The 72089-nt window shown below is 46.5% G+C and overlaps 2 protein-coding genes across 5 annotated transcripts in view; one reads left to right on the top strand and one right to left on the bottom strand.

Moving 5' to 3' along the window:
* The window catches only part of LOC311031175 (uncharacterized protein), a 12730-nt gene extending 1943 nt beyond the window's left edge, over window positions 1-10787 (bottom strand). Inside the window, exons 1-5 of one of the 2 annotated variants that reach the window (XM_084037322.1) lie at window positions 10553-10787; window positions 6052-6103; window positions 4833-4913; window positions 2390-2502; window positions 1960-2065 (exon numbers count right to left, since the gene is read on the bottom strand). In XM_084037322.1, coding sequence (XP_083893448.1) covers window positions 1960-2065; window positions 2390-2502; window positions 4833-4913; window positions 6052-6096 — 345 coding nt within the window. In that variant the 5' untranslated portion in view covers window positions 6097-6103; window positions 10553-10787. The remainder of the gene's footprint in view (window positions 1-1959; window positions 2066-2389; window positions 2503-4832; window positions 4914-6051; window positions 6104-10552) is intronic. The other variant, XM_084037323.1, reaches the window with a different exon arrangement.
* An 18159-nt stretch (window positions 10788-28946) lies between these two features.
* On the top strand, window positions 28947-58580 carry plppr2a (phospholipid phosphatase related 2a). Of its 3 annotated transcripts, none has more exons than XM_084036389.1 (7): window positions 28947-29060; window positions 43292-43480; window positions 54201-54321; window positions 54849-55099; window positions 55197-55373; window positions 55996-56123; window positions 56827-58580. In XM_084036389.1, the coding sequence occupies exons 1-7, from the start codon at window positions 28992-28994 to the stop codon at window positions 56933-56935; spliced, it is 1044 nt and encodes a 347-aa protein (XP_083892515.1). In that variant the 5' UTR covers window positions 28947-28991; the 3' UTR covers window positions 56936-58580. The 3 variants fall into 3 exon arrangements, with proteins under 3 accessions (XP_083892515.1, XP_083892517.1, XP_083892516.1); XM_084036391.1 differs by having other exon boundaries at window positions 55996-56139; XM_084036390.1 differs by having other exon boundaries at window positions 55996-56139; window positions 56549-56956.
* Window positions 58581-72089: the final 13509 nt, after the last annotated feature.

The raw sequence follows: 72089 nt of genomic DNA, 5'->3' as shown, positions 1-72089 counted from the left end.
GAAAGGAGACAATTTAAGTGCTCTCCACGGTCAGACACTTAACGGAGAGCCAGAGTCTGCAGCTTTAAACACACGCCTCCCCCCCTCCTCTCCCGAGAATCTTTCACAGTCATCATCGGAGAAGTGTGTGAACCGAGCTCAGTCCCGTCATGTTGAGGAGCCACTTCAGCCGCGCTGTTGGCTCAATGTGGGCTTGTACAGTGAAGCGGTAGTTTAAAGAGTTTCAAGCATGCAAGATACGATGAATGCAGGCTAGGGGTCGGCAGCGTTATATCAACATTCATTTTCATAAATGAATCTGATTTTATTCCATCCATATAGGCGATGTGTATACATGGCAACATTTGACATTTTTCCCCCTTCATGAGGATGATATCTGAGGGCGCTATACAAGGAGGATGCCACATCTAAGATGCAATCATTAAAGTGATGGTTGGGAGTAAAATGCACCCTAGGTCATTTCCACCATGACATCCAGCCAAACACCACCTCGGAAGCCGAATGGCTTAGTACTGGCACTAATGGTACATTTTGTATATCTTGTAAATTACCCCACTGATAATGCATGGAATGTTACCAAACTTCTGCAGTAGTACACATAGGGTCTGTACTCACAAAACGAGGAATTTGAACGTTTGTAAGTACATCAGGAGTTTATTTAAAAGAACAAAAGAACTGCTAACGCTAACGCTGCGCCGACGCCATTTCCGTGTTTACCAGGCTGTTTCCGTGATGCGAGTTTCACGCGAGAGTATGAAAAACACTTGTTGACCTGATAATACAAGCATTTATAAAAATTCTGCAGAACTTTTTCATACTCTCTCGTGAAACTCGTGTGACGGCATCAGCTGGGTAAACACGGAAGTAGCGTCTACGCTGCGGTAGCGTTAGTTTGCGTTAGCAGCTTAGGATAGAAGCTATCAGGCAAGTGTTCTTTTAAATAAACTCCTGATGTACTTACAAACTTTCAAATGCCTGGTTTTGTGAGTACAGACCCTATGTGTACTACTGCAGAAGTTTGGTAACATTCCATGCATTTTTAGTGGGGTAATTTACAAGATATACAAGATGTACCATCGTGCCATTACTAAGCCATTCGGCTGATAGCCCAATGTTGACCATCGCTAAAAATGCTTTGTGTTGCAATGTGTTTGGCTGGATGTCATGGTGGAAATAACCTAGGGTGCATTTTACTCCGAACCATCGCTTTAACCTGAGCAACCTTCCAATGTTCATTAGGTCTAAAATTAACAAGAAGAAGGCAACGAGAACTAGCCAATCAGAGGCAGAGTAGGTAAGGTTTTTGGTTTAAACTACCGTAAATAAAAGGCCACACGACTGTCAAAGGCTGTGAAAAACCCTCTCTTGCACACTTATTGTGATAGTTATAATGTTGCCTTAGAATAATATCCATGCAAACTAAAAACAAGGAGGCCGTTAGTTTCATCGTTCACCAAATTCCGGGCTAAAAACTCTGTGTTGATTTACTCACGCAGCGATAAATCATTATGCGGCAGCGCCGGTTCTCCATTTCTTATTCATGATACATAATTCGAAGCACTCACATCCCAGCTGTAGAGGCTCGTAGATTCTTTTCTGTTTGCTGTAACGTTTATTTATTTAACACTCGGCTGCTCGGGATGTGGCACGAGGCCAAACTGAACAGCATCTGAATCTTTTGACATAGGAGATCATTTTGCCCCTCATTTCATATTCACCTCAGTCGAGTTTTTCAAAATGTGAAGCCTCTGAGGGGGATGCGGTGCGGTTCATTTCCTCACTGCCTTCACAGCAGCTCAAATCCTAAACTACGTTGAGGCTATTTACAAGATATCTCTGACTTTTCCAACTGTATTTTGCAACCTGGATATTGTAAGATGAAATATTCCGTTGTCCCAGAAGTATGCGATGCATATTCACGGGTGTTTGAGTCTCTCTAGAAACATCTGCCGACCTCACCACAAAGTTGACAGATTCTGTGTTGTGTTCTTGGGAGGCTCGTTCCTCTTCTCTGGCATCAGCTGGCTCCTCGTCCTCGGGCGTCTCCTGACTTTCACTTGGCTCCCTGACACACATCGGCATGGGTGGAATAATTGTTAGCATAAGAAAAATGCACATTAGACCAAGAAAAAACACTGTGTGTGTGTTTATGTGCATGGCTATAATCCATCACATCAGCTGTCACATGGCTGCCTCCTGTTTGATCTCGCCATGGTCAATATAGAAGTGTATCTGTGACGAATATACCGCTCCATGGCCAATAACATCTTTAGAAACGCGACCCTTGCGTTTCTGTTATCTGTGTGCCAGCAGAGTGCAGACTAAATAGATTTAAATGTGCTTTAACATTGTCAAAGTGTGGAGAATGATCTGTTAAAACGTGGCTCACGCTGTCGTGCGCTCGACTGCTTCGTTCTGTGGCGGCGGACGGTGCTCGCCGCTTTCATGGGAAGGAAGGACGGCAGGTGATTCGCTGAGCCACTGCTCCCTCAAGTACTTCCTCTGCATGAGAACCAGGATGACAAAAGGGAAGCATCATGAACAGTTCAAACAAAAGTCAAGAAGGAAATTACAATTCACAACGACCGACCGGGAGAAAGTCAGAGTATCACACTGACGGCAGCCCTGCTCAGCTGTGACTCCACTGTCTGCGTCCTGTTCCACCATATTCCACCACAGAAAACAAGCCGCTGCCCTCGGAGCCGCTCCGCCTGCGTCAACGCCGACCAGAAGCGATCATTCGGGGGGGATCGAGACACCTGGCAGCGCTCTTCTGCCGTTTTGGCTCGAGGCCTGTGGGTGCTGCCGCTTTGGATCTGGCCGAGGATGAGTAAGGCGGGCAGACTGCTGTTGTCTGAGAGTGACAGTGAAAAGGTGTCACGGCCTCCAGGCGTCCTGCCCTCGTAGTTACCACACAATCTGTCACTGTGTCCGACTAAGCTGGAGTGACAATCTGGAACTTGACAAAGCCCCGAACTCCTGATTGATCCGACGCATGTATTCATGTGCTCTCATGAATGCCGTCGTCTACTCTGTGCTCATATTCTTCCTCACATTTAGTCGCCACGAACACGAAGGAGGCGTTGTTGTTCCTCTAGGCTAAATCCCTCCGCCGCCAGCGATGCACTTGCCCCGAGGCAACGGGAGGTTGGATGAAAGCAGAAGTGTGGCACTCTGTTAGTATGCACTCTGTTTGTTAGTATGCACTCTGTTAGTATGCACGCTGCAGCACGAGGGTTGTTGTGTGTTTACTTTCAGGGGAGCATGTCCTGCAGCGAATGGGATGCACATGTGCAACCAATCAACCGACCCACGTCAAAATAGTTTCTGTGAGGAAATCCGAGGTCATAATGGAGTCCGGGTGACCCCACCCAGAACATTAGAGCTGGGCGTCGGCGAGCAAGCAGCTCAGTTTGGCAGAAGTCAGAAGACATGACATAACACGAGGGTGGGTCGCAGTGACATAACACAAGGGTGGGTCGCAGTGACATAACACAAGGGTGGGGGTCGCACCATGAAGCAGCTGGAAATGAGGGAATAAAAGATGGCTAGATTCCAGCACTCAGGCTGTATCCGAAACCGCATACTATACTGCTAGTACGTACTGATTTGGCCAAAATGTAGTATGCAGTATGCAAACAAAAGCAAAATCTGCAGTATGCGAAAAGTTCCCGGATGTCGTACTGATTCGGAGAATATTTCCAGTATGCATTCAACCAGTCTACTCTGCCTACTGTTTCCCACAATGCAATGCGCTGGAGCCTGGATAAATCGAGTAATGACGGAGCAGTACGGCGTTTATATTTGTTATATTTGTTTACATAAGAACAGTGCATAGGCTACTTGATTATTGTGACGAAAGCTATATAGGTACAATAGAAATCCAGGCTGTTGTACAAAAAAGTACTCTGTTAATTCAAACGTTTTTTTTATTAATATTTGGTGATTTCTGTACATGCAGAGCTCCCGAGATTATACTGTATACTGTCCACTACAAACAGCGGTTAAGATAACTGGCTTGCTGTCTCCCCCGGGACGACGACGCATGTTGGCCGGCGGAACACCTCTGGAGACGGGCTGCTGCCTCTGAGACGACCCGCTCCTTCCGGAGCTTCACTTCTCCGAAAACATCGAGGCAAATTACTAAACAGCCGTCATTTGGGTAAACTAACCGCACATTGGGGATCTAAACGGTTACTTTCTCGCATGAAAAAATATTAAAATGTAATAAAGTGACATAATAACAGCGCTACAGCGGGAAATAAAACAGCGTTTCGCCTGTTTTACAACTACCGCTGCTGGTCGCCACGAAATGCATTCTGGGAAACTTGCATACTGCATACTGCGGTGTGAACGGCGTTGGTCTGCTGAAGTAGCATACTGAATCCCACATTCAGTACGCAGTATACAGTATATACTAACGCAGTATGTAGTAGGCAGTACGGTAGTATGCGGTTTCAAATACAGCCTCAGTGTCCGCGGCGTTTACAAGAAAGAGCCGCCATTACAGGAATGTTTTGGACGAGAGGATTGATTCCAGTCTTCCATGTCTGCTGGGAATGTGAAGCTGGTAGCAGGTGCTGGCAGGTGGATTTTGTTACCAGAGGCGGGCTAGCCGTTTCCCCCCCGTTTCCAGTCTTTATGCTAAGCTAACTGACTGCCGGCTGTAGCTTCACGTGTTTCCTTCATGTGAGAGTCTAACTTTTAACAAGAGATTGAATCAGTGGTATCTTAAACTGTCTAACTTTTTCCTCTGAATAGTTCGGGGGTGGGACCACCTGGGAAGGATTTGCTTCGATTGGAAAAACTTAAAACAGCATCGCTTAAATCACCTTTTCTTGAGCCGTCTTCAACCGCTCCTCCTCCGTCTCCCTCGTCAGCCTCGTCTCTTCTTCCTGCCGCCGACGCCTTTCCTGGTGACGGGAGAAAAGAGTGAAATCCTTGAAGAGGGAGCGTGAGGGAGGGAAGGAGAAGAGACTCTCCTGTCACCGCTGCTGAGGCGTGTCATCAAGGAGATGGGCGCTAAGTAGCAAACTACGAGGTGGTTATGACTTTCAAAGTCTATTGAGAGAGAGGCACCACTGTGGAAGAACAGCTGATAAGGCAAGATGGTAAAATTCACTGTTTAAAAGCACTTCAGGCTCAATCCCAACTCCCTTCACTTTCCCGCCGCAGTTATCACAGTAAATGTAAAAATGCGACAGATTGCCTCCTCTGCCTTCAGATTTCTCTAACACTCACAAAAAAGAAAATGTAATCAATATTCTAGGAATGTTATCACGACTTACCCCTCACTCATAAGGAGCCTTCCCGCTCTTATCTCTCAACAGCAAAGGAAAGGTGAATTATTCCAACAACAAAATGAAAAGCAGCTTAATGTGAACTAAAAGGACTGTAACTAACAAAAGAGAGGACTTGATCCAATAGCCCTGTACTTATGGTGGTGGGTTACACCCGGTTTTTTATAATATGATTCTTTAGTAACACCCCTTTGCAGTCATGGTCCCTGAAGACAAGGACTTCTTCTGTATGAGAGAGAGAGAGAGAGGGAGAGAGGGGTGGGGGGATATTTTTAGGAGACGTGGCCGACGGATTAAAGCGAGGAGATACAGCTGGCGGAGTGCAGGGATGCCTAAAGAAATAGTTGAGTGACGCAGCACATTGCATGCATGCTGACTCGGTATGTGTACCACTAATGTAAGCTGTAAACACGCCGAGCCCCCATCCCCCACCCCCCACCCACCACCCCTCCCGGTGAAGTGGGTCACTTGTGTTTAAGCCCATGTTACATTAGGGAGAGGTCTAAAAGGCTCCACTCGGGCCCTCCGTCCATTCGTTTCACAGATCACTGATCACCACAAAGTTAGCTCTCTGCTCGCTCACTTCGGGCGGTGCCGATCAAGTGGGACCGCTCCACCGAAGTGACACGAGACGAAGACGGCGCGGCGGGATCATTTTGACATGATGCGAGGGTCCGAGTTGGCTCAAGGCGCACTGAAGTGGACGGTAAAAGGGCAAAAGTAAAGAGACTAAAAGAAAAGACATTCTCACCGTGATGGCTTGCAGCCTTTGTTGGTAGTTCTCTGCCTCAGCCATGACGGGCCTGCAGAAGAAATACAGCAATCATGTAAATGAAACGGGGACACATGGACTGGTTCTATGATGGATGCAGGTAACAGGGTATATTACTGTTTAGTTTACATTAAGGTCTCAGTTTTCACACTAAAAGCCCGAGACACATAAACTGCATCACCATGACGTTATTTTAAGCGTTGATGGAGCAGCTACGGTGTTAGCATAGCCTAGCTCCGATCCGAACTCCAGAAAACAAGCATTTTATAAGTTGTTAGCTTGTGGTCTTCAGTCACATGTGAGTATGTGGGATTGACTCGTCATAGCGGGGCTCTGTGGCACGGAGGGATAAACCAGAGTGGACTTTGGCTCCACAGACGATACTTTGATTGATAAGAAATGATTCCCAGCATTCCTTTGGATCAGCCGCGTTATCTCTGGCATGCCAGCCACGCTGAGATGAGAGGACACCTCTGTTTGCTGCAGCCGATTCAGTGATAAGCCGAGGTCACCGAAAGGAAAAGGTGTCCCTGCCAGCATTCAGTATCTCAGAGCCGGACTCCTCTCCACAACAGCGAGGAGGCAGGTTGATAGAATTATTGATTGATGGAGGAGCACTCATTGGAACAAAGAGGAGGCCGAGTGGTAAAGAGACTCCACTGTACTACAGATATTGATCAGTTTCACACCCTGACTCCCAGATGAAGTATCTAAACCGTTGCCAGGACCAGGCTCAGTTTAGCTGGGCACAGTGGGAGGGAGACATCTATAGATAGATATAGCTCACATTCCTCACACATTTAACTTGACCTCTGAACTTTTCTCCAAGCGCTCCGGGCAGTAAAGTGTACTTTAGCTCCACCTGTCGCAATCAGGTTTCATAAACTGTGGCCCTGGAGAAACCAACATAAAGGTCGTGGGAGAAGAAAAAAAAATTCATTAAATGCTGCTCATACTGTGACCTGGAACAAACCAATTTTTTTTTAACAAAGTTGTTATCTATTCAATTAAATTTTCTCCACAGACATTAGGATGTGCGTTGAAGCTTAATATAAAAGCAAGGCTTCCTTGGTTCGTAATCCCGTGACAGACTTCAGACTTCCTGCGCTCGCGTTACATCAAAGCCGCTCGCCGCGGAGCGCCGCCGCCTCTTTGAAGTCACAAGGCTTAAAAAGCCTTTGAGATGTATAATAATTCACCATTAATTACTGTTTGTTAGTTCACCACAGATAAGGGAATACCGAGTGCAGCCTGAGTCAACTAGAGAGCCTCGACTTCACATCTGAAAATGAGGTGACGGAGTCCTCCGTGCTTTTTTTCTGACCCAGCGTGATCATATGGATCAGATGTGCCTTACAGGGAATAAGTATCACTTTAAGAGTATTACACAGAGGATAAATGACAACATTACAGTGTAACGCTGGGCTTCCCAACCTTTTGAAATTTAAAAATAATATACGTCTTCTTGTCTCTGCAAATAATTATTCTCTATGAAGATATGGTTGACAACTATTTATGGTCATAAAAAGTCATATTTTGAATTCTCTTTGTTAATGGTGCTGTGGTAATGGATGCAGGTGGAGCTCAGAGAAGATCTGAATGAATTTCAGAATAAGAGCGCATGTCAGTAGGGTCCTGGGCCTTGTTGACGAGGCCAGTTGCAGATGGTAAGAGGTTTTGGTCCTGATCAGAGGGAAGTGATTCAAAAAGTTTGCATCCGGGAGGGGTCGGCCACAAACGGGTCAATGGGGGCGCGTGGGGCTCCGCGATGTTCTGAGGTGCAGCTGTTGTACAGGGGGGAGAGCGGAGGGGAGATGAGGGGGAACAGGGGAGGGCAACTACTTATACTCATATGGTGGCTAATGCTAGTTAACGTTGTCAAGCTTTAGATAGATATCACAGAGTAACTGCCATCACTAACCGTTCAGTACACTTTAATTTGAAAATGCAAAAAAGAAAAGGACTAGTTCCAGCCTCTCAGTGCCTGCAGATATCCTGTTTTCTCCACTGTACATGTTTACTAATCTCCCTGTTGTATGTGTGACTGGTTTATCATGCATATTGTACATTTCAAAGCTAATTGCATTCAGTGGCACATTTTTCCTCCCGTGTAGATCTATTCGTCTCATTCATCCATATTTATATGAATCTATATACACTTTGCTGTTTGCTGCGTTTTGTTGTCTCGGCTACGACAATAAAATCCAAATCCCATAAATCCTTGCAGCCAGGCTGGAAAATCTGGAGGAAAGCCTCCCCAGAAGGGTGCGGGCGGTTATAGCAGCATGCTAATGCTCAACAATGATACACTTCACAAACATGGGAGGCAACACAAAAGGCAGTCGTTGTGAAGTGGAACGCAGCAGGATGAGTTGGAGCGCTGTCGTGTTCCTTCGTAGTCTCGCTGACAGAACTTTGTCACAGAACGCCGAGTGATCTCATACGCGGAACGGCGGGGATCAAAGGAGACGCAAAGATCAAGACAAATTAGATCCGTGACACGCAAACAACCTCGGCGGACTCCACCGGTGGGAAGTGCACTGCGTTTCTGTTTTTGTGACATATGAAGGAGGAATAACGAGGAGCTGCGACTGTTCGGGAGACGAGGAGCCCCGCTGGGAGTACGAGAAAGAAGCTCATTGAGAAGCACAAGGTCACAGGAAAGCCCGGGGGAACTGCCATCTCCTCATGACAGGATCCTGAACGCCTCACGTGCACACACACAGCGGCGAACACACCGCCTCGGAGCGAGGGCGGATGGATACGGTTGTGTGCGCGTGGTGGGTGCGTCGCCCGGAGGCTAATGAGATCAGAGACGGGCGACTTGGGCTGGTTGATGTTTCGTTTGGCAGCGCGGCGAGTGTTTTCACAGACGCCATCATTCTCATGGTGGCCCCGTGGAAACGGCCTTACATGATGGATGCTGATCATTTGAGACCGTACGTATCATTTCCTCTGGAAACACTGAGACAGACCCGGACAGCGAGACGACCCCAGAGCTAGACGACAAGAAGGGCCAGAGTCGTGGTGAAGAGGATGGGAGCACGAAGATGAAGGCAATGGATGTGCATTGAATTCCATGGAGGTTTGTGACCCAGGAGAAACCCCCACGGTCCAAAGAACAGAGCTGCAGCCGTTCAGGAGGCCGCCACTTTGTTTCTATGACGCAAAATCACTCGAGCGACAAAGAGGAGTTATATTATTGCGTTTAAAAATAATATCAAGACCAGATTAAACCACCTAAACCTGGAGGCCAACACTGTTAAACTGAAGTCTGGCTCACCTGTGGATACACCGCAAACATTTCAATGAAACAAAAGTTCAGGCTCCTCCCACTGCACGTTCACACCAAGCAAGTAAAGCCCAAGTTATGCTTCCGCGTCGACACAACGCAAGGGGGCTTGCGGACCCCTTACGTCCTTGCGGACCCCCCTTACGTCCAACGCAAGGGCCTGACGTGCACCTCCCAAAAATCCTAGACGCGCGTCGAGGCGACGCAACACCAACGCAGCGGCATTGGCTGTGATTGGTCCGCTAACTACATCCGCTGGAGACCGCTATCCGGTTTCCACTCATAAACACCGCCATTTAAACTTTTAAAAGGCTACTTTTATTGTTTGCACCTCGTTTTATTGTTTGCACCTTCTCGCTTTTGCACAAAGAAATAAAACACCAAGTTCTGAAAAATTGTGGACGTTTAAAGCCGGAAAGTAAACAAATAGGCTATAACGAAGCTAACGACGATATACGTCAAGAGTCTCGGTCGGTCGGTCAGTCTTTACAAAAAACATAGCGCCCTCTACCGGTGTGGCATTGAATTGCATTTCGACACGTAAACCCAACGCAGAACCATCACGGTCTCCAAGCAACTGCGTGGCCGTTGCGTTGCCGTTGCGTGATCACTACGCGGAAGCATAATCGGGGCTTAACTCATGTTTCAGTGTTTATCGCTGCCAACCTGACATTTACATTCCATTAGAGGCCTTTCTGTTATTTACTTTTTGTTATTTATTTGTTTTTATTGACAATATGCCAGAATTTGAGTGCCTTTACTGTTAAAGTAAGAATTACATCGTGTTCATCATGTATTTTTTTTTTGTACAAGTGTAACCGAGTGAAAACATCCAGTGCTGAGAAATGCAGCAGTTCTTCAAATACCTGTCGACCGCCGTGTCAAAACGCCCAACTTTACAGCCGATATCCTGTTTACGGCCTCGTAGCCTTGAAAGTTGAGCCGCGGTTAAAAAAGAAACTGAGATGTTTCAAATATCTGTCCGAGGTGTCGGCCTGGATATTTCATACGAGCTGCTGCTTTCACACATTCTACAGTCGGGAACAATGCTACGCTTCTGCTTCAATGGAGCTGAAGGACATGCACCTAATTCATATTTCATAAATAAGCAGAGCTGAGAATGCCCATGACTTATTTATCAACACAGTCTCATTAAAGAATGAAATTCAAAAACATAATTCCCCTCACCGTTAAAAAAACACCTTCACCTTCCTCACAGTGCCGGCTGTCTCTACCTTTTTATCGCTTTTGATCTTCTCATCCAAACCTTTCTATTCAAGCTGGAAGCTGCTTGCAACAAGTGAAATGTTTACCGAGGCGGCTGATGCACACAGTTAGAAGTGCACACGGAGTATTGTGTGCAAGCCGAAGGAAAGGCAGACAACATGGATTACAAAGTCTGTGCTGCTCGCAGGAGGGGCGGCATCTCATCTTCCCCAACCTTTCTCCTCCTCGGGGGTTCAAAATGGCCTTTTACAGCTGTCACTTCCCGTTAACTGCTCAGGTCGGGCGAGAAGTGATGAGAGTGGGTGTGAAGTGTTTAAGCATCGGTGGTACACGAGAGCCCAGCTGCTGTCTGCTTCTGCTTTTAAAGGTACAGTCACGGCGTGGGATGGGACGATCATCTGTTAACGAGATGATCGTCCGTATCGTGACGGGCGAAATCTGTCTAGTTCGATATCATGGTGTAGATGTGAAAAACTCTCTTTTTAAACCCCAACCACAAAGACGTGTTGCCCGGTTACGTGTGATTGTGACGTGAAGTAACTGTTCTGCAGTTTCTGTGAGATCCCAGTGTTGATCAGTAACGGGAGAGTTGTTCTCAGCTGACACCAGAGAGCCTCGGATGGGGGGGGGGGGGGGGGGGGTACATGACACACACTGAACGCTTAACTGCATTCCAGTGAGGCCAGGCATCGCTCTCTCATCACCCGCCGTGCTCGTGTCTGTTCATCTATACATTGACATCCCGTTACATCACCTCCTTTCCACACAGGTGACTCCGTCTCGTTGCGTGGGAATATTGTGCTTTGATTTCATGCTCGGTCCTCCTCCAGCATCAGATGGGTTTATTTGTGCAGACGTGTCATCTCGCGGCGCAGATTGTGAGCCGTCGTGTGTCAGCGTGACTTTGCTTCAACATTGGCTCAAATCAGCATCAAAGCTCCGGCAGACGCTGCTGCTGCTGCAGATGGCTGCTGTGTGCTCGGCTGCCTTGTTTGTCTGAGCGGCTCTGTCGAGTGCTTGTTAATTAGGAAGAAGGGACGCCGGTGCTTCCCCAGCGGGGCCAACGCTGCCCCCTGCAGCCTCACGCTGTTTAACCCCCCCCCCCTCCTCAAACAGCAGATCAGTGGAACGCAACGCCGCTCGCTGAGTGCGTTGCTGCTCCCTGTGCACGCTCAAACTTTCTCCAAGCACTCCTGCATGTCTGAGTCTCTGCTGGAAAGGAATATGATGTGTTCTCTAAACCCTGCTGTAGTCGGCACAGAGTCGGGGAGCAGCTGTCATCATACAAATGATGTGAAGAACAATGTAATGTTTGGACAACGTGCGGCCAGCTGTTTTTCCCAAACTGACCTGGCTACAGTCTCTGCAAGTGTGTGTGTGTGTGATGTAGGAGCTCACACACTTATCGTTGCATGGCGGCGTCATAACTGAATGCTGGGGGTCATCACCTCTGGCAGGCCGTTATTTAGATGTTGCCATGGTGCAGCCGCAGCGAATCCAGCTCGATGCAATAACTCAACCAATACAAAGATAACGAGTGGAACGGATGAATCCAACACTGCGCAGCGATCTTCACAGAGCTCATGAAATCAGCGTGCGTTATTGGAGGAATAATTGAGCGTTGCACTCGGGGAGGCGGAGATGCCCTACATTTCCAGCGGAGCGCTGTCAATGATTAAGAGACCTACATATCAAGCAAAGCGATGCACAACTAAAGTCCAATCTGCTTCTCTAGATAATTGTCATACACCGTTTAACACACATTGTACATTGTCGATACTTTCTCTGGCTCGTCTTCATCTCCTAAAATAACTTGACTTTGCTTCGATCAGAAGAAGCTGACCTCTGGAGGACCGCTCTCACAAGCCTCTTTTTCTGGATTCAGCTGAATGCATGACTGCAGCTGCAGCCTCGGCTGTCACATTTATTAATCACACAGCAGCTGGTTTCATTTTCTTTCAATCGATCTCCAAATTGCCAATCAATACAAAATGTTACAGAAGATGAATGCCGACGGGGATCATTATTTCTATAGCGCCGGTGTGATGGCACGTTTTCTTTGAGCTCCATTAAAACCACACCGCCTTCCAATGAAGCTAAAAATAACCAGCATGATCAATGTTAGTCAATAAAGCATCACTAATAGTGATTGCCGTATGGATGATGGCATAAAAAAACTAATAATATACAGCAGGGAAAGTAATGGACATTTCTTTATCAGCACATTAAAGAGCCCAAAACCATTTTGCAGCTGCAGCCCAGAGACACCGACTGTCTCCATCATCACTCACTTCTATGATATAATATAATAGAATGGACTCGAAGTATCCAACTATTCATCTTGAAAAAGAGTGTACAACCGCTGGTCACTAACCGGTCATTATAGACCATCATGCATTGCCCTGAAGGGAAAGTGACAGAGGGAGGAGAGAAGAGACAAATCTATGAAAATAATATATTTAATGTGATTTGTATTAATTTCACTATAGAGGGGCTAAGCCACGCCCCTTCCACTGTTCCCCATGGGACCTTATTTTGGGAGAAATATATACACATATGGTGTTTGTCAATTTAAAATAGAATTTTACAGAGAGAGAGAGATAAGGGCCCTAAATCACTAAATCCACCCCTGCAGAGGCCACGTAAAGCTTGGAGAATGAGTTTTCTGTATACAACATTATCTCCTGTTTGTCGTCGTGTTGGCGAGGTGTCTTTATCCGTACAAAAGCAGAGCTTTCAAAGTCATCTCGGCTTTAACCGTCTTCCGTTCGCTTGCCGCTGAATAAAGCTGATGTTTGGGGCGAAGACGCTGTAAGCCTGCACTACCTCTCTGTGGGATATTTCCCTCCCGTTGAAAGAAATCAAAGCGGCGCTGCAGCCTACACACCGTGATCACACGCACCCAATCACCCACGTTCTTCAAGGGAAACGTACGGTTTGACCGAACGGGGCGCGCTGATCCACCCACAAAGTCGCGGGAGGGACGCTGGCTCTTCATCAGCTCGGAGCGCCGACATGCAGCATGCACCGAGGCCGATAGACACGACACACATGAGGGCCAATTATGCAGCATTGTCCCTCCGTCCTCCCACGCCAGCTGCAGAGTGAGCTCTGTCTTCTTCCATCTGGCAGCGCTGCTCACTTCTTGTTTATTCAACTCGGGACATGGAGTGCTGGGGGGGGGGGGCACACAAACCCAAATCTGATCTGTGAAGGAATGTGTCTGTATGTGTTGTACCACTGCACTGCAGGCTGCCCGTCAGCTAAATCTGTAGACGACAGCATCGCTCCAGGTGGAGAGAGAGGAGGAAGAGGCTTCATTTAAGCTCAACAACGCTCTTCTGTTTCATTTTTACTCCACAGCCATGTTTGAAGCTCTTGTCTGCCCTTCACTTATCCCCCCGAGGCAGGGATCAGATGTTCACCGAGTCAAATAAAACGGCTTCACGTCGCATGAAAAAGGATTGCCTTTTTACTGAAGGTCAATATATGAAGCTAATTCCAGTTTAAAGGGGATTAAAGGAGCATATAACAAGCATGTGTTAGCACATTAAATTGCACATTGCTGATGACCGTTTTCGAACACATGCCAGACATTTAAGTGTGGTATGATGATTGAATGCAGAGGCTTGAAGATTTCATGCAGATCATCCGTAAAAGTAAATATTTAGTCCACCTATTTGATGTCTAGTTACTCATTTATCCAAGTTGCATCATGGGGTTGCACTGGAGCCTGGAAGAAGTCCATACTTCACCCTGTGATTCAGTCGTATCAACATGTGGAATTTCGGTTGGATTTGTTCCCATTCAACGTTCATCTCTACATCTGAAAGTGGTAACCAAGGCAGCCAAATCATCATGGAACAGACTTCCCTTGTGTCAACGTGTTTAGGTGCGTTTCAGCACTTCTACGGTGAAAAAAATGATACAATTCAAGTGCTCAATACACATTTCCCTTTTCCAAATTTGTGGTTTTCTAGTATTATTATGCCTGCCACAGTGAAGTAGTAGTTCAGTAAAGAACACTCTTGAAATACGATGTGCACTCAAAATGCGGATTATCTTCCTCTTTTGGAGTTTTAGAAATGTGATCCTTTATCAAGTGTCAGCAATAAAATGGGAAGGAGGGAAAACTATTTTAGGCAATAGCAAAGATATTTCTGGCCTCTGCTGATGCACTTTCTTTAAATAGACGTCTGAGTCTGTGTTCCTCAGATCACTTCATATTTCTGCTTCATTTAGATTTCCACTTTGCTTAATTCTTCGCTGCTTCCCTTCCTGTTGTAAGATGTAAGACAAACTACCATTGAGCCTTTTATTAGAGCCTTAACCTGGGATCCATTTTAGAAATTCAGCGCACTCTCTGGCCCCGAGCTCATTAAAACATACAAATAGCTGGTAACTGACCTGACCCATATTTTGAGGGATACAGACTTGGTTTAAGCACTGATCTAGAGAGACGCTTGGTGTTGCAGAGGGGCAATCCAGCTAAAGGTTTAATTAGGTTGATTAAATGTAGGAAAGAAGAACACATTTTTTACAAAAACACTGGCAGTGTATTATAAGGGTTTATTTTTATCTTTAAATTGTGTGTTGGTAGATAATTTGTAGTGCTTTAACTGCAACTATCGATTGTTCTCATTATCAATCTGATTTGGTATGTAAATTTCAGAAAATAGTTCATCTCAGTTTCTTAAAGTCTGAAACCCAAAGATCTTCAGTTTAATACCATATATTGCAAGGGAATCCATATTCTCACAATATTTGAGAGGCTTAAACCAGCATCTTCTGCCATTTTGCAATTAAAATTCAACGATTCTTCGATTCGTTTTCTAATCGATTAGTTGACTAATTATTGCAGCTCCCCAAATGTTCTTTTGTCTATGAGGAAAAGGAATCATTCCTTAGCAGATGAACGTGGAGTTCCTCAGGGGTCAACACTGGGCCTACTGCTGTTACGCTTGAACGCGTTACCTCTAGGCCTAGAAATATGGAAATACAGCTCATGTTATCACATGGAGACCTAAACGTTAAGAACTAACTGGTTGAATTCATTAAAGACATTAATAATTGGATGTCCTATAACGTCTTGCAGCTCAGCACGGACAAAATCTGTATTCTTCATCATTGGCCATTAGTGCTAAAAGAGAAATTCATTCTCACTAATCTGCCCCTGGAAAGTACCACACAGGTCAGACATCCTTGATCCTGACCTTAATTTCCAGAACCACGTCACTGACGTAACAAGACTGGCCACAGTCCAGTACTACATCATTTTTTTATCACTGAGCTAGTGGGCTCTGATTGCACATTCAACATCTGAATGAGTGGACAATATTTCCATAAATGATGATTTATGAGCCCCACACTGACCATATCTGCACCGCAGGCTTTCCCCTCATAACTGGGTCACCTGACGAGAGAGTAATGGGCGTCTGGGACGGAGGGCCTCATACATTATGCAGAGTATGAGAGCGGTGAAAGACAAAGAAAGCGGGAGATGTGTGATTGTGACAAGCAGCTGGGAAGAGAGCGATAGATAGTGTCTAAGACTGTGAACCTTATTCCTTGTTGGTCCGTAACCAGTCTAAAAATGACAGCTGTGGTATCTGCATATAAAGTGAAACAACAAAACCAGGGCAGAGGTTTTGTGTCCCGACGGTGAAACCATCATGTTGCAAATGTGATTCACGGGTCAGAAAGTGACAGCTCATTGTGTGCTGCAGGCCTCCGCAATACTTAGGTCTTTTCTTCAGCATGTCAGCCTGCGTCTTCTTGTAGCATTTTAGGCCACATGATGGACATTCACAGCCTGGGAGGTTTGGCAGGGACAGAAAAAGAAAAAGGTGGGGGAAGGGCATTTCGGGATAGTACCCAATGCAAAACCGAGGGATCCGTCAGTGTCGGTGTTTTCTGAGAAACCTGTCAGCTTCCTCAACCCTGGAAATAACCCATCAGAGCAGAGCAGGGTGGGAAAGAGAGGTGCTAATTGATCCGTCATCGTGGACAGAAACTCACCTGAACCCACCAGATCAAATTACATCTGTTTTTAAAGCTATATATATATATATATGTATATATATATATATTCAAAGTAAATAAACTGAACTGCACACACCAACAAAGTATACAAGAACACATTACCCAAATGCATTGAACTCACTTTAGTATTGCCGACCTAATTGACTCTAACAAACAATAGAATACCATTCAAAGCGTGTAGTAACACATCCCACCCATTAACATGCCAGCATGATTCTATTGATGCCAATATCTGTCTTACGGTCCACCACTTTGGGCCTAATGAAAAATATCTTTTAATTTACTAGACATGTATAATAATCAGAGGATGAATCCTACTGACTCTTAGCATATCCAACATCCAGCAGCAAAATGAACTGCAGTCAACGACCCATGGCCTATAAAGGTCCTGCAGCCAACGATGTGCTTGACTCAGTTTGCTGAGCCCTGAAGCTCCGCCCCCACTGCTGCACAGAGCGCCATTTTTTCAAGCATTGTTATAATTGAAAGTGTGGCGTTTGGTAATTTGGGCCTCAGCAACGAGAGTGTGAAGTAGATCGAGTGATCGCTTCTCAAGATATGCGAAGGACAGACAGAGGTTCTTAGCTTTAGTTAGATGGAGAGCTCTACTCGGGGAAACTGACGTAGGCCCCTGGGAAATAATACATTTGCTGATATAGAGGCTTGTTGTGGCCCAACACTTACAGCGTCTGATGATCAATTTAATCTCTAACGCTTTGTGCTGCCTTTAATTTGTCACCCATCTGTAGCACATTTATGGCAGATCTGAGTGTTGAAATAACAATAGAAAAATTATTTTATTCTCAACTGAACTCGGATATTCAAAAGCCAATCAGTGATGAATTCCTCAAAGTGGGATGTCAGATGATATGCAAGGATGTGGATGTTATTCTGTTGTCCTGCTTACCACCGTGTACTCACCCAACTGGACATTTTGACCCCATCATGCAGTTGAGTGTGCTTGGCCAGCTATAACTAATCGTGCTTATACATTAAAGAGCTGTGGGCACACCAAGTCTGACAGTTCAGATCCTGCTTTATTTCCAGTAAGACGCCGGTTGGGAGGATTTCACGCTGACCTACAACCCTCCGCCCCCTCCCTCGTGTCACCAACACTTTGAACTGCCTGTGTAAAGTCCCGACGCGGCGGGAACGTTTTTTTAAAGATTCTGTCCAGATGGAAGCGTGAACAACTATTCCCTTCATCTCTCTCCCTCTCCCAGCCATCCTCTCTTCATCCTCCGCCCCCGCCGCGCCATGTCCTACGTAATGAGGCGCTCCGCTCCAGCATGCGGGCGTCTTATAGTGAGCCTCGGGGGCGCCAAACCGGATGCTCGTAATGCTGTCAAACCCTGCGCGTGCTGCAGATTTCGGCCTGCACACAGCTCAACATGCCGACGCATATAAACTCATGGAGCCACATGCATGGACACACACACACACACACTTCTCAAGTCAATTTTAGTCATATCACAAATCTGTACAGTAGGGGAGGGAATCACCAGAGGCCCCGCGATACGATAGTATCACAAACATTACTACAGTATGGTCCAATCCTTCTGACTTTACCGATGACATCATCACCATCACCATACATCACAGACAGGCCATTACACTGAATCAGTGGAGCTTGATGCAGATGCATCAAACCCACCCATCTTTTCCCATCAACACCCATCATCGCCCTCACTATGGGTAATATATATTATTTAACAGCGATCACCTGGTTTTAAAGTCACATGCCATTAAAGGCACACTCTGGATGCCGTGACTCAACTGTGCATGTGCCTTCCCTAATCCCAATTTAGGACCAGAGATTGTTTGCAGCCCTGATGAGGACGCTGACAGTGATGCTGATAGGTGGTGGTGGGCCCGGTCTGCAGCAGCCACCACCTTATTAGACTAAACGGGCTTCCTGTGCCTCTGGCGACAGGCGACGTATCCCACGGCAACTTGTCTCCTTAACAGTTGGGTCACATTAACTCCGTCTGCCGCCGTGGACTGGAGGTCTTTGTTGTCAGTGGGGGGTCCACTGGAGGGGATGAATTGCAAGTCACCCATGAATGACTTGTTGTTTACTGGGTGGTCAGGACTGCTATTTTGGATGCAGACTTTGTTGTCCGTTTGCACCATCAATCTTGCATCTGCATGAGAATATCCAGCAGTGTCCATGGGACTCCATTGCACATTCACTTAAACTTTAACTTTGAGTTGATTCACGTGATTCAGTTGTGTGTTGGTGTAATAGTATTGTAAATAGTCCAGAGCTTCGTTTTTGTGCTAGTTTGTGGAAATAAATCAGATGAATTTGGGTGGAGACATTACTCTACATTTTCTAGAATAAATAAAGCGTCTTACCTTTCACACTTGCAGATGGCAGAGTTCACAACAACTCAAAATAGTGAGTTTTTTTGCCAACAGACCGCGTTCATTTAGCCTTTGTCTCAGGTGCTGCAGCGTCCTTCGTCACATGGAGGCTTTTCAGGACTTTCGGAGCCCAAATTGACCACAAGTTCACAGACACGGAGAGGTGGGAGTGACTTCAGCCTGGCGTGTGTGTGTGTGTGTGTGTGTGTGTGCGTGTGACTTCAGCCTGGCGTGTGTGTGTGTGTGTGTGTGTGTGTGTGTGTGTGTGTGTGCGTGTGTGTGTGTGTGTTTGTTTGTGTGTGTGACGGGGGTAGACCGGAGCGTGGCGCTGCAGACTGCGGTCATTAATCACGTAGAAAGCCTCAGCTAACGCCAGGACAACGGGACCGTTATCTTCCCTGTTGGCTCTCCCTCCACAATCCTCGCGCTCCCTGAGAGCAAACTTTCGACCAATCACAGGCGAGCTATCTCACACAAATCCCGGTCATTGGTCGCTGAAAAGGACCGACAGGCCACGCAGCCGCTGAAGCTTGAAACGCGTTCACTGACACCTGGGAGATCTCAGTGTCAGTAACAGTCTTGTGTTTTAACACAGTAGACGTTGGAGATCAACCGCCCGCCCTCTGGTAAGTAGACGAGATCAGCAGCAGGAGGAGGAAACTAAAAGCTACAGAAAGTCAGACATTTTTTATTATTTATAAAAAATTATAAACAAAAATCATATTCATTCATATTAGTTCGTAAATATATGTGGAAATGTGTGTGTATTTTATTGTATTCTCTCCTTTATTCTTTTTATGTCTGCGTCATAAAACACGCCGCTATTACTCCTTTTGATAAGTGTTGTATAATAACCTTTATATTATTATTATTATTAATGGATACAATATGTTTTTTGACAGATTAAACCTTTATTGCACAACAAGAGCCTACAATCGCGTGTTAAATATTAAAATCACACAGAAAATTAGCATTTTCGACTAAACAAGGCTCAACAATTGTTGTCAAAACTTCGAGCCAATCAGCTCTCAGATGAGGCGACAGTCAGGCATTTCCCATCATGCCCTGTGTACTTGTCAGTGGAGAGTGAAGAGGCTGGAAAGCCAGAACGATGAGCTTTAAAGCAATCTTCCATTGATGCTATTGAATCACTATGGTTGACCCCACTCACACCGTTACACCATAATTTGATCCTTTGTTTTTGTAAAAATATAGATTTTAGACCCTTCAGTGTTGGCTGGTGGTTTTCAAATAAAAGGTCCCGGTCTAAGAAGGGCCGTGTCCTGGGCCTCGTTTGACAAATAGGATTCATCCTCATGCAGGTTTGCTACCTGTCACTGACATCACTTTGCAGCGTCATCCATTGGAACGAACCTCCCTGTTACCCTCCCCTGCCCGGAGTCGCCTCCATTTACATCTCATTATGAAAAGATTGCCACTCTACCTCCACGCTCTCTGCTTCAGGACCCCATCTGGCGTGGTCACGATGACATGCATCATTTCCACCCCCTCCCATGTGCCTGAGGGCTTTATAGCAGGTCTACACGGCCGGGGGACCACTCCGCTGGTCCCGTGCCGAGGGGCGGGGCCGATGTTAGCCGACAGCAGCGGGAAATCAAATCACATGAGATGGAATTTATTTTCCAATCACAATGAAAGAGGGGAACACCTGCTGTAGCAGTACTCCCCTCCCCCTCAATATGTGCAGAACCGGGTCCATGACATTATTAGTAATGGCATAGAGCGAGACATTCAACATGACGAGTATGAAAGTAATGCAGCTATGAGAAAACACGGACCTGAGACAGGAGATGATGTTGTAAGAGAAGTTGGCTTGAAGTAAATGAGACTCTTGAGGAATCTTGAGCTATTTTATGTGTGGGCACTTACATATAGTACACAAGTTAGCCAGCTCTTCACAGCAGTAAGTGATACACAGAGACGTGATGCAACATAAATGATGCTGTTTGAGAATAATCCAAAACAAGAGCTTTGTCGAGTGTTTAACTGGCAGAATTAGTGCAGGATCAAGTGGGAGGTAAAGACAAAGGAGAAGCGTAGGAATGTGGTCCTTTGTTGTCAGGCTGATTAATGAGGTGCCCCTGTAGACCACAGCTGGGGCTCCTGGCATAATGATACAGGGGTGTGTGTGTGTGTGAGGGGGGGTTGTGTTTGGAGAGCTGTGCGGGAATCATGCGTGGTGGTATTAAGGGTTTAATGTGTGTTTCTCTGCGAGGTGAGTTTAAGTGATGGGCTTGAAATTGTAAATCAGGGTTTTACACTTTGGGTTTGACATTGTCAAAGATAGACGAAGCTAATGGCAGCTAGCCTGCCTTTGTCTGACGGTAATAAAAACCCATAGTATATGAATTCCAAGTAATGAATAAACAGTGTCAAACAGTTGACATATTTCATTCCAGCTGGATACAATAAGTCACGTTACGTTTGAAATAAACTCAAATAATAATGGGTACATCGGGAACGTGACGGGCGGACTCTCATCGGCACGTTTTCACAGCTTTAAAAGCTTTCTTCATCTCAACATCAGCCTCACCACACTGGCCAAACATCCGGCACGAACGCCCGTCTGGTGTTGAACCGACTCTGGATTGATCATCTGAATTATTAAAATGAGGTCTACATCGCCAGTGTGCAGCAAAGGGAGGCATCCAGCTGTAGCGAGGATCCCGTGGATGCTCGTATTCAGTCGTGCATGCATGCAGCGCGCATATACAGGCATTACTGGACTTATAGGCTAGCTGTGCATGAATGAGTAAATGTCATAATGCGTTCAGTGCATATAACTTCCATCCCATTGATTTAATGCATTTTCTGTGCATGCTTCTATATGCAAAGGCCAGGTTTCCGCAGTAACAACAAATGCACACAGCAAGAGCTCCTTTAGGATCTTGGTTTTCCTTTGCCCTACTACATCAATCTAGTCTATATGTTATATAGATCCTCTGTCCTCTTTTCTCCTTCCATCAGTGAAGGACAGAGTTTGGGGGTTTGGTTGTAGACTTGAGGATGGTGCGAGCAGCCAGGGAGGGGGATGGACGGAGATGGAGCAGGGTATACGGCCCGGGAGGAGAGTAGACCCATGGGACGGACATCCAATGTGCTGTAAACCATAACGACCCCATAACTGGCAGATTTCTCATTTCCACGACGCCCAGGCCATATCTCATTTACCGCCTTGACAATCCCACCGAGACCCACTGGAGGCAGGACGGCACACTCAGCTCTGGAGGAGGGGGAGCTGGAACAAGCGAGGAGGTGATTTGGAGGAGAACGCAGATTAATTCCATCCACATATTATTTAGGGACACAACCCCAAAAACTCTCCCAACCTTTGATCTGATTCCACTTATTCCGACTCAAGATTAGGATTGTGAATTATGGTACATTTCCTTTCCAACCTCGTGAACCATCTCACCAGAGCGGTGAGGCGTTCTTCCCCTCTTTCTCTCATGATGTATTATTTTTCATAACATATACATCATAAGTCTAGGGGCTATAACCGTCGCTGAGGTAATGTTATATTAATGAAGAGTGGGCAAGGCAGAAGCCACCAGCAACCTGGCTAACAGAAGCCCCTGAGGTTAACCTCCTGATTCATTTAGCACCTCTGGGTGTCTCTGAGCTGTAGGAGTCAACCTGTCCTCCTGTTAATGTGTGCACTATAAAAGAAGATGAAACGCTCCGTCAGTGATGAGGTAGATCAAATAGGTTGCTTCTGAGCAAAGCTGCGGCGCTCTGTTTTCAATGAGGCACATTGTGCTTTGATGTTTCACGTTATTTTTCAGCATTTTTATTCCGAACTTTAATTTGTAACTCATTAAGGCAAAACGTATGTGATGTAGCATCCCAACATTTGCCACTTAGCTTAGCGTTCATTTTCTTGGTCAGCTATTTGGTCATTAATACAATAGAGTCCGGCATTGGAAGCAGTTTGGAAAAGAGGAAGAATCTCATTTCGGTTGCTTGTATCAGTGATTTCATTCTTTTGATTACTATCCAAAGCTCGTGATCATAGGTGAGGGTTGGAACTACCTGAACTCCTTCACTTGGGGTAGTGACTCCCAGCCCGGAGGGCACCATGACCTCAGACTTGGAAGTACTGACTCTCATCCAAACTGCATCCCACTCGGCTGTAAACCTCCTCAGTGCTGCTGAAGGTCTCGTTCTGAAGGAGCCAACAGGGTCACATCATCTGCAAAAAGGATGCAATTCTGTGGTCCCCAAACCGGACTCTCTCCTCCCTCCTAGCATAGCTTTCCTCTTTCGTTCCTTCAACCACCATACTTGGAAAAGTCAGCGATATTTGAAGAGGTTCAAAAACCAGTTCCAAGTCCTTCAAAATGCTGTAAAGAAGGAGTGTTTCTCCTTCCGACCAGAAATGTGGGCTTTTCTTTTGGGATATGCCTCTCTACTCCAGCTTTGCAAACTGATGGCAACGCACAGAGCTGGCCTTAAACAGGATTTAGTGGCTCGTGTGTCCCAAAGTGCTATAAAACCCCAAATGAGACACATTCTGAATGTGCCGTTTCCCAAAAAATGCTGCTAAAACCCCCAATAACATCGGCATATCACAAAGTCCATTTGGAATAAGGCCTACTTCAGAATATCCAAAAGGAATATGATGTTTGCGTGACCCTAATCAAATACAGAACCCCGTCATATTCAGGTTTATAGTGGAATATGAGTGTGCACGTATAGTTGCTGACTCACAGTCTCACGTGCACTACTGTCTGGCCGCCCTCTTGCTCCGTTACCTTGTGATGGTACAAGTGCGTCAGGATCCCCGGATCAATAGCCGTGTATCATTTACACACATGGAGAGTGTGTGCTGAGCTGGAAGCTCAAACACACACACACACACACACACACACACACACATCTGCTGCATCCCTCCTTCTTTCCTCTAATGTGTGGGTCAGGTTCATGTCCTCTACGTCCATTCACGAGGAGGGAGAGAGGAGGGAGGGAGGAGGGAGGGAGGGAGATAAGGGGAGAGATGGACAGAGATAGAAAGAAGGGGAGGGAGGGAGAAGGAAAACAAGCTTTGAATACAAATGAGCTGACACACATAATGCAAGCCCTCCCTCCCTCCCTCCCCCTCTCTCTCTCTCTCTCTCGATCACTGTCTCTCTCACACACACACATGGATGCACTCTTACTCTCTCACACACATGTTCTTGCGCTCCCCGTCTCTCCTCATTGGACCGAACGCTGCACAGGAGGCGATTCCAGCCACTTGATTTATTAGTCACCGCTGGTTGTTGGAACAAGCTAATTAAAAGGAGGGTGAGCCTGAGTGTGTGTGCGTGAGTGAGTGAGTGTGTGTGTGTGCGTGTGTGTGTGTGAGTGAGTGAGTGTGTGTGTGTGTGTGTGTGTGTGGAAGGTTTGGAGACAGAGGCGCCGCCGTCTCTCACACTTCACCGTGGACCAGGAGGGGAGAGGAGACGAGGAGGGAAAGAGGAGAGACAGACAGACGTGCGGAAGGAGATTTTCACGCCGCTTTTAACCATCATTCGATCTGACATGGCCACCGCATAGGAATCTGGTGCCACGGCAACCGTCAGCTCGGCGACGAGGCATCAGGGGTAAGGAGGGGAGGGGAGGATGAATGGATGGAGGGATGGCAGGTTGCCTCTCCTCTCTTGCATGCCGGGCTGATTTGAACCGCCACAACTCAACGGCCGTGCTGCTGGGAGCCACTGTTCTCCGCGTTGTTGTGCTCTTCTTCCCGGGGTCCTCAAGTGTCACCGTGGGTGTGTGTTGTGGTGCTGGTGGTTGCCGGTGGGTGCTGGTGGTGGCGGCGGCGGTGGGGGAGTGTCTCTCTGTGGTGCTGTGTGTTTTTGCAGTGGTGTTCCCCCCAAACAGAAGCCCTAATTATCCAGCAATGGGTAAATCCTCCTCTCCCAGACTCAGTCCTATTAATAGCAGGGAAAGAATGCCGTATAGTAAGAGGAGTGGGATGTTTGTTGATCGCTCATGACTCAACCTGACAGGACGGCACCGGTTGTGTCAGAATAAAGCATATTGTTTGTGGTTGGAGGCTTCCTGTACTGGCATGGAGAATATATATACGCGTGAGTTTGATGAAGCACGGGACGTGAGTCGAGGAGAGCAGTGTGACAATGTCAGGGCAAAAAAAATGGCCACACACACACACACACACACACACACACACACACACACACACACACACACACACACACACACAAATTCCAAAGCAGCATGAGAGCTGAGGGATGTGCAACAGTGACAGCAGTGGGCTGCAGGTAAATGAATAAAGACTATTTCCATCACTGCCCCACATTTAAAAATATTCTGCAGTCAAAGTCTCTAATATTTAGGTTATGGAAGTACTGACAGTTAGTGTTTTAACGCTGCGTTGCTGCTGCACCTTCCTCTTATGTTGCTGCTGCTGTACGGACGGGGATTTATGCACAGAAGGGTTTGTGAAGAGCATTGTTTGGCAAGGCAGAAGTAACTGGAAAATCAAGCATGATCCAGATTGTTGTGCCCAATTAGCCTTTGTGTGTGTGTGTGTGTGTGTGTGTGTGTGTGTGTGTGTGTGTGTGTGTGTGTGTGTGTGTGTGTGTGTGTGTGTGTGTGTGTGTGTGTGTGTGTGTGTGTGTGTGTGTGTGTGTGTGTGTGTGTGTGTGTGCATGCCCAGGCGTGTGTGCTGTATGTCCTGGGGCAGTGTGGCGGACTGCAGAGGCAGGAGAGAGGACATATGGCTGCCTGGGTCTCTAGACTCTCTCCCCTTTGACTGGAATCCTCAGAGCAGCAGCACAGGATCCACATGTCCTGCTACACACAGTGTGTGTGTGTGTGTGTGTGTGTGTGTGTACTGTCTCATCTCCACCATTTTGATTTCAGTTCACTCATGTTTTTCTTCTGGTGTGTTGTGTGTCTGTCTTCCCATCATGCACCACACGTCTCCGTCTGTGTTGACGGCTTGGTTTGATTTTCTGATGCATAGACTATCCGATGAGGCCTCCCATTCACTTGGTCCTGGCTAATCAGATCAAAACCAGCTACCTCGTAACCCATAGCGTTTGGCAGTAGCATATTACCTTACAGCGATGGGATTGATATTTAATAGTTCCAGAGTCCTTAATCGTGCTTTCAGCTCCAGCTGTGAGGTTACCGTGGCTAACAGGAAGCTAGCTGTTGATGGTCAGTAAACACATCCAAACCATAAGCCACCTTGTTAAACCACAATACCTTGGTGTGTAAAACTCACAATCACAGATTTTTTTTGTGGAAAGAAGTTGACATTGGCACATCATCACCTTTTAACTTCATACAGTGACCGTGTAAGAAACAGTTGACACATCCAACCGTCACAAAGCAACATTTTCACGGTTAGAAGACGGTGTGTGACCTGGTAGACACGAGCCCAACATTCTCCCTCTTTCAGCTCTGTTTTTGGTCCCTACCAGCCCCTCGGGGAAATACCTGGCTGTTCAGCTGCTACATGCCCCACGGTGCACTTTTTGGTGCTGGGCAGGAAGTGAACATTGCTTTTTCAGGTTGTTCTCTGAAAACAGTTGCCTGCTGTAGCCAAAAAATGACCCCGATATTCCGTATCATAGCAACCAGACGTAACCGAAGCTCTCAGCTGGAAAAACGCTCCCAGGTGGAGATTTTCAGAAGAGCGCCTGCCGTTTGGTGGACACTAAGATGTGACTTTAAAATGTTGAAACATATAATACACATATAATAATTCAACTTGCATGTTTAAATATATATAGACAACGTATGGCTCTCTACCCTTCAGGTAGCTCTCGAAAAAGGTTGGTGACTCGTGACTTGAAGGTATCTGTGACAGAGCTGTGCAAAGTAACAAGTAATAAGTAATTTATACATATTTCACATCCCAATGCTGATTTGAATGCTCCTGACCTCATACGAGGACGGTAAGATTAAGCCTCGTGTAAGCCTCCAGCTCACTTTCTAATGTTCTGCATGCTGAGCCGTTGCCAGATTCTCTCCTACTAATTAAGCCGCAAACTTGTCACCCAAATCAGAACGCTTGCGCCGGAGGAAAATTCACTTTCTACCAAATGTGCGTGGGACAGCTCCGAAGCCCCCCTGGAGAAAACGAGCCTTATAGTTCCCATTCTTTAGATGGGATCGTCCTTCAGTCGGCGTCCCACGTATCAGTTGTTCATCATCTAAAGCTTTGCCGCCTCATCTTCTCCCATAACACTGTTTCACCTCCAGGAGAGACACCGCCACCGACTCGTGCCTTCCCACGGAGGGAGTGAAAGCTACATTTCCCATCAGCCTCTAGTGGAGAAGGAACGGGAGAGCGATCCTCCCTCCGTCTCCTTCTTTCTCTCCTTGTAGGTTTCCGTTACCTGAGGCTTCTGCTTGTTCACCCTGACAGCTATTTTTTTTTATCTTACAAGTCTCGCGCACACACACAGTCCGACTGAGATGCTCTAAAAGCAGTCCTGGTTGGCACGTGGCGTTGTTCTGAGGGCTGCTAAGAGCGGCTTCATGCCTTATTCATCCCTCAGGCCTATTCTCTCCACCAGCGTAGAAGGAATTAAGAGAAGGAAAGCTCTCTAGCACACAACGCACAACTCACCAGCAAGGATAGAGGTCAACCCAACAACTTCTCCGAAACCAAAACTAAATAATTTCTTCTCTCCTCATATCATGTGTGTCAGAGTCCACGTCTTCTGTTCTATGTTTCAGCCTCGTGAAGGCCGACACTAAATTTAGCCGAGCCGTTTGCAAAAGTGTGACGGCATCGATCCTCTGTGAGGAAGCTTCCCTTTTGAACTCTGCAGTACAATGTTATCGCTCTTCTCTGTGGGGCCATTCTCTTTGACCAAGAGCAAGAAGCGAACTTTATTACTTCACCTTAAATATTCATTCCTGTTTTGATGGGGATTCTTACTGGGTTTTTGCCTAAAGTAAGTTTAAGCTTTTGTTCTACGATATAAGAGTCAGTGAATCCCCTCTTGTGAATTGTGAAGCTTTTATGTGTCTTGAAAGGTGGTTGCTAACGAGTGGCTAAATGACACGGCAAAGCTTCATCACGGCGACTCGTTGTGTTTATACTTGCGTCACGTGACCGCGCTGTAGGGGTTTATAGCCTTTTACTTGGTTGCATTCACATTTCAAAAATCATAAAAGTGGTGTATGGTGCAGATGTGAAGATTATCTGGCTGAACAAAAACCTCGAAGCAAACGTGTGTTTGACACCAAGCTTATTATGTACAATAATCGAATGGGGAAACTCCTGTCGGCTAACCAGTGCGATGCTAACTATCTGTTGTGGCTGGCTAGCATCATATGTTGCAAGCTTGCTAGCATGTTACCAGTTAGCTGGCCGGCTACGGCACATCTCCACTTAGCTCTGCAAACTGTCTTTAAGCGAGGACTCGTGAATGAACCGCGCCACTGTGGCGTCACTCCTCACTCGTCATTCCACTTGTGAACTATGTTTCAGTGTTGCACCGAGGCTGTTCTCCTTGAACACAACGCCGAGCGCACAGACGCGGGTTGTGACATAGTTGGCAGGATTGATGTGGATTAATCTCTCGCTGCTCCTCGGGGCGGCGTTGATGCATGATGCCTCAAAATCCCAAAATAAGTAAAGCAATTTGCGACGACTGCAACAGTAAACTGTAGAATGCACACAGCCCACGGTGCTAAGAAATGTGCTGTATTAAATATGAATGGATGTAGCAAATGCAGTGGGTAAACAATAAAGATGTATCACGGCGCTGAATGAAAAATGAAAAACAAACGGCTGACAGCGGCGCCATCGTGCCGAGAGAAAGATATGGAGGGAAGCCCCAGATCTGTCCCAAGCTCATTGGTCCTGATTGGATTTCACTTAATCTCACACTCGTGGACTTGCCCTCAGGTCGGCGCTGGACTAACCTGCCTGATCCTCTTTCCTTCAGGACACGGAGACGGCGAGCTGGACCGAGGGGCGTTCAGAGCGGAGAGAGGGATGGCGGCGGAGGAGAAGCCTGGTGTGAAGAGCAGCAGCTCCATCGTCCCCTGCTTCCTGTTTGTGGAGGTAAGAAGCTCACCTGCTGATGTAAAATAATACAGGCTATGATGTATTTCCCCATCATATTTGTGTTTCTGGCGTTCCCACTCGGTTTCACGCACGCCGCCGTGCTGCAGCACCGCGGGCTGCGAGGCCTTTGCAAAGTGGCGACAGTTGTTTCTTGGCGTGCGTTGAACGTTTTCCAGCGTGTTTGTGAGTTGCATGATTCATTGAGGTGGTTGCCGGTGTCGCAGCACACAGAGTGGGTTTCTTTCACTGCTGCGCTGTTTGCTTCGGAGCTGCGTTGCACAGATCACGCCAGAGGTGGTTGTGTGTGGCAGAGGGAGAAACGCGCTCATGCACCGCGGACCCTTCACCCAATCGGAAGTGAAGGTGGAGGAAAGAGTGAGCTGGTGAGGTAATCGGACTGTCTGTAATCCGATTAGACAACGCGAGCGGACCGGAAGCTCACCGGCTGCAAGTAAGTGGACCATCAGCTGGAGTTCCCCGCGCATCCAGAGCAGCGTTCTGTGACAGATGTGGAGAGGAGAGGCTGTTTGCATCGTTGCATCGCAGGTGAATCGTTATGTGATGCAGATGTTGCATTTACATGTCTGGATTCACATTCGTTCCAGCCATGCAAACTGTTTTCTACCATATGTGTTTCGACTGCATCCAAAATATTTATCCATTTGCGTCACAATAACTCAGTCATAACTCAGCTAGATGTGAAGACACAGACATAATGAACATACGCTGCAGGTATCATTATCTCAGATAATGTGGCAAATAAACATCCACAGATCAGCTTGGAAATAATAGAAAAAATGACTGCAGAACTTGCGTTGAATCCAGCGATCCCTGCACATAGTTAATAGCAAGCGGGATACTGTTGTATCAGAGTTGCCCTTTACCTGTCCACCTCCGCTGTACCTCTGTGTCAGTCGGGCCCCGAAGGACGGACCGGGATACAATAGTTACACTGAACCGCCCGCCCAAGTGAGCCTGAGTCTGTGAAACACGGCTCCCTTTGGTTATGATACACTGTAAAGTCTCCATTAGGTCTCTCCACCATATACCTCCCACACATCAGCTCTCAGCCCTCAGGTCTCAGTCGGTTCCCTCGCTAATTCTACATCTCTGTGTGTGTGTGTGTGTGTGTGTGTGTGTGTGTGTGAATATTTCTGTCTATCTGTACTGGGATGGAGAACCCGAGCTAGTAATCGGGGGGGCAGGGAAGAGAGGCCAGTGGCTGTTTCCTGTAATGGGGGGCAGCGAACAAGGTTTTGTCAGTGTGTTTCCCCTGCTTGTGTTCATCAGATCCACCCGTCTCTCCTCCACAGTCCAAATATGGTCACTTCCTGTCAGTGGTTGCAAAAATTCCAAGATGGCGATGGCCAAAGCTCCAAACTCGATGCTTCGAAACCGTAGTCCACGAACCAACGGGTGACGCCATGACGACGTCCACTTCTTCTTTAGTCGATGGTTTTAACACACATTTTACTTCCATCATGGATTATTAATATTCAGGCTACATGTGGAAAAAGCATAATGCTGCCTTGACGTCAGACTGACTCATTATTTGTGATAATTGGCTTTTTTATATTGAAAAGAGGGGCTTGTGCAATGAACAGCAATTTGCACTCTGCAGGGAGGAGGTCTCGGGGGAAAGGTGTAAATGGTCCTGAAATATTATTCTGCATTTATATGTAATCTGCCAACTGGATGACGCAAGTTAGAATCAGGCCACTGAGTCACTGTATGAACCGGGTTTGGAGGAGTCTCATTAAAGCAGACGGCGCCTCCTTTTCTTGCTACTTCCTAAAGGTCTAATTTCCATCAAGGACTTGCAGGACGACGGTTGTCTAAGCTGTGATATTAGAAGACGCCTTCACATTAGAAAGCCCCTTTATTACACCTGATTTCAATTAACTGTCTAGCCTGGAGTTACTTTCTTTGAAGTCACCTTAGGTTTCGTAAAGACCTTAAGTACCGCGATGATGGTGGATGTAGCTTTTCATTAGAGGACAAATGAGAAACATTTTTCTGAAGCGACGGAGAGAAAATCCTCCCAAACCGAAGAGGTGAAAATGGCAGATTTTGGCGTCTGTGTTGATAAACAGTGTGAAGTACCAACAGGAGAAGTGATTTATTTCACACTGCTGCTCTCCATTAAGCTACTTGTCAGTGTGTTTGTGCACGTGATCCCTGGCACCGGTTGTGCTGCTGCAGTCCAGAAATAATAGTGCTCCAGAGCATCCATACGGTTTCACACACACACACACACACACACACACACACACACACACACACACACACACACACACACACACACACACACACACACACACACACACACACTCACACACACACACTCACACACACACATACATAGCAGTCTTCCACAAGAAAACACCCTTGATAGGTAGCTGCTTTGTTGGTTACAAACACGTAGGCGAATGCTAGAGGCGCCATCCATCCATAGGGGTGCCTCTCATTTCTGTGTTCGCCCCGTGTTGTGTGTGTGTGTGTGTGTGGGTGTGTGTGAGTTGTGTGTGTGTGTGTGTGTGTGTGTGCTGGCTCAGGCTCTGTTACATGGGAACCTATAGCTAAAACAACTCAATTATTCATACAAAAAGCGCTGAATGGTGATTGACAATCTGTAACGTGCTGAGTTATCACTGCTTGGCGATGCGTGCCGAGTAATGTCGGTGAACTATTAATAAGTGGAAGTAAGAGGAATGGGCTTTGGGCCAGAAGGCACTCCGGGCTGGACTGATGATTCGGTGTGAGGGAAGTAGGAAGGAAACGTGAATCAACCTTCTCTTGTGTGTATGTAGTTCCAGCCAGCAGCCAGTTAGCTTAGCTTAGCACAAAGACTGGAAACAGGGGGAACAACTAGCGTGGCTTTGGCCCACCAGCGACTCTAAAGACATGGCTATGAGTGGTAAGAAAGTAGTTCCTAAAAAATGAACTATTCACATTATTTCCTGTCTATAAGGGAGGAACGGTGTGACATTATCTTTCAACCATGTGTGTGTGTGTGTGTGTGTGTGTGTGTGTGTGACAGTGATCCATACCGAGCCAGAAGGACCTGCTCTTCCATTTAGCCCCACACCTCATCAGCCGTTACCACGGAAACCAATCAGCCCGACTCATTCTCATCTCCACTCTCTTTCTTCTGACTCCTTTCATCCCGCCTGCTCCTAATCACAAGTCACAACCTTTCCTATCAGCGCCGCCCACTCAGCCATCTTGTTCCGCGTCTCTTCGATCACCTCCATTTTGCTCCGTTTTGTTTCCCGTATTTTGGATCCAACGGGATTCCCCCCCTCCACCACCCCACCCCTTGCCCGTGCTCATCTTTTTGTCTCTGATTTTGGGCAGATTTCTCCCGGGCCGCGGACATCAGCATCACCTTTCATTAATCTCTGAGTAACGGCGTGTTGACGCGTGCAAATGTGCGTCTCATCCAATCCAATCCTGTCAGCGCTGATGACACAATAAGATGAACTATGTCACCTTTTCACATGGGCAAAAATAAATCCATCAAGCACATTTGGCTTCTACCAAACTGCAGATATTCTTCAGTTTGCCGTGCAGCTGGATCCCCCCTGCCCTTCAGGAGAGATGGAGTTATTCCCTGCCATCTGGGGACACGCAGGCAAAGTTGCAGTTAAAAAGCTGTTTCTGCTTAAAGCTAATCTACAGCGTGCTTCAGTGAAGAGGTGTAATGGAGAACGCAGCTTTCTATTGCAAAGAGTCTCTGATTATAGGCACTTATCCAGACCAGTGGAGGGGCGAACATAAAGCCCCATTGCACCACTGTAAATACTTCTCTCAGCTCTGGATGAAGGCTGCTGCCGCCACATGACTCACTGTGTTCAAATGGAGTATTGATGCTCAGCTTCTCCCCTTCACCTTTTCATACCAGCTGTGATTTAAAGCAACTGGGATTTTTATATTATATTTAGTGTAGCTTTCTCAATCAGGTCAGCGTGGGCGTGATCATTTCCATTGCCGTCGTCGAAATGCTCCTGAGGGCATTTAACGTGTGGATTGATGTTCTTGCGTCAAAGCTGGCGGGAGCTTGATATGGAATTTATCCAACCGTTGTTGACACCGTTTTTTAAAAGCGGTGCAAGAGCACAAGTTGTTTCCTTGTTTTGTTGAACAGCATTTGATGTGATTGCTGTCAGGATGTAGAAGAGAATGTCCACAAATAAAACCCCCAAAATGAAATAAACGGCCCACCGTGATCTTAATCTTACAGACAGAAACACGTTTATCCTTCATTTCATGGTGAAACCTGCTGCCTTTCTTTTTCTCCTCCCAAGTGCTCCAGTACCATTTTCTTTCCTTAGCATGCATCTGTGCAGCAGCTGTGTCCCCATCCCTGTGATAGAATGTAGGAAGGACAGCAGCCACCAGAGGGCACTGCTGTAACGCAGCTGAGGCTTCCACTGTTTGCAACTTGCTGTTTGAGTGTTGCACATAGTTTTGAACCTGATCTATCATCAGGTGTTTTTTTCTCCTCTTAATTCACTTTGACACTCGGAGGGAGGAAAAATGTGTATGTATCCGTGACTGTGTTATGCATGTATACACACACACACACACACACACACACACACACACACACACACACACACACACACACACACACACACACACACACAGTCTCACAGCCCTCATTAACACCTGACGACATGCAGAGATTAGACAGAACACATGAGCGTGTCTGTGGCTGCCTCCCCCGTCTTTATAAATAGGCCGGCGTGTTTAATGGGGGGTAACACTCCAGGAGCTTCACACCTCACAGGAAGTCTCCCCGGTCTTACCAACAAAGTCACCTCCCCACGCAAAAAAAAAAAAAAAGAAAAGCTCACCGGGGTAGACACACAAACAAACAACGATGAAACGCACACAGACGCCGTCTCCCAATGTGTGATCAAGTTAATGAAATTAGATGCAGCAAGATTTCTCCTCGGATTTCCAGCTGGTGAGCTTCATAAGGAGGAGGAGCCTACATGATAACACCTGTCCCGCCATTTTGCAAATAATTCTCCTTCTCTTGACTTTACGTAACAGTCAGCTCACAGCCGCATTGATGTGTTTTTAATGTCTTTTTGGAAACAAAAGCAGAATATCAGCACATGTGTCCTTGAACCCTGTGGGACCCGCGGCTCAGGCTTAAAGCTGGACTGGAGACACTTTAAGTAGACGGCGGCTTGTCAGGAAAGAGGGCTGAATGCTCCAAAGTTAGGCCACATCGCACCAAAGATGCGTTGCAACAGGCACAGCTGCTTCAGAAACGCCCCTTGGCAAAGAGCGTCGGGCCAGACAGCTGCTCTGCTGTTGGATGAGGAGGAAGAGGAGGAGGAGGAGGAGGAGGGAAGAAAACATAAAGAGCGGAAGTTTTTCGGTTCACCACAGAAGATACTTTATTCATTCCCTTTGGAAAAAATATTGCATATGGGACAATTTTAGACTCTTTCAGCTGCAACCTCCCGGTGCTGTGAAATAGACAAATAAAAAATAGCATGAATGTAAAAATATAATTCAAAGCGGTGAGAAGGTTTCCTGCCATATCTTCTAATCACCCACAGCATCATATAGTAGCAGCAAGGAAGGCAGTGTAAGACATGACTCACGAAGCCGAGGTGAATATATGATATGAATATATGACGAGACAATATAGTGATTTACATCACGACAATATTTAAGCCCTGATATTGTCATACACACATGTAGCTCATCATAGTCAGAGACGTTTATTAATCTACACATTCAGGGAGGTTTTTAACTGGGCTTCAAGCTTTGATTGGTCGTTGCTCCTGCATGAACTGATCTAACATAACCTGCTCCAGTTAGTTACCGTGGCGATCCATCCCGTTGAGAAATGAACCCCGAGTTAAACCTGTCTCCCTCTATCTCCCCCCCGTCCCTCTCTAAAAAAGCTCAGTAAGGCCCCTCTGCATTGGTTACGTTCACCCTTGGTGGTTTTCAGTCGCCAACAAAGAAAATAAATCCAACCGCTGCTCTGTTGCCTGCTGTTCTTTCCTCCTCATTGATGAGGAGTGAGTAACGCAGGAAGGACAAAGGAGCTGGGAGCAGGTAGTGGGCCGGTCGTAGCGCTTTTTGCTGCAGTGTGATCTCTGCTCAGGGTTTCCTCGCATTGCTAGTGCACTGCAGAGCTGGCGGGAAGTGGATCCCCAACAGAGTGGTATGGGCTGGAGGATGATTGAAGCAATGCACCTCTCTTCTTTCCCCTTCAGGTCCTTTCCCACACAAACACAGTACAAACCTCCCCCACTCTCCCCCCTCGTCTCTGCTGCTTCCACCACGTCTGTTCTCACCTCACCTGAAAGCATCCAGGTCACAGCTCTCCACGCCACTTCTCCTCTCCCTTCTCTTTTCATTCACTCACCCACCTCCCACCCTCTCTCACCCCCTGAACACCTGTCCTTTCTCCTCTCTTTTTGTTTTGTCCTCCCTCCTCTGAATGCACCATTCCCTCCACCGCTTCCTTTACTCCGTCCTCAGCATCCCCCCCTCTTAGCACTCCCCCTAAACTCGATGGACTGTAAAACCCTCCTCACTCTCTGCCATTGTCATTGGTTTGCAAACACACGGACAAGCTGCTCAGGGTCATTCTCATGTGGAAAGCATTTATTCAGCCCACGGAGCCCATTTATCATGTTCTCCTCCGTCAGAGTACCAGCACGAATCGGGTGCACAAGCCAACTCCACATTATTGTTTTAATGGAGCTGTTTGTCGCCATTTGACTGAGATATTGATGGAGTGGTGTTGCATGTTCAAAAACGTTGGGGAGAAGGAATGAGTCATTTATTTATTTGAAAAAAAACAACAACGATATATTGACGTAAAAAAATGAAAATGGGAGCACTATTAAAGCTGGAAACCGTTGCATTGTTGTCGAATGAATGACAATTTTGTTGGGTAATTCACACAGAGATGTGTCACTACGGCCATGTCTGCTTCAACATTTGGGCTTTTGAAGGTTTATTTTGTTTTATTGTTTCCGTCTCCCCGTCCGTTCAGTTCCAGTCTCAGCAGGCAGCCTCTCTTGTATTTCGAATGACAGATTAGAGATCAGTGCAGACCACTGAGCTGTTCCAAATCCTGCTGCGAAGCTGTAATTAGCACTGACCGCCTGTCAGTTTCCAGGTTACCCAGAATAGTCCACATTAGGATGACAGAAGCCTTCCTGTTTGTAGGATTGTGTCCGGGTATTTCCTCTGTGGTGAAAGGTAAAGAAGACACAAAGTAGCTGGGTGGGCGTACGGCGTGTGGGCGGGGTTCGTGGTTGTGCTGGTGAAGTGTCGGTTGGTGGGAGGATTTTGGCTTTAAGGCTGGTTGAGGAAATACAGACCAACTCCCTACGATACAATTCAAGGTCATGTTTTTCTGAGATCCAACAGGTTTTATGTTTCTGGAGTATGTAGCAGAGGAAACCAGCTACACCAGTTGTTCAATAATGTATCAGGTTCTCTTCCTGTGCAGTTTGTGAGCGTGTTCCGCTTTGACACTAAAGAACTGTATTGTTGAGCGCTATTGTCGTGTTTAGCAGTCGTCACTGCAGAGCAGAGCGAAGCAGAATGAAGCAGACACGTGGATATGTACAGAGGTGGGCTGATGGGCGGGGGTGAACATAATAATACAAATGGCACCAGCTGCATGTGGTGGGACACCAGGGTGCAGAAAGGATTCCCACATGTAGGGTTGGTCACATGGCACTGCATCACATTTTCATCATTCAACCCATTAGTACACTGCATCCTGTTTTCTCCACTGGAAGAGCAGCCCAGGTGGCACTACAATATGTTTTCTTCAATGGAAGCCATCCTAGAGGGCACTACACAATGTTTTCTCCACTGTAAGGGCAGTCTAGGGCACTACATCATGTTTTCTCCACTGGAAGGGCACCCTAGATGGCACTACATCATGTTTTCTCCACTGAAAGAGCATCTTAGATGGCACTACATGATGTTTTCTCCACTGGATGGGCACCCTAGAGGGTATTCATTATGTTTTCTCCAATGAAAGCCATCCTAGAAGGCACTACATCATGTTTTCTCCGCTGGAAGGGCACCCTAGAGGGCACTACATGAGGTTTTCTCCACTGTAAGGGCACTACATCATGTTTTCTCCACTGGATGGGCACCCTAAAGGGCACTACATCATATTTTCTCCACTGGGAGATGGGAGGGCTGATGTTACTTCAGGAAGTTACCCTCCTCCTATTCTTACTGTCCTGGGCTTTGAAGTAGTCCGGCACATAACTTTACATAAAACCACAACGTGTTGCTTTTTCACTTCAGTTTTCAGAGTTGTACTCTGTTGTACTATGCTCACCTGCGCTAACTAAGGAAGGATAGTGTATTACTTTATTTTCATATTGAACATTTCTACAAGGTGAATCATGGCCATTGTCTTTGATGCTGACAACAGTAAGGATTTAAGAAGTAGAAATAAGTCAAGAAAGAAGACATGAGGAAGAAAATTAGCTTTGTACCCTTGAACCCCTCGTCTGTCTGATTTGACCTAAACCACACAAAAATACTCCACACTCAAATATTTCTTTCCCCTCCTTTGCCAGTCACTCTTGCTTCTTTCCGTCCTTCCTCTGTTTCTGATTTTTTCCCTTTTTTGTCTTTCTCCCCCCCCCCCCCCTGCCCTTCCTCCTTCTCCACTTTTGAACCCACTTGCGTCATTCATTCTTTCCCAATGCCCTCCTTGCTTCTACCTTCCTCCGGGCGTGCTCCTCCTCCCCCAGGACTCCCGTCATGCTGGCCAGGTGCAGTGTAGCGTGCATTGATGGCAGGCCTCTTAATGGACAGTGTGTCTGACGGTGGACCCCTGTGCCTCGCCGTCCTTCTGCTCTAAATCCTCTGTCCGTAAAACACAAAACTGCTCTTTCAGGCAACATGGCTTTAACAGCATCCAGAGACCCAAGAGGACCTCCAGAGAGACGGATACAGAAGGACAGCCAGACATAGTGACCCTTGTTAGATCTTTGTAACGTATTCTGTGGACACTGAGGTGCAAATGTATGAATAATATTCTATTTTTTATCTCAACTACTTTAACTTAAATATGCTTTTAAAAGAAGTGTGATGAAATAAGAGCATTGTTGGCAGCCACAGTGCTGCATGTCACACGGTTACACTTAGTGTGATAGTGTGATTGATTTTTCAGCACCAAACAGGAAGAGGGCAGTGTACCTCCAGCACAAAAAAGTAGATTAGTCGGCTCATTGAGCCACTTGTTAGCAACCAACTTTATTGAGACACACAAAAGCTTCACAAGAGGAATATTTACTGTCATATTTTATATATCCTAAAACAAAAACTTGAGGATTCATCCCTGCAGCACTCCAACCCTAAAAATTACAAATATGCCTTGCATAGTACTGTTGGCCCAAATTATAACTTTGAAAACTTGCTGTGAAGTTGATGTCACAAACGCCACAAAATGACTAATTGATCCATTCCGCCCTTTAAAATTTATCCATGTCAGTAAATTATTTCATGCTGTTCGTGTGTGGAGAGTCAACAGTAAACCAGTTGATCGGACTAGAGGAGGTCACCGACATGCATTAGCTGGAAAAACACTAGTGAGCCTGGTTTTTGGGCCCAGAGCACAGACTGTATAACAAGTAGAAGTAGTCATCGTGATGTCACCCGTCGGTTTTGAAACCTTGAGTTCAGCATTTGCCCGTCACCATCTTGTATTCTGCCCATCGTTATCTTTGATTTTTGAAACCAGTGAAGGAAGTGACCATATTTGGACTGTGAAGGAGCGACGGGTGGATCTGATGAACACAAGCGTCAGAGCAGCACCCTTACTGGATCTGGATCCATCTGGATTCTGTTGTGAAGCTGCTAACAAAGTTAGCTTCATAATTCAAGGTCAACTTTACGGCTAAGTGTTAAAGTCATCTTAGTAGCTAACTGTAGCGACTTATCAATCACCAGGTAGCCCCGCCCTAAAGCATACACTGCTTTATGGTCTATTGGACTCTAAATGGACTATAATGTACGAAATGAACATCATGCTGGATTGAAGAAACTAGAGATTTAGACCATAAACTCATGTTTACAGTGACATAGTACAGTACATAGACTTCTATACAATCAGACTTCTTTTTGCAACCACAGGAGTCGCCCCCTGTTGGCCATGAGAGAGAATGCAGGTTTAAGACAATCCAGCTTCTTTTGAGAACCGGAGGTTGACGCCTGGCCCTGAAAACCTAAAAACCCGTACACCCATTGAGCGTCCTGGAATACAGTATCCGATGTTGTTAATGAATCCATGAGCTCCACAAACAACCCGCCCTGTTGTGGTTACTCACCTCTGTGGCCGACTGTGAATGAAGACAGGAGCGCTGTGCCGCGTTAATGACGCCCCCTGAAAGCAATCACAGTTCTACCGCTGATAAATACAAAGATTTGCAGTCATTGTTTGGATCCTTGCCGATCAACCCTCACAGCAGAAAGAATCATTTTAGGCTTCACACTGCTCTCTGCGCTGTGCTGACAAGATATACTACAACCGATTCTATTTTGGTAAATCTTACATAACGGTAAGTGTGGATTTCTCCAAAACCTCTCAACCACTGAGCATGTGCAAAGCTCGATTGTGAAGTCTTTTACGGTGTTTCGTTTGTCAAAATCAACTCTTTTTCTGCACATGTAGAAAATACAGATGTGTAGATTTAAAACTGAATAATAAAGAGTAAAAAGAGCACAAACTATTCCCTCAACCTCTCGGTTGTACTGAACACATCCAGCACTCGGCCAGGTAACAGACGCAGCGCTATATTTAGTTCATCATCACAGAAACTTTCCCTCACATAAAGAATTCATACGGTTAATCAAGTATGGCTAACCGCGTGAAGCTGTCCATCACTGTTTGTGAAGAAGATGGATGGTTTGGATTTGTGCAGCGATGGCATGTTTTTAAAGAAATCCAGGTTAAAGGAGGGAGGGAGATGGTTGAGTTTTAAGAGCTGCACTGAGCTCAGTGTTGTAGGTCCTTCACATGCCGTCGGCTGTTGCTGTTCCCTCGCCTCTCTCCCACAGCGCTCCCAGAATGCTCCCCGTCTATCTGGGCTGCCGTGTTTTCAGTCGTCTCGATGTCGCTGCTGTCCAAACCCTTGCTGCCTCCCGGCGCCGCAGTCACTCCGGCCGGGGAGCCGCGCGTCAGCCCGGCAGTTGAAATTCAGAGTCACCGGTATGAAATATTCAGCAGAGTTACAAACGTCTCTCGCATGTCGGAGGGCAGGCAGGGAAGTGTTGGAGGGATGAGGGAGAAACGAAGGATGAAAGATGCGGCTGAGGTCAAATTATAACGGAGGGACGGTGTTTAAAGGCACATTTCTACTGTCATACATGTAGATATCAGGTAACGCCGGGTTGTCATCGGAGAAAAGGGTAGAATCTCATCCCGTGGTGCATCGAGGGTGAGTCCCCGCTGAATACTGTGCCCTTTCAGAGAGATAAAGTGCCAATTGAGGCATTTTTGTTCCTTCTGACTTGGCTTGTCACTTTTGAGGTTTTAAGACTCCCTTTGCTGTGTCACATGAAACAAGCTTTGGCTCTCACACGTTTTCTCTGATCATTTCTGCTCTATTTTTGTACCCGACTAAAGAAGCCAGTGCGGTGACGATCGTACTCAACAAGTTGCGATGTTTCCCACAAACATGAGGCCGGCGGTGGCGGCGGAGAAACCCTCACGTTAAAACTTGATCTGTGATATGTGAAGCATCCCATTTCTGTGTGTTAAAAAAATACAGTCCCTCAGAAATCAATCGATCAACATCACATGGAAGGAAGCTCGCTCAAATAAAGGGAACTAATTGAACGTTATCCCAGCGTATGTAACGAAGTGCAGTAATGGCTTCGTTATCTGACAGGCATTGAGTGCATTTTCAAAGAGGTGATATGAAGGCAGGCTCCGAGGGAGGTGGTGACAATCTTTGAGAAGGTTGAGGGCAGAAGGAGACGCTCCTCCGTCTTGGCGAGCCTCCCGTCTCCCCGTGACAGCTCCCAACTTGAGCTGTCTTAACGTGACCTTTCATCTTGACAAGCCTTTGGGTTTTTTTCTCTTGCTATTGATCTGCCTTTCCATCTCCCGCTAAAATAGGTCAGGGGAGGATGGGATCTTTACTCCGAAGCCTGTCGCCTTTGCTATTAATGGCAGCTCTTTATGATGAGAGGTCAAAAGATTAAAAAAAAAAAAAAGTGTAAGTGATGATAACAAGGAGGTGGGAGCGACGATGAGTGCGAAGCAGCGCTAAAGGAAGGGCATGGGAATATAAGGAAGCTGTCAAGGTGTGAAAGAGCTGCTGTCACCCTCATAACAGCAGCAAAACTGTGTGTGCTAGCAGCTTGCTATATACAGTATGTGTATATATATATAGGTAAACGCAAGGCAGGAGCACGGCTGCATTAAACAGGAAAACAAGGCTTCATGAGTCACGACCATCAAACGCCCCCTCTCGCCCGAAACGAAACCCACCAGTGAGACCCCGTCAGGTGTACGAGCAGCCCCTCCACCAACAACACACACACACACTCTTTGTGTTTTGTGTCACATTAACACCAAACTATCAGAAAGATGTTTGAGATGCGCTAAAAATACAGAATATTATGAACCTGATTTCTCAGTAATTTCCTCACCATGACAACGGCAAACAGAAAAACACATCTCCCTCAACGGAGGCACAGGTGGAGGCTGGTTTGATGGAAGTAAAGATAAAAGCACATTAAAAAAAAAACACCAGTGTGTGTGCACACGAGTTTTCGGTTACCCTTGTACCTATGCTGTTTCGTACTTTGTGATTAAGTACATGCCATGTTTGTGCCACTGGTGTGGGCAGAGCTACGTCTCTGGTCACAGTGATGTGACTTGAAGCTGAACCTCCCTGAGGGCTTCAGCCTCTCCTCTCTGTCCTTGAACGCAGCACCATTTCCATCATTTGTACGAGACTTCTATCTCCATTTAAATCAGTTGCTCTCAGCATTTTGGTCTCTTTCAGCTCATTGTTTTGGCTTTTAACGCCTACAACTTCACTGTTTTGTCGAATGAACTTGATTTAGAGATTTAGAGAAATAGTGCAGTGCTCGTTGCGCCTGCATGTTTGACTCCCGCTCAGGTGCCAACCTCTGGTTCTGAAAAGTGAAGCTAACGTGGAAAGTGCCTTAGACTTGCATTATCTCTACTGGCCATCAGGGGGCGACTCAGCACAGGTTTCCACTGATTGCATGGAAGTCTATGAGAAAATGACCCTACTTCTCACTTAATTTATTATCTCAGTATGATAATAGTAGGTATATGGTTCGAAAAATCCCACATGGCAACAGCCAAAATGCTAAATTTGAGTCTTCAAAGCCGTAGTCCACAAACCAGTGGGTGACTACGTCCACTTCCTGTATACGGTCTTAGCTCCTGGCATTGCTCGCAGTGCGTTAGCATCCGTCTGGAGTCGTGTGTCTATCCATTTGAGGGATCGTAAGCTCAATATTCATGAGTCTCCACCAGGTCATGAGGGAAATATGTGGCTCTTTAGCTGCTAAACGCTCCACTGTGTCCACCAGCTGGCGGCTCATTGAGGTGCTGAGCAGGTAAAGTGGACTACACACTCCAGACTCCACATGGAACCATCTTCACAAACACTCACACTCACACATGTCACTCTGGAGAGACCGTCAGCTGATGGTGAGAACCAAATGTCAAAAGCACACACACACACACACACACACACACACACACACACACACACCATATCTACAAATACACCCACAGCTCAACTGTAGTAGATTTCATGAGTGCTGGCAGCATAAAGGCTGCTCCCCCTTTCTCTCCCTCCCACCTCCCTTCCTCTCTCTCTCCCTCTCTCTCTCTCTCTCCCTCTCTCTCCATGCTATCTTTGTTTTTGCCGTTCGTGCTGCCGTGGAACCCTCTCTTATTCTGTTTTTTGTTCATCTCTTGAAGAGAGAAGCCTCCTCCTGGAGATTTCTTTCTCTCTCTCCCTCTTGTCTTGTTATCTCTCTCTTGGATCCCAACACTCAACCTCTCTCGCTCTGTCTGTCTCTGCCTATGCATCTCCCCGTGGCTGAGGGGAACAGGGACTTGACTCTCCCCTCTTCCTCTCCTCCTCCTCCTCCTCCTCCTCTTCTTCGCTCTCGTCCTTTCACTTCCTAACGGAGGGATAATGTTCTATTTCCAGCTGGTGATCATGGCTGGGACGGTGCTGCTGGCTTACTACTTCGAGTACACGGACACCTTCCCCGTGCACATCCAGGGCTTCTTCTGCTACGACAAGACCTTCTCTAAACCCTACCCGGGTCCGGACGACACCAGCAAGATCCCCCCGGTGCTCATCTACTCGCTGGTCACAGCCATCCCCACCCTCACGGTAAGAACGAGTGTGGAAGTAGAGGTCAGGGACAGAGGGGGGGTGTCCACCGCATGTTGAAGAGGGAGGGTGGGGGGGCTCAAAGTCAGAAGTTGTCAAAGTTTTTTTCTGCTTTTGCATGTTGAAAGTAGACGAGGAGGTGTTCGCTTTCTGCTTATGATTTGAGAGTTTTGTGATGAATCATCTCCGGCGTCGGTGCTGCACCGCCGAAATATTGAGAGCAGATTGGCAAGCTGCATGGAGGAAACCCCCCTCCAGCCTCGACGGGCAGGAAGGCAGGTGTGTGAAGGATCAGCCGGGACCACACGGAGATGTAAGGGGAACGGGCCGGCTGGTCATTAGAGAGAGAAAGGGAGAGGAGAGAGGAACAATAGAGAAAGCAACGGAAAGAGAGAAAAAAAAGTTGGAGCCGAGGCAGAGCGATAATGGCAGTCAGCAGATGCTGTCTGGGGGAGAGAAAAACACTACTCAAGATGATAGGTGAGGAAAAAGAGACAATGAGCACAAAGGAAGGCAATTTAGAAGGAGTGGGGGGGGGGGGGGGGGGGTGCACGGGTTTTTTTGTATGTGTGCTTGAGGTTAGCTGTCGAAGCCCAAGTGAGACGCAAGGCAGCGAGCGTGAAATGCAGAACACCTGGCGCCGACTCCGAGCAACAGACACAATCTCAACAGAAGACAAAAACACCACAGACAGAAGCAGACAAACAGCCTGACACTAACGGACAAAAACCACAGCCTGCAAGAGTCTTCCAGTTCCTCTTACTGGTCCACAATACACCCTGGAGGCTTTAAAGTGATGTTATAGAGTTCTTGAGCTCAAATAAGTCAAAGCAATAATTAATATAATGCAAAATAAGGTTCAGCCCCTCCTCCTCCTCATCCCAGTCATTTGGGGGAAGTTTTAGCTTCCTCCAGTGGAATTAAAGCCCTGCGCCGTCATCTTGGTTGTTGTTTAACATGGCTGACAGCTTACAGCAGGCTACACTAATGCAAATCAAGCAGATCTGGCTGAGGCTAAATTACTTTGGAAGTTGATCTGGGTCAGAGCCCATTACCTCCACCAGCTAGTCTGCCCAAACCTGTGCTGACAGTGTGTGTGTGTGTGTGTGTGTGTGTGTGTGGTAGGGCAGCAAGGTAACTCCCTGTGATAGGACCAGCCTGCTGCTTTGCCATTGGCCTCCGGTTCCTGAACTCTCATCCAGTGCAGAAGCAAAAACCAGCCGTCTTTAAAACAAACTAGTATCAGGTTTTAGGTGAGAAGTTTGGGTCTTTCATAGCAGTTGTGTCTGCAAGCAACATGATTGGAAGTCAAACTCTTCCAAGCGGAGACGCACAGAGATGGCGGCGTGAAGAGGAAGACCCCACCTGACCTCGTCACTGCAGGTAATCAGCCAGCAGACACACATTTGAGTCAGAGCCACGGTCCCGTGCTCCTCAGCGCTCTGACGGCTCCCAGTCGGGCCCCGCCGTCTAATTAAAATCATCAATCACCTTTTTGAAGTTCCAGCACGAGGAGCCGCTCAGAGACTAGAACAGAAGAGGAGGGACCCGTCTCCCCGACTCAGTCTGTTACCGTTACTACGCCTGTCAAACTCTCCTATAGCGATAACGGTGACATTTTATTCTAACAGCTGGAGAAGGTGGGGAGCAAATCTTTTCAACGATCAAATCAAATTCCTTCCCGACGCTACGTCCCGCCTGTCTGTCCCGTTTCACTTAGCGATACGTCACCGGCACATACCCAGAAGCCACTGCTGCAGCGAGGTCCTCCACACAAACACACGCTTGAGTTTGGTTCATTTTAAGGGCTCTCCAAAGTTTGCCTAATGGAGCTCGTAAGCCAGTTAAGTCGGGGATGAATTAACTTCTGCAGCACAGATTCAATCTGACAGTGCGTGTGCAAATGTGCGTTCCCTCCCCTCCGTAAATCCCTCCTCTGATCGCTTTTCTTTCCCTCCGTCGCGTGTCCTCTCTCCCCCCGACCCTCCCCCATTCCTCCCGCCACGCCGCTCCTCCTCATCCACGCTGACCTTCTTGCCTTCATGTTCTATTCATAACCGCAACTCTCTCGCACATTTTGGCCTCATCTGTGTTTAGTCTTTTGCTCTTTTCCTCGGATGGAAGTCTTTTCGCCTCGTGTTCTCCCCTTCCACCATCCTCCAAGACTCTCATCAACACCTCCTCAGCCTCCCCCTGCCCTCCCTGAACTCTCCTCACACCTGTTATTTGTCTCACCTTCCAATCAACACGTCTCCTGTGGACCGACGGATCCTCCCTGCTTGTCCGCCGGGCGATCAATCAGTCAAACTAACCGTACAGTCCCCTTCCTTTCACTTCCTGCCCCTTCCCTCAGATAACAAGAACAAGTCTTTTATGTAAGTGACCGAAGTCATACGGAGGTAAAAGGCACACGCAGTCACAAGTGCACACTTAGCATTTCAGCTTTGTTCTGAGTCATCCAGTTCAAGTCCAGGTGAAGCGCACGCTACATCCACATGGGGGGGAAGGCGGGTCAGGCTAGCCTTTTACAGTCTTTGTGCCAAGCTAAGCTAACGAGCTGCTGCTACATATTTAGTGCAGTCGATCTTCTCGTCTCAGGCCTTGTGCACAAACGTAGCCTTTTCTATGCGTTTTAAACTTTCATTCATTGTTTTCGGTCCTCTAGCTCTGAGGTCTTCGTTCCTCCTTCCTACGTTTCCGTGTTTTGTCCTTGGATTGCGTTCGGCTGTGTCACAAATGAGTCCCGAGTGAGAGTGAGGAGGTCCGCAGAGGGAGGAGGAAGAGGTCGTGGACGCCTCGATACACACAGGGCTTTTACCCAGGAGACTGCTCTTCATCTCCCGTGTGAACGAAATCCTCTACAGAACTACAAAAGGTTGAATTGTGTGGATTTTAGATCAACCATGATTCATCCAATCAGCATCAAAAACAACAACAAACCCCTGGAGGTTCTGGTCGAGCATTCTGACTGACTTGTGCTAGCGTGTTAGCAGTTAGCTTGTCAGCTATTTTTGTAGACCAACTAGCTGTGAGAGTAGTCTTTGATGCTGATTGACAGGAATATGTAATATAATGTGTAATAACCATGCCCAACATGTCCTATCTTTAACCTCGGACTGTGACTGAGGCGTCCTGTCAGCGGCCTCACGTCCTCGCCATGATGTCAGCAGACTGACATTAAAGTGTGCTCAGCCTCGACCAGGAGAACCGTGACCTCACAGCGGCCCCAGAAGAGAAACTCTCACATTCATGCACAATTGCACCGACATGGATCGATGCCTTTCTGTCCGTCTCTCACTCTCCTTTCAGACCTCTTTTTTTTTTTTTTTACTTTACTGCTTCCGCTACGCACACAGTCAGGCCAGCCCTCCGCCCAGCCAGGTTAATGAGACAGATGGCAGGGTGGGCTAGGTGGCGGGAGAGCGGGGCATCGGTCGCCGTGACGCTGGCTGCCACGGGTGACGACTTTCTGCCTCTTGACTTCTGTCCTTCCTTCTGCTGGAGAGGGAAATGAGGAAAACGTGCGATAAGATGATCGGAAATGTGTTATTGGAGAAAATAAATGTACACACCAGACTTGAAGCCGACATTATAGAAGATGAAATCACAGCTCAGAGAGAAAATGTGAGGGATTCAGAGGTATGTGTTGTTTTAATCTGCTCTGCCTATCTGCGGCGCCGATAGAATAATCCACCGCAGCATTCCCGTCTGCCTGGACCCACAATCGCTGCTCCCATCTAAACGCTCCCGATAACAACCCCCCCTTACCCGAGCCAGCATGGCATCGCCGCACCTTTCTTATATTTGCATCATCAAACTATCTCCACGCTCCCTCGCATTTTTAGTTTTCTTGTCCCCTTAAAGCGCTGGCGTCTCCAACTACCTCGAGCCTCGTTGGCATGCCGAACATTATCAGAATGTAAACCATTGTTAGTCCTCTCAGCGTGTTAATCCTTCCTGAATGCACTAAAACGGGGACAGCTCCTCTCCATCATGTGGACACACAGAACATCTCAACAGACAAAATGAATGTTTTTACAGACTGGCTTTGATTGGCAGGTCGCGTCCACGCCGCTGAATTTCAACAAATACAACAAAAGGAATGCTGCTAAACTAAACTAAAGCAGTTCCTGTCTCACTCTCTGCAGTGAAGTTCACAGCTGAGCTGCACCATCCTCCCCGTAGGCCCGAGTGTTGCATCACCCTGTCTACAGTGACCGGAGCGAGAGAGAGAGACAGACAGAGAGAGGGGGAGAGAGAGGGGGAGAGAGAGGGGGAGTCTTTGCCTTCCTCTTGCCAATCTAGTGGTTTCAGCAGCCGTTCCTGAAATGTGATTGGAACCAACAGCGGTCGCCATTTCTGCCACTTAACTTTGATCCGTTCTTCAGGCAGGCATAGAGGAGGGACACCTCAGGGGTCCTGTTTGGCTGATGGACCACCACGCTTCACTCAGCACCTCAGAGGTCTCCGGCGAATGCCAGCGTGCCCAATCTGCATTCACAGCGGCGCCGCATGCCGGCTCGCCGCCCTCCATACATCCTTGCATTTGGCCTCTGAACCGAATCCGTGGGTTTGTTTGTGTGTAACTGTGTGGCATTTCACTCACACTCACACAAATCCACCGCAGACAGCTATTGACGAGCTCCGTGACGGATCAAGGCGATAAAACAGATGGATAGATAGGCTCGAAGGGTGTCACATGATTTTAAAATGATGGCTTTACAATAATATTTTTTACCCAGATTTCTTGTTATAAATTAAGATTCATTTTAAAACACAGACCTGCAGGTGATTAATAATAAAATATGTGTTATAATTTCCAGATTTCCGTCGATTCTGTTGATTATTTTCTCTATGAATCAATAAGTTGTTTGGTCTATCAAATAAAAACATATAAAAACAATCATCATTTTCCCAAAAGCCCAAGATGATTAATACTTTTGCCACAACTCAAAGATATTCAGTTTACTGTCATAGAGGAGTTCAGAAACCAGAAAATATTCACAATAAAGCAGCAAAAAATATATTTTTCACTGATTCTGGTGCATCAATCAGCCGACCCTGTGTTAGTGGCATGGGGCCGTGATCAAGAGGATTTAAAACACGATGATCATAAGCATACATCGATGGGGGAGGGAACACGACTGATAGGAACACTGGGACAGACATTAAACAGCTTGCAGTCCCATTGATGCAGCTTTTAAAGGAACGTAACGCAGATTTGAGCGTGCAAATGGAACCGGATAAAAATGCAAGACAAAGAATACATAACCTACTTTTCCCTCCGGTGGGAAGACGCGATGATGAAGAGGGTTTGCTTCTGTAAGATCTACACATCTACACCATCATAATACTACAAGCACAAGGACAGATTCCCAGCAGGCCAACATCGGTGACGATTTGCATGTGATAGAGAGGCCGAGTCTCGACCCCTACGGGACATAATGGTGGACAAAATATGTACGGGAGGCTGTGGCGAGAGACAAATACAAACATAAATGTTTGATCCTGTTTACAAATTATGTTTGTCAATTTAAAAGAAGATTTCACGTCAAGAAAGTCACATTTTGTCGTATACCTACTGAAAATACATAATTAGAAAGACGACGCACCCAAAAGTCGCTGAAGTGACGTTTCTTGCTGAAGCTACGATGCTTGTGTGTTTCGTACCGGGACGTAATGTTACTCACTCAAACAGATTGAGCTCGTTCTTTCTCTTCCCGGCTGATAAAATGAGTCGCCGGATAAAACGCGTCAGGAAAGATGAGGTTTGTGATGGAACGTAGCTAAGTTAGCCTAGCTAACTACAACTAACGAAAAAAACCACCACAAAGTGCAACTTTCTTGATGTACTTTTAAATTGACAGAAGTGTTATTCGTGGCACAATTCAAATGGGATAAAACAAATTGAAATTAGGTCCCATGAGGAGCAAGGGGCGAGCCTAAAGAGGCGGCTCTTTATTGCGATCTTTGTGCTTTTGGGGGGGCAGTGCGTTGTGTGAATGGCCCCGGGCCCTTAAGATCTGTCTCATGTGTTGCCCATCCGCGATCCGCCCTCCTTCCTCCGTCGTCATCCCTCATCACGCCCGTGGCGTCCTGCTGTGTTCTCCGTCAGCGTCGGCTCGCCACAGTGGGAAGTAAAGGTGATGGTGATGCTGATCCACTCTGGCGGGTTCCGTGTCTTCCGTATCATCCATTAGCCCAAATCTCCCGTAAGCGCTGCTTTGTGGGGATTGAGGTCGCCGTAGATGCTGACAGATAACGGGATACTAGTGACAGCTCGGCCTCTCTTTGTACTTTACGCATGGATGACCTCCCCCGTCTTGTCAGGAGCATTAGGTCTTACGGCTGCCGAGGCGTGCCTCACACAAACGGGTTTCTGTACGAGAGCTGCGTTTCATCTGAGGAAAGCTCTCCTCGCTACCAAGTAACTTACTAAGAGTGATCTGTTTATTGGCCATTTGATGTTCAGCGTTTCACTCCACCTTTGTGACACTTTGGAACAGCTGTAAACACTTTTACATGCAGACGGATGAAACGTAGGATTCCTGGCTTTAATCCAAGCGTGTTGTGAAACTATGAATCCGTGGCGTTCAGTAACAACGTTTACAAGTTTATAAGTTTACCAAGAAAAAAGAGAAGTACGGATGTTTAAAGCTATCCAGACCAAAGATGGGAAGATATCAGATTTTAGCGCAATAATAATTGAATGTGGTGAATTTTCATTATCGGGATAATTGCAAATATCCTCATGAGTGACTTTAAAAAGCTGAGTATCATGTAATAATTTAGAAGAAGACTTGCAAAATGTTGCCATTTAAAAAAATATGTATTGTTTATTTATGCAGGTAGACCTTATGATTTCTGATTACCTTTATTTTATTATTTGTTTTTCACTAAGAAATAAGTGATTCCAGTATGTTTTAGTCTAAAGGATATTTTGATGATTATTGGTATCGAGAATCACAGTTTGAATTGGGACCAGCTATTATATTTCCATGGAGAGGGCCGGCCCTTTAAGTGACTCTGTGGTTGAAGGAAATGCTTTCAACTTTATTAGCTCATATCTTTCACTTTATATAAACTGTATAAAATAATTAACTACCATATAATGAGTGTCATTGGCTTATTTATAAGATCTTTTAAATCAAACATCTTAAGATATGAGTAAGACGTCTTAGTCTTGTAACATTTTAATCAAATGTAGCTTAAGCAGGTCATGTGATCTGCAATTAAGCACATTGACCAATACGGTCCAGCCACCAGGTTTCACCTGGTCCACTTTATATTGGCCTTGTTATCCCTGATGTGGTACTCGGTTCTGTCTGCTGAAGGGGAACACGCATGGAAGCACCACCGCTCAGGCTTACTCCACGATGCCTGATTCGTCCTCGCAGCTTTATTGACATCATTAACACACGATGGCGTCGTGACAGGCTGTTTGCCGCCTGCATTCGGGGGAAACGCACCAGTAAAGCTGGTTTTACACGGTAATTATACCGCGCGGCTTTAAAAGAGCTCGTTGAGATGGTAATCGCGTGGAGAATGAGCGTATATCTCCCGCCTTTTTGTTCCTGCAGCTTTCCTCGTGTGCACATCTACGGTTTCATGTGTAAAATATTTATATATAAATACATTTCCTCTTCAATCTGCCAGCCACTCTTCGGTCCCACGGCTCCTCTGTCAACCCTTCATCCTCATCATCCCATCGTCCCCCTTCATTGTCTTCGTATTGACACGTATTCATCAGAAGGGCCGGTGTGAAGGCACATTGGACTTAAAGCCACTGACACAAACGGAGATCTGATTACTTACACACACAGGGCAGCGCTCGCCGTCGAGATAATCAGGTCTCCGGTGAGCGTGTTAATCTTTCATTTCTCTTGTTCTGCCCATAAATCATGCATGTGAGTACGCATGTAAAGCACGCCGTTGTCTGCACGCTTTCCTTTTTTCTGCCTCTCCCACTCTTGGAGCTCATCCTGCCATTTCTAGAAATCATCTCGTCCTTCTGCGTCGTCAGACTGGACTGGACGGGGCGGTTTAATTTCAAGGGATTATAATCCGCTCGTCCCTAAACCGCGGCGACAGGCTCGGCGTATTTAGCCACGAGTCGTCGGCTGAGGCCGGGAGCCACTGCAGCGGAGAGAGAGATAATTTAGGAATGTTGGGTTGAAATAATGCGCTCCATGATTCACATGCACGCCATCGGCGCATGAATAATTCATTCCTGCAGTATTACCCCCCCAACCCCATCACCGCTCTACCTTCCCCACATCTTTCTTCACTCTTCAACTTTCCCATTGTGCTCTTGTACTCTTCCACTTAGCCTCTCCTCCTCTCCCCTCCGAGGGCATCTGTTAGCTAATCATCACATTTAAAGAAAAGAAGTAGTCTCGCCTCCAGCGAGCACTAATAACTGTTAGACGGGGGTTCGATGCAGAGCCACTAAAGTCTTTAACTTGTGTTCGGTACTTCGGAGAGCAAACCAACTTTTGGAGTTCACGAGACTTTCATCATCAATGACATTATAGCAACTCACTTTTTATCGTTAACTCCATGCACTTGGATGGATTTGCCAGTTAAAATCAGGTTAAATTATGTTCACAACACATAAACATGTAACTATTTCATTTCACAGAATAAATTAAATGTTTTTTATGTTACATGATGGAAGCTTGTTATGTTTATTTAAATGATCACAGTCCGATCACAGTCATCAGTCATGTGGTCTTCTCTTTAAACAAAATAAACGGTGTAGCTCACATGGGAAAAGTAACGTAATTGATTATAATAGTCACAAGTTAAAGAAATAGTTATATCTAAAGAGATAATAATATAAATCAATGTTTTTGTTGTTGTGGGGATTAAACAAGCAATGTCGTAAAATGTCTGTCCATAATTTGAAGACATTTTGGAAAATACACTCACTTTGTTGCTGAGAGTTAGATGAGAAGATTTGTACCCATCTCATGTCTCTCTATTGAATACAAGGTTAGCTTAGCTTAGCATCAAGACTGGAATCAGGGGGAAACCGAGGCCAAAGCACTCGTACACACATGCTGAACCCTCCACGGTCCCCATGGAAACGGCCGCTTTGCTGTCTTTAATTGGCCGGTAAATGGCTGTCCGTGGTGTGACGGTGCCCCTAACATCTCCCATTTGATGCTGCTGATTAAACCGGCTCAGCTTTGATTCCATGCTCGTATTACGGTTTGGAGGGTTGCCATGGATCGCCCAGTAGGGTTGCGTTTGGCTGACGGACGAAGCGCTCGGCCGGGCACGCACTTCACAGCGCCGCTGCACCGACCGGGCCGGCACGCTATTAACTCATTGAACTTGCTGGACCCGCTTGGAAGAGCCCAGAAGCAGCCAGACTGGACTGAAACCCACGTTGTCACCGTGGGGGGATGAATGTGGGATTATGTCACGTATGGAAGGAGCTTTAAGGGTTTGTGGAACACACTTAGCATTAAAGCGGGTCCCACTACTGTCTCAGCAGAGCATGGAAACAGGAATGATTTGAGATTGATCGTATTTCTCTGTCATAGATATAATCTGTTGAGGGAGCTAACGAGTCTCTGAGTGTCGCAGGCAAACACAGAGAGTCTCACAGTTGCAGTCCATTCAGGGATCACGGCTCTGGAGAGGCACCGCTGTTCACGATCACCTCACGGAAACCTTCGCTACAAGCCCGACGATCCTCTCAGAGAACACAGCTGCCATTTTGACCACTGACTTTTGCAGTGAATTAACATCCCTCACCAAGGGAGGCCATGCTTAATAAAACAGATGATGATTGAGTCTAATTAGATCCACTTGCCCTGTGAGCTCCGACGTCATTAGTGGTGGTGAGGGCTGAGCAGCTGGGTCAGACCTGCTACAGTTTGATCTGTAGCGGGTCCCCCCCCCAGGGTTTATGTTGTGCAGAATACTTAATAGTAAATTATCTGTTTTTTATATATGATTGGTTCTGCCTGTGACGTTCTTTCTAGGCAAATACTTTAAAGCAGGGACGCACCGATCCAACGTGTTCAGTCCCGACACTCATTCAATTTTCAATTCAATTCAATTCAATTCAATTTTATTTATAGTGTCAAATCACAACAGAAGTCATCTCAGGACACTTAACACATTGAGCAGGACTAGAATACGCTCAAAATTTCAAGAGTCAACACAATTTCAAAGTCCCAACATCACCCAGGGTCAAGTGTTACAGCGACATGAGTGACATCCATCATGGATCTTTTTACGTAGGCACATTGGTGGTGTTGATCTAAATGCTAACGTACAAAACATGCTAACGCGCTTGTCATGTCATGTACAGTTCATCCTGAGGGAAACACGAAAGCCGCGACCAAATTTCATGACCTTTTCACAACTTTAGCCATTCATGTGCTATTAATCTACATGAAAAGAGCCCGTGAAGACACACGTTAAAGGCCTTTACGCTGTCTACCTTGAACTTTGACCTCTGTGGTTAGGTGCTGTTGTGGTATCTGGGAGCAGGCTAACACAATGTCGTTAGCTTCGCTTGCTAGCCAGCTAACTACTTCATCTATGTTCAATAACAAATGTCACGTATCCGTTGTGTCTATGTGGAATTCAACAGGATCACAAAGAATACTCGACCACCATATTTTTTGTCGTATGACGGTCCCACGGGGAAGTTGCGTGACTTAGCCTCCTCATCCTCACCATGTTTTCTCTGTGTGCACAGATTCTGGTGGGGGAGCTGTGTGCCTTCTTCACCAAGGCAGAGGGAACCCAGGAGAAAACCATCGTCACTGCAGACTGCTGCTACTTCAACCCCCTACTGAGACGCATGATACGCTTCCTAGGTGAGCACGCTGTTTGTCATACACAACCCCTCTGCTGCTTAGACGCCCGCCAAAAGCCACCTTCGTGTATCCGGGCGCGCGGTCGTCACAGGGAGACGGAATCAAAAGGATCAAACATGAAAGACGGCTCTTCAGAACTCGAACCGCCGCACTTGAAAGTTTGTCAGCCCGAGCGTGTACGTGCGGCTGTTAATTGGATGCGTTTTAATCTTTGGTGAGATATTCAGGATCATGGCAGGAAGACACTCGTGAATATTAAGCAGCCTGCAAATTTGCATCCTGAGCTGAATTGGCGGAGGCTTCTTGTTGCGATTTCACACCTCAGCTGATAATAATGTGTGGGGGATATTTCAGGAAGGGAAAAGTTATTATCACTTCTTTATCTCATAGCGCTGATGTGGTGAAATCGTGAAAATGTGCTTTTCTTCATCTCGTAACTTTTTTCTCCCTTCTCTTTTTTTTGTTGGTCTACACCACTTCTCTATCCCCCTTCCCCCCGACTCTCCTCCACGCCCGTCTCCATCCAGGTGTCTACGCGTTCGGCCTCTTCACCACCACCATCTTCGCTAATGCCGGCCAGGTGGTGACGGGGAACCAGACGCCTCACTTCCTGTCTGCGTGCCGACCCAACTACACAGTGTTAGGATGCCAGTCCACCATGCAGTACATCGCAGAGCGCCGCGCCTGCACGGGCAACCCACTGGTCGTCATGACAGCGCGGAAATCCTTCCCGTCCAAGGACGCGGCGCTGAGTGTCTTCTCTGCTGTCTACACAGTGGTAGGTTGGAGGCGATGGAGGCTGTCAACTGAACATCCTGGTCAGGATGATGCAATGATGCTTGTGTGTCCCCCCCCTCCCCGATGCCTGTCTGCAGATGTACGTGACCCTGGTGTTCAAGACCAAAGGCACACGGCTGACCAAGCCCACCATCAGCCTCACCCTGCTGTGCCTGGCCATGCTGGTCGGCGTGGTCCGGGTGGCCGAGTACCGCAACCACTGGGCTGACGTCCTGGCGGGGTTCTTCACCGGAGGAGCCATCGCTGTGTTTCTGGTGGGAGGAGAACTGTTGGAACACGTCTAACGAAGGGAGCCTTCATTCACACGCCATTATACGGAGAATAAACTTTATTTATAAAGCACTGTTGCAAAATGCTTTTCAGTATTTTCAGAACACATATTTTATATAAAAATAAGAAATTGGATTATTTTGTGGATATTTATCTATATACCGGTAGTATATATTGTGTTTTGCATATATTGTTAAATAGGTGCAGTATGACTTGAATATCTGCCGGCATTTTAAACTCTCTTTTAACTCCACCCTGGCACAAAGTATGTTGTCATGGCAACATATCACCTGTCGACTTAAAATGACATGAGATACATTACTCAAAAATCAACCCGTCGCCATGGAAATCGATTGGAGTGGAGACAATGTCAGACTGATCCATGTAGAAGGCAGGAAATAAAGACACAGTTTATGACTAAAATGTAAATTCTGGACATCTTATGCAAGTTTGGCTGGATTTGCTGGAGCCTAATCCCCAATAGAGGAAGACAAAGCCCATATTGGGAACTTTACTGTAGCGTGTGGAGGGGGCGGGGCTTAGCAAAGGGTTTCATTCTCCTCGCATCCTTCTCTTCTAACCCTTCCGTCCGGTCTCTACCTCCAGGTGACTTGCGTGATCAACAACTTCCAGCAGATGCTGCCGAGTCCTCCTCCGCTGCGACCCCAGCGGCCCGAGTCCGTGCTGGGCATGCCGATGGTGACGCTGCCCTGTGTGGAGAGTCCACTCGAAAAGTTAAGTGGCCCTCAGGTAAGGGGCGGGGGTGGGTGTGAGGTACGCCTGCGCTCACGAAAGAGGGGCTGAGATACACACCCCTTGTCTCTTACCTGAATGCGTTATCCTCCTTGTCCCCCCCCCCCCCACCAAAATCACAGTAAATCCCCAAACATGCATGCTCCGAGCAAACAAAAGCATCTCAGTGAAGCCTTTAAGAGCTAAACTCTGGTTTTCTCTCCGAGAGAAGAGTCGGCAGCTTAATTCACCGTCCTGACGCGACGCAAAGCAGCCGGAAGCGTGAATTCAAAGCGGATGTTACGTGTTTATGAAGATGTCTTTCGTCCTCTGTGGTCTGTCAGCGTCACTAACCCTCACCTGACTCTTCTCCTCTGTCTCCCACCTTGCCTCTCTCCTCTCGATCTGCTCCCTCACTCCCCTCCAGCACCCTGCACTCTCCTCCTCCTCCCCACCTTACAACGCCTACGTCCAACCATTCTAACCCACTTTAAACACATCACCCCCCCCCCCCCCATTCACTATCTCCGTCATCTGTCGCCTTGTTTCTGTTCTCTGCTCGGTTTCCCGCCCGTTTTCTCCCGCCTCCCCCCGCCCCTCACCCCGCGCATTGCTCTTGATTATTCTTTTCTTCACTTTTCTCTCTCCTTCGCCTTCTCTCTGCCCCCTCTCTCTCTCTCTCCCATTCCTCTCTTTCCCCTGCAGACTCCGCGGGGATCTCCGTTCACTGAGATCACATGACCATCAGCCCTATCGGTTCCCCGCCACCCCCGATGTCCTCATACCGTCTCGCTCCATTTCCAGCGAAGTCTAGACGAGGAGCAGGAGCAGCACTCGCCGCGCTGCGCCGCCCATCCGGCTGGGCGGTACGCCACGCTGCACCGCTCCTACTCCACGCAGGTCTAGACCTCCAGTGATGCAGCAGACACACACACACACACACCACCCTGTTGCCCTCTCAGACCCCGGGGAACCGATAGGTAAACTCTTCCAAGACTTTCTACTCTGAACACTCACTGCAGAGTCAGGTGCATCTTTTTTTAATTTGAAATATTCTAATGAAAGACTTTTGTCGTAACGCGCCCTGTGTGGAAACAACACATCAAACTGTCACCACTGAGAATGTCCATTGCTTCTTCTTCTTTTTTCTTTTCTTTTTTTAAAACGGCGGTATGAAGGAGTTTTCACTCGTTTGAAGGAGGCTAAACGTGGCGGGGAACTTCTTTGTGTGACTCCCAGGACGCAGCTCGACTGTCAGGAGGCGACATGTTGGACCAAAGAAACCCGATGAAGGATGTGTTTGCTGCTGAGATTTCCCCATAACAACATCCTTTTAGCACGCCAGTCACACACACACACACACACAGGGCCCGTGTCAGCTCCGCATGAGATTTACTCTGATCAAAGAATCCATCTCATATCTCTCAGCAGAAGCACCAGACAAAAGCAAACAGGATGAAAGTACCGACATCTTCACTTGGCCGTCGTCTTGTTTCTTCTTCTCTCAGAGGGTCGCAGCGTCGGCAAAAAAGAAAAAAAACAACAAACCGATGTGAAATACAAACACATTTGATAAGACAAAGCCGAGCTCCCGAATCGAGCGAATCACATTCAGGAGCAAACATTTGTCGGGTTTTGTATTCTTCCGAGGCGAGGAGCTTTCATACAGAACACTTCCTGTGATGCCAACAGACTTTTTTTTTTTTGGTTCACTCTTGAACGGCATCGTTCACCTCGAATTGGAGTTTCGTTCTCGGAGAAAACATCTTGAAATGAATCTGCTACAAACTGTCCGAGTCGTGTAATTACTGTGATTAATTTCTGCTATTTTATGACTGAATTTATTTATTGACATGTACATACAGTGTGGTTGCCATAAACGCTCCCTGTGGCGTGACAGTTTTGCTGATTTTTGATTTGCACAAATCCACGTTTTTCTTTGGTGTTTTTAATGAGTTCACCCTCCTCTTCCTCTCCCACCTGTCTTTTTTTTTTTACCACCTCTGTTTAGCTCTTCTTGACTGTGACATCATCACTGTGCCGTGAAATGTTTCCCTCTGCTGGACAACGCACACACACCAGAGCACACGTATAACGAAGCACACACACACACGATCACACCCATGATCCACTTTCTAGCACTGAAACCTGTTTGTATGATATTGTACATAACTCTTTTTTTTTGTTTTTTGTATTGAGAGTGTGATTTTTACACAAACATCACCCACCAACACTAGATCACAGGCTGAGATCACAATGAAGGAACCGTGTGTACGAAGGTGCTGAACCGCGTCGAACCGGATCGGTCTGGAAACACCCAGACGATTCCACCAAGTTGAAACTTCTGTTATGAGCTTCTGTTTCGAGTTTCCACATGAGCATAAACAAACGCTGTGAACACACTCCTGACATGTTATCACCTGACCAGAGATTGGTGCAGCTTTAAGAATTTGAATCTAAAACATAGACTGGCGTCCTGTCCAGGGTGTACCCTGCCTTCGCCCAATGACAGCTGGGATCGGCTCCAGCCCCCCCGCGACCCTGAATACAGGATAAGCGGTAGAAAATGGATGGATGGATGGAATCTAAAACATGTGGTTTGTTTGGATATTCCCACATTATGGAAAACTAAAATATCTAATATATAATAACTCTTTACACGTAACTTTACAAGGTGATAATGTGTCACTGTTGTGTTTATAGTTCGTTGATCCAGAGTGATCAAAGATCACTTAAAGTGATGGTTGGGAGTAAAATGCACCCTAGGTCATTTCCACCATGACATCCAGCCAAATACCCCCTCAGAAGCATTTTTTAGCGATGGTCAACATTGGTCAAGATAGGGCTATCAGCCGAATGGCTTAGTGCTGGCATGATGGTACATCTTGTATATCTCGTAAATTACCCCACTTATAATGCATGGAATGTTACCAAACTTCTGCAGTAGTACACATAGGGTCTGTACTCACAAAACGAGGCATTTGAAAGTTTGTAAGTACACCAGGAGTTTATTTAAAAGAACACTTGCCTGATAGCTTCTATCCTCTGCTGCTATGCTACCGCAGCGTAGACGCCACTTCCGTGTTTACCCAGCCGATGCCGTCACGCAAGTTTCACGTGAGAGTATGAAAAAGTTTAGCTGAATTTTTATAAATGCTTGTATTATCAGGTCAACATGACCTGATAATACAAGCATTTATAAAAATGTAGCTAAACTTTTTCATACTTTCGCGTGAAACTCGCGTCACGGAAACAGGTATCGAGTGTTCTTTTTAAATAAACTCCTGGTGTACTTACAAACTTTCAAATGCCTCGTTTTGTGAGTACAGACCCTATGTGTACTACTGCAGAAGCTGGTAGCCCTAATCTTGACCAATGCTGACCATCGCTAAAAATGCTTCTGAGGGGGTATTTGGCTGGATGTCATGGTGGAAATGACCTAGGGTGCATTTTACTCTGAACCATCACTTTAATGCTGCTTTAATGTTCATGTTGTACTTCACTAATGCTTCGTTGACTTTCACATAGAGGCTAAGCCCCGCCCCCTTCTGGTGGACCCCCATTGGACCTCACTTTATAAAAAAGATATACAGTAGTCATTTTTGTTAACCCGTTTGATTTGTGGTAAGGATTTCACATGTGATGTGACGTTACTCTCACTAACAACATGTCTCGCTCGTTATCTCTCCTTCCGGCTGATGAAGAAGAGTTGCCGTTAGCTAGCTAGCTAGCAAGCCGAGCTAACGGCTGTGTTGGTGACGTACATTGCGCAACACAAGAGATGCAGTCTTTTGCATCTTTTAAATTGACAAATGTATGTGTAGTTCATGGTATGATTCAACAGTCTCTTGCTGTTGACTACTAATATTACAACATATTTGTTCCCAACTATGTCCCATGAGGAGCATCGTAAGGGGGCGGGGCTTCGCCTCTATTGGCTGTGTGATCACGTTCATGTCTAATCAACAACAACAACAAAGAGGGGAAATTGCCTTCACGGGCACGTTATTTTAGAGATGGATAGTGTCATCTTTTGGGGCCAGAATGTTCTTTGCTGTTCTGTTATTTCTACCGAGCTTCTGACTTCACAAAATTAAAGTAAAGATTGGATCGGACACACCTGCAAAGTTGTAGATGTAAGTCAGACTCCTGACCTCTGCTGCCAAAAGGAAAACCGCGTGCAGAATCCCGTCCGGTCACAATACCTTTCTCCTCCGGTTCAACCATCGACGCCACGGCTTTTCTTTCCTCCGGAGTCTTTGGCAACTCGTGTTTCAAATCAAAGAACCGACACACGGCTGATGAGTGGCGTGTGAATAAGAAGCGGCGACCTCCTTCAGATCTGAGCTCCCTTTGATCCTGATGCAGAACTCTCCGTTTTGTAAAGATTCCTGTGACGACAACAATAAATGGATATTGCAATAAGGAGAGCTGTCGTGTTTTTGTTGCAACTTTCGTGTGTGTGTGTGTGTGTGTGTGTGTGTGTGTGTGTGTGTGTGTGTGTGTGTGTGTGTGTGTGTGTGTGTGTGTGTGTGTGTGTGTGTGTGTGTGTGTGTGTGTGTGTGTGTGTGTCCGTTGCAGGTGCAGGAGTACTTCTTGATTGACTACTTGTGTCTTTCTTTCTGAATTTCTTGAGCATTCTGGACCTTTGCAATACTGCATTGCATCATGGGAATTTAAGGATCCATGTGTTTTTTTTTAGCTCAACTTAAAGTCGATTTTGACCTTTTCAATAGTCTCTTCCCTCCTTTGTACGCTGTAAACGTGTAAAACACACTTTTCACTCGCTTTTCTATGAACCATCTTCTTCCCCGTCTCCATGACAACTGAGCAAACTCTATGCAGATAACATTTTTAAAATCTAACTTTTTATTTATATTATTATCATTTTTGCCTTAGTGATTGTTGAGAACTGTTGGCAGCGCACTTTGAGGTAACAGTACAGTATTAAAAGTGCTTGTTGTATTTCTGACATTATTAGATTGTTAATACTGATACAAAATTTTTAAGGTGAATTTGACTTTTTTTGGTTGTGTGGTTTCCGACCTCCAAAATGATTCATGGGAGAGGAAGGAATAAAAAAGTGATATATAACTTAAAATATGAATCTAATCACTGATTTTTGGGGGAAATGCTGCATGAATGTTTTTTCTTTGTGGTTCATTATTTAACTGAAATCATTAGAGAACTTTAGAGGGTAAACCTTTGTTGGAGGTGGAACTTTAGCATTGACAGAGTATCATAATGTATATAAATTAGATGTATCCATATTTATTTTTTCTAAAAGTAACTCCTAACCATAGCTGTCACATAAACATAGTGGAGTAAAATGTACATTTACCTCCTAAATATACATGAGAAGTAGATGTATACAGTTATATAAAATGTATTTAAATACAAGGCTAAAGAACAGTTCTTGAGTAAATGTACTTTCCACTACTTTAGTATTGATTTAGTTGTGCGACTTTGGCAAATTCATTTTTAAAAAAATGTCAAACTTGATGCGGTGGAGACTGAGATATCCAGACGTTTAGTACCTAGAATGTGTCGATGGATCTTCCACCCGACAGTAACGTCATTAAGGTTGTTTTCTCAGGAGTAGGACTCTCCATGACGGATATGCTGACCTTTATGTGTAGAGTTGATTTTTAGTACTTACAGTATGACCCTTAAGGTCTAACTTAAACTCAAAAACAAATACTTCAGTCCTCATGTGACGTAAAGCAGAGCTGCTCTGTGCTGTGATTGGCTCAGCACCACCATCATGTGGTTACATGTCTTCTTACCAACCGCACGGTGGATCTGAATCTTGGGAGCGACTCACGAATATAAGAGGAGGGTAAATATCACAGCGTGCATATGCAACATTAAAACCCTCCCATGTGGGTGATGAAAAAAAAATAGAATTGTAATTAATGCAGATGAGATTTTAAAAAAGCATTCACTTTCTGTCCTGAGACTCTTCACAGTGAGGAGGATCTCCACGGCTGTGCATTTGCAGGTTAAAGCCACAAGATGGCAATGCACATCACAGACGTGTAACCTGCACACACCACAGGGAGACAACCGTAACCCAGCATTCATCTGTTCAGACATCTTACATGAAGACACTTCTCAAGCTGTGGCACGAAATGAAAGCGAACAATCGCAGCACTTAAGAGGGAGATGTGCACCTGTGTGCGCTAATGAGGCGTGATGACATCCATTTTCTTAATGTCACAGATAATGGAAAGAATTACTTATACATCAATGTCCCCGCGCCCTTTATTCTGCGTGCTTGATTTCCCTTTTTATTTTTATGTTTTTGGACTCCTTTTAGGAATTTGCACCCATAGAAACCCTGAGAACTCGAATGGCAGTGAAGGAGCTGATCAAAGAACGCTCACAGTACAGCTGACGCTAATTGCAGCCGGCTCAATTCTGCAGACTTTTCGAGAGACGCACCTGCAGTTCCTAAAAACCCTCTGCTTGACTGAATCTCAACCACCGCCGAACATCCCCAGTCAGAAAGGTTCAAAGGATGACGCTGTTTCCTTGGTGAAATCCCACCTGCAGCGTCTTTCTGCCTCTTTTCTCCCCCCCCCCCCATACAGGCCTCATTAATGTGGGCAGCACAACTCCCTCTGTTAGTTTGCTGGGAATTTTAATTCCAACGCGTTCATCTCCGCATTCCAATCACAAGTGGTAATTTTAGGTAATTTTTATTTTCAGCCAGCACGCTCATTTGGTTTTTAAAGTAAAACGTGATCGGTGTGACCAAAAACGTTGCTGGGGGAACGAGGTGCATGTAAGGTGAAGAAGCCTCGACACAACAAGCACCGGAAAATAGACGCAAGTGATATTTCCATGGAGAGTAATCATATTCTGCCTTTGTGAAAATGAAAATATCTGACCTCAGTCTTTTCCTGAGTGCATTACTGTGAGTGTGTGTGAGGATTGTAGGAGACCAAAAGTGCATGAAATGGGTTAAACCGCATGTTAGCATGTCTGGCTAACTCGCTACGACAGTGCGGTAGACGAGTTCCTCGTTCCAAAGATATTCGTAACTTTTAACCTACAAACTAATGTGGATTTAATTAATTTACACTACAACGCTTAAAAAAATAAAACATGTTCACAATTTGATGCTAACGATACAAGTTTAAGCTAACGTTTAAGCTAACTCCAGCAACCAGTTCGTCCCATGAGGTAAGTTATCGTCCTAAAAATAATATTATTGCTGAAAACCTACTGTTTGAAAGCACGTAGAACAGCCTGACCGTAAATTTATGGTTATCATGCACCTTTCTTTTAAATTTTCATTTATTCTACTTGTTGCCCATGACGTTACACTCAGTCTTTTATTATGTATATTAGTTATTTCACAACGTAAAATTAGTCAGTTGGAAAAAGTGTTAGCTAGAGACAACATTTTAACGTTAGCTTAATCGACTAGCTAGCTAAAGTTGATCAAATCGGTCATTCGACAGTCAACATTTGACGCCAGGAAACATACATTAGTTGGCATTGTAAGTATCTTGAAGTATTTGAATGAGTGACGTAGCACGTAGACGACTGAAAGTTATGCGTACATCGACCAAACAGGACTTTGCACACAGAAGACCGTTGTTCGTGTCCGGTAGTAAACCAAAAGTCATTGTAGACCTTATGGACGTCGCTTGATACGTAACGTTATTTAACAAAGACGACTGGTGATTATTAATTATTCATGCTAGTGATTATGTTACTGTTGTTGCATTAATTTAACACAACCCTAACCCTCGGTAGCTTTTCATATTCTGTTGTGTATTTCTTTCTGAGGACTCATTGCGTCTGTAAAACTGAGAGTTTGTCAAACCGCCTGATATCATGGAGCTGTTCTACCACAAAATAATTTTTTTTATACAGATAAAAAGATTTTCAAATGGTACATCTGCCTTCTTAACAGCTTACGAAGTTTCGTCTCCCACCAAAATAACATCAGTCTGTTTCAGAATCCCAACACGCTGCAGAGTGAATAGATCACATCCTGTTGTTGAAAATGCAAATATTTTAGTTCATATTCAATGTCAGTGGTAGCTGTAGGTTTTATATTTGTATTCCTGTTGTTTTTTTACAGCAGTGCAACACAAGCAGGTGGCAGATGAGGAGGGAATGCAGAAAGAAAAATCTATAACAACCAGACAATCGGGCATCCCCACTCGAATCTCAAATTCCGTCCCGCTCGGCGTTGTCTTCGGTTTGTGAAAGCAGCCGCCGTGAGGCTGGAGGCCATCACTTCCCCCTGACAGCCCCGAGGTGAGGCGCAGTCAGCTGAGGCGCTCCATTGAGGAAGTCGCACATGTCATCATCGTGGTTAAGTGGAGGTGAGGGGGAGAGACGGGTGGATGAGTCATGATGGGGGACAGACATAGGCGGGGGAGGGAGGGGGGGTGATGCTGGTATAGAATTTGTATAGAATCGAAGCTACAGAGCAGGTGGAAGGAAACTTGTTATGTTCCTGCTCCTCACTGCTCTCCTTATTCTCATCGCTTTACTTTTACATGAAACTAATGTACACACACACACACACACACACACACACACACACACACACACACACACACACACACCAGATGTCAGCTCAATATTAATTTAGTTAAATTATAATTGTTCAGGCAGAACTGCACTCGGGCTGACTCAATGAAAACACACATAACCGTGAGTTATTGATTTTGTGTTGTGTGCAGAGGGTGTGAAATAAATTGAAAGTGTTACTACGGCATCGAGCAAGGGGGTGCGCGGCGCCGACGGGAACATAATGTACACACTTAAGTCGTCCTTCCAACATGACTAGCAATTACAGATACCCGTAGAAAACGCAGGGCGATTCAATCAGGCGACGCGGAGGCCGGCGTCCACGTGGCGGCGCGGGGTTAATTAGTGTACTTGGCTTTAACCAAGCGTGCCGGATGTTGAAGGGCTGAAGGATAATGCTTGTTTAGATACACGGCTGCTGTGTCCACAGATAATGTCTTCATTAACTATTGATGCACATCGCTCCTGTATCTCCTCCAGCTCCTGTGCTGCACCTCCACACCTGTCTCCTCCTCTCATTCGCTCTTTTTTATCCCAGCATCAGGGGGAAATCTGTAACCCCCCCCCTCCGCTCTCCCACCACTTCTCTCTTCCTTCATCCTCCTTCCCTCTCTCTCCCTCTCTGTCTTTCACTTGAACATAAGCGCTAGGTACACACCGCTCACCCATCCTCCCTTTAACTCCCCCGACCCCCACCCTCCCCTCCACACGGCCCCTTCAGTCCTTGCATTATCTTTCCCGGAAATTGCATTTCCAGCACAGCCAGGGCCCCATTATGAAGAGGGAGCGACATGCTGTAACCTTTTTAAAAAGCCATTAGTGATGCACCTGCCCCTCCCCCCTCCCTCCCTCCTTCATAGCACCCACCCCTTAGACCCCCCCCCCCCCTCACCCTTCATACATACTCTCCCTCTCCCTCGCTTCACCCTCTCTGACCCCTCCCCACCCTTATGGCAGCTGTAATGTCATTAGGCCGCTTCTACAGCCATTACTCGGCCGGCTCCCCTCTCCCCAGCCCAACACGGAGCAGATGCAGGGGGAGCGGCGATAAGTGTGCAAAGGGTCATGTGTAAAGGAGGGTAGAGGGACGATGGGACGGATGGAGGGGAAGCAGGAATAAAGATGAATGCAGGCGGTGGAGGCGAGAGAGGGGAAGGGAGTGCAATCGATAAAGGTAAACAATGAACCGTCTATCCCCCCCCTCCATCTCTCTTTTGGCCCCCTTATCTAAACACAAACAGCGACTGTAACAGCAGAGCCGGATATCACACACACATACATGTAAACAGACACACAGTCAGCGGCGAGTCTGTCGGAGGAGCACTGTTGTTGTTGCACCGTCATGTAGCGGCGTAGTCGTGGACCACACCGGCTGCATGATCGTCCAATTAGAGTGCAGAGACGAGCCGAGGAGGGCAGTAAAGAGGGGAGTGGAGCGCCGTGGAGCGGCGGAGAGGCTTGAGACAAGCCAGGCATACAGACGGACAGGAAATCCAATTGCATGGGCAGGTTCCAGGAAGTGAAGGGTAGTGAGAGATGGAGGAGGAGGAGGAGGAGGAGGAGGAGGAGGAGGAACATATTATTCCCCCTTCTACTTCTTCTTCTTTGGTGCACACAGCAGAGCAGGCATCCCTGATGCAGCAGCTTAGCTTAACTGTACGAGCCGACACAATGCAGCTCCGGCCCACTGACTGACTGTCAATGTGATGGAGGTGCTGCGCTGCACAGAGGCTTCGCAGGGAAGCCCAGAGGACACAAATCCATAAAAAGAGCAAAAAAACAAGCCACTGTATATTTTATGATTCGGCCCACTTCATAAAAATCCCCATCACACAGGAGGATGTTCATTAAAGTCATTATTGGCAGGATGACGCCGCTGGTCGGGGAGGTGACTGCAGCGAAGGCTGCGTAGGAATACCTCATAAGTCTATTTATTCATGTGGTTAATGTGATTCTAATGTGATTCTAATGTGATTCTAACGCTCGGCAACGTATCGATCAGAACCACATGAGATATTGAAGCAGGTTGAAGTGATGGCTGGAGCTGGTTTGTAATCCTCCTCCATACAAGTCCCCTGTGTCTACTGGATGCTAACAGGGCTCGACTCACTTCACAGGAAGTCAGGAGGGCACCACCCTCCCCACGCCCTCTCTCTCTCTCTCTCTCTCTCTCTCTCTCTCTCTCTCTCTCTCTCTCTCTCTCTCTCTCTCTCTCTCTCTCCCTCTCTCTCTCTCTCTCTCTCTTGCTCTCACTCATTCCATATATCTATCTATCCATCCATCATCCATCATACATCCATCATCCATCCATTATCCATACATACATACATCATCCATCCATACATCCATACATCCATCATAAATCCATCATACATCCATCATCCATTCATCCATACTTACATCATCCATCCATCATACATACATCCATCATCCATCCATCCGTCATCCATCCATCATCCATTCATCCATTCATCCATCATCATACATACATCCATTCATCCATCCATCATACATACATCCATACATCCATCCATCATACATACATCCATTCATCCATCCATCATTCATTCATCCATCCATCATACATCCATCCATACATCCATACATCCATACATCCATACATCCATCATAAATCCATCATAAATCCATCATCCATTCATCCATCCATCATACATCCATCCAACATCCATCCATCCATACATACATACATCCATCCATCATCCATTCATCCATTCATCATCCATTCATCCATCATCCATTCATCCATCCATCATACATCCATCCAACATCCATCCATCCATACATACATACATCCATCCATCATCCATCCATCCATCATCCACCCATCCATCTTTGGGTGACAGAAGAAGAGAAAACATTCTTCTCTTCTGAAGCTCATGTCTCACCACCTCACCCCATCAACCTCATCCTGCTTCTCTCTCTCTCTCTCTCTCTCTCTCTCTCTCTCTCTCTCTCTCTCTCTCTCTCTCTCTCTCTCTCTCTCTCTCCAGACACTGACACCAAATCCCACAACAGACGCCCGGCTGATCGATACCATGACATCATCAGGCGTGGACCTCATCGGCGGGCTGTGGGCGAGGTGCTCCTCTTCAAAACACACACATGCAAACGCACACATGGAGTCGGACCTGAGGGACCGAGCCTCCTCGCATCCCACCAAGACCCGTAACACTGCTGCTGCTGTAGACGTCTGACTGACGGCGGGCTGAGAACCTTGTTCACGCACACACACACACACACATGGACACACACCGAGCTAATAGACAATGAGGACATTCCCCTTGAGTGAGGCCAGGCTGATGGGTCTAAGTACAGCGAAGGCGCAGCACACGGCACTCTGAGACCGTTAAACCGCACTGCAGCTGTCATGTTTGCACTACTTCACCCTGCTTACCAGGATGAATGAAAAACAAATATAATTGTGTGTGAAGGATTGGATGTCACAGTATCCCCTCTCCGCCTGGCTGCAAAAAACCTTTTCATTCCAAGCCTGACTGACTGACTGACTGACTGACTGACTGACAGACCTGCTTGTTGTCCGGCCCGGACAATAGACGTACATGCAGTTTTGTGTCGGCGCTACTTGTGTGAAGCTGTCACCGGCTTCCCATCCAGCTGGGAGGCTCACGTCTACAGCTGGACAGCCGGGATCAAAGAGCAGAGGAGGGGTGGATATCCATAAAGCTGAAAACGCCTCCCAATCAGGCTGAAACGGGAGGAAACGGGGGGAAAACGGCTCCACGTTTCTGGTGACGGGCTCGGCAGTGCATCTCAGCCTGGAGATGGATGGACAGGAAGGAGGGAGGGCGGGGCGGAGATGGTGAGCTGTGATTTCTTTTATGTAATAGAAACATCTGTTGCAAGTATTGGTACATTTGTCAGTGTTGCGTTGCTCCCGGCGTTCTGATTGTGAGGAAGCTCGGCCTCTCGTGCATTCGAAGAGGCTGATCCATCCACTTATATATCCAACTATGACATGCATGTATGTAGACGTGCATGCACCAAAGCACCCGTATCACCCACATACCGAAAAAAATAATAATAACGTGCTCCACATCTTTATTTCTCATAACTGTTTTTTAGCTGCAGCTTTCTTTCCAAATTCAGCAAAATATGTTATTCCCTTGCAGCAACAATGTTCACCATCTTACTGTCGCAATAACAATTCATCATTATAATGCTTTTACAATGACAATATAAATCATACTTTTAAGAAAAAGGATAATTCAATACATTACAATATTTCCCCTTACGTTTTCCTCGTTCTCCTCCTCGCTTGCAGTTTGATATTTTACCTCCTAACTCTCAAACCCTGTACTTATATTTTCTCCTCGTACAGGCATCATATGTATTTTATTCACACTCCATGTGTACTTAATAATCACACTGTAATCTAAAGTGTAACAGGAAAATGACGGTCTTTTCTTCCCGGACGAGAACATTTATTTCCCTATTGGAACAGAAATAGAAAAGTCCGAGGCGCGGCCGCTCTCGAGTACCTCGGACTGATATATCGTCAGATATGCGTACGTGGAAACTCTTTAACTAGTTGAGGGTGAAAAACGCTGTGATTTATTTAGCGAGTAATTCATCTATTTTCAAAAGCTATTTCAGTGAGCAGAATATACAAAGTGTACCTCAGCTCATTTGAAATTATATTCAAATGTGTTTCTGCCAACCAGGAAATGTATTCATTACATATCTGCGCCCTGCCAATTTCTCCAACCACATTTCCACTTGTCTGGGTCTCAGATGCCAGTCGGATGTAATAGACAATTCAAAAACAGTTATGTGGAGATTGTTTGATTGATTGATTTTTGTGATTGGATAAGTCGCCTTTTTGATTCATGCAATCATTGGTCACTCTTGTTGATATTGCGAGGAGGACTGGACACTAACTGTCTCTTCTAAATATTTACCAACAAACATAATCGTGAGCCTCAGACTCCAAGCGTAATTATGAATTCCAGCTCAAATGAGTGTTTATTACAAGACTGTAAGAGGAGGTGCAACATATATACAGAAATCCTTCATGGGATTAGTTTTGTTTTGTAGCATAATTGGAAACAGTTTTTTTTCTGATGCGATGTGACTCAGAGATGTTAATTCACTTCTCATTTGATTGTCGGAAATTGACTCAATTGACCAAGTGATTCAATCAGTTTCGGTTTTATCAAAGTGACGCGTGTTAGATGAACTGGAAAGCCCAGGTGTGGCTGTTTGTCTGTGTGTGTGTGTGTGTGTGTGTGTGTGTGTGTGTGGTGTGTGTGGTGTGTGTGTGCGTGTGTGTGTGTGTGTGTGTGTGTGTGTGTGTGTGTGTGTGTGTGTGTGTGTGTGAACAGATGTGCTGTTGAGGTTGAAACCTGCTGACGCTAAGTTGGGAAAATGTCTGGAGGCCTAGTGAAACTGCTTTCGTGCCAATTCATGTCTATTCTGTTATTATCAAGTTTTTCAGCGACTGAATTTGTGACATTACTAAAACATAAAAGTGAGTTTACTGTTTGCCGCGTCTTCCCCAAAGAACAGTCCAATCGTAACCTTTCAGTCAATGCCAGCCAGCAGACTCTACACACTAAAGCAATATGTACGGGGCTGCAGTATGAGGGATACTCTCTATATAAAGAATACAAAGAATTCTCTTTTCCGGCTAGCTAGCATACTGCCTACTGTAGTAATCAAGCATTACTTCAAATAAAAAGGGAAAATGTCATACTATACTTTTTAAGATTACAGGTTGAGTAAGAAAAGAAAATGCTTTATTCCAACCAGATGCAACCTCTGGTTCTGAAAAGTGAAGTGCATTTCCTCTACTGGCCATCAGGAGGCTTTTTCAGTTGGATCCACTATAAAATCTTACTCTATAATCATAAATCCCTACACTGCAATACAAGAACAATGCTACTTTTTCACCTGCAGGATATCTTACATAGCCATCTCAATCGCCACCTGCATTTACGTCCTACTCACAGCGTTCACGTTAACCAGCTAGCTACAGCTGACAGCGACAGTTTGCAGATTTTATCAGCACATTTTTTCTTCCAAATCCATGCCAGCTAGAAATGAGAAGCCCGATTGTGCCTACCTCTGTCTGCCATCAAGGGCCCATTGTTTAAAAAAAAAAATTCAATAGCAAATCTGGCACCATTATCGTCATAAACACCACATGTGCCGCGCAAGAACGCCGAGCTCGACAGGCGTAGCGACAGTAAATAGCAAATGGTCGATTAATGCTGGCGTTGTGCCGCTATGTGAGATATGTGGCGTTCGGAGCCTCCGGTCAGAGCCACTGTATCTCTTGATGTAGCAGGGTGCCATTTCAGGCTGTCACCCACAGCCTGCTGCCGGACCAGATGAGACCAGGCAGCGGATCAGGGGAAGCAGCGGGGTGCATCACACCTCTCCTCCAGCTCCACTCCACGGACTCCCCATGTGTCCTCATATGTACAGTGGCGTGTAATGTATGTGCCTCTCACTTTAATCTCCACTGTCACTTCAGCCCCGGGCACACTTTGAGGAAAGGGGAGATTTCTATTCTCAATTCGTCTCCTGTGCGAAGGGCTCCTGTTCTATTCTCCCGGCCTGTCCCTCCCTCCTGTCATCCCACATTCTTGTCGCCCAGAGAGGAAGGTACAGGGCGCGACCCTGTCCTCGTTCCCCCGTCTCACTCTCAAGCATTGCACATTCAGAGTGTGTGGTGCAACAGAGTGAAGTAGGCCCATTGAGCCGGTGTGCTCCTCCCTGCATGAATGTGTCCGTTTGGAGTGAATTGAGCTTGACTTTGAGTCCCCGCGAACCCAACAGCCCCTCCGCCCCCCCCCACCGCCGCCGCCACCTCCTCCTCACCCACCCTCCCCTTCCTTAGCAGGTGGCGCCACTGGCAGCGGGGCAGAGAGAGGGCTTTGATTCCTAAGCCAGTGGGCTCAGTGCATATTCAAACTAGGGCCTTTTGTTTGTGTTGCTGCGAGGCCCGAGTCAGACTCGCATGCAGAGAATACAAATCAGACCTTTGACAGGAGCAGTTAACCTGCCGCTAAATATAGCTGCCCTGGGTCTGAAAGAGATGGAGGGAGCACGGAGAGGGAGAGCGAGAGAGGGCGGGAGCAAACAAAGGGAGAGGCGAGGTGGCGAGCAGGGAACATATAGGAGAGAATCGTTGCCGTATCCTTTGGTTTTCTGCACTAAAGAGAATATGGCGGCTATCTCGATGAGGCTGAAAAGTATATACAGTAAAGAAAGGGCCGGCTGAGCGGCGCATTGACGTATGCAAAGCCAGCGCGATGTGTGTGTGTGTCGAGGAGGGGGCAAGAGAGAGAGAATAAATAGGAAAAAAAAGAAAAACACAGAGCGTCTGAGAGTGGGGAGAATGAAAGATAGGGAGAGTCTGTCCAATA

This window comes from Eutrigla gurnardus (assembly GCF_963514095.1).
Source record: "Eutrigla gurnardus genome assembly, chromosome: 20".
Lineage (NCBI taxonomy): Eukaryota > Metazoa > Chordata > Actinopteri > Perciformes > Triglidae > Eutrigla > Eutrigla gurnardus.
The sequence above is the reverse complement of the archived record's forward strand: the minus strand, read 5'-3'. Positions and strand labels throughout refer to the sequence as shown.

Coding starts and splice junctions, on each gene's coding strand:
- plppr2a (XM_084036389.1), top strand. CDS start 28,992: ATGGCGGCGGAGGAGAAGCCTGGTGTGAAGAGCAGCAGCTCCATCGTC. Junction 55,374..55,995: donor GAGCCATCGCTGTGTTTCTG/GTGGGAGGAGAA, acceptor CTCTACCTCCAG/GTGACTTGCGTGATCAACAA. Junction 56,124..56,826: donor GTGGAGAGTCCACTCGAAAA/GTTAAGTGGCCC, acceptor TTTCCCCTGCAG/ACTCCGCGGGGATCTCCGTT.